The 62,559-nt window shown below is 47.6% G+C and overlaps 1 long non-coding RNA gene across 1 annotated transcript; it reads right to left on the reverse strand.

Moving 5' to 3' along the window:
* Positions 1-23,563: 23,563 nt before the first annotated feature.
* LOC119158878 lies at positions 23,564-50,877 on the reverse strand. Its single transcript, XR_005108000.1, has 4 exons — positions 50,618-50,877; positions 37,317-42,609; positions 34,741-34,971; positions 23,564-25,289 (listed from the first exon to the last, which is right to left on the reverse strand). It is a non-coding gene; the product is annotated as an uncharacterized LOC119158878 (long non-coding RNA).
* Positions 50,878-62,559: the final 11,682 nt, after the last annotated feature.

Here is a 62,559-nt window from a genome sequence, read left to right on the forward strand (position 1 = left end):
TGAGCTCTCGTGAGCAGGCACAGACTAGCAGCAGCGCGTTCCACCACCAAACAGTAGAGACCAAAGGCAGATCTGAAGAGCCTGAGGTTTACGCTTGCTCTGAGATCCGGCAGTATTGCCACAAGGATGTTACTAGCCTGGGGGTTTAGCAGACGTTTGTATCAGTTGTATGACAAAGACAGACAACATAGTCTTGAAGTGTCCTGCCTAGTGCTGGCCTGTGTGCTGACACACAGCACTGGTCAGCAGGTCGGTGGCAGAAGTAAGGATGGCTCTAAGGTCATCTCATTCTCCTCTGCTCTTCCCAAACCCTGTGGGTGATTTACAAGAAATTGTTTTGGAAAAACATAAAAATAAATGATTTTATGATTTGTGATTAGGTTGGAAAAGATATTTAAGATCATCAAGTCCAACAGTTAACCCAGGACTGCCAAGTCCAATAATACCTAAGTGGATGAAGATGGGCAGTGGGAGAGAAAAAGGAAGGTGCAGCCTGTGTAAGAGAAGAGGAGAGCAAACCAGGAGCACTCGCTGCTGTTCAGGGCCTTTGCCAAAGTGCTGACGTTGTGGCTGGGGCATCGCCATGCCTTGCCGTAATGTCGTGACGGCAGCGATCAGTGTGTTGTGGTTTTCGTTGTGGTTTCCTTCATCACCTCTGTTGTGGGGCTGCTCTTTCTCAGAGCAGCAAGTCCCTGCGCCGCTCAGTCCTTCAGCTCGATCTGCAGCTTCTGCTTTCAACAAAAGCAGACGCCTTCCGATCCCCAGGACTGGGTCAGTCAGCAATACCCACGGTTTTATACGAAACACCAGGGCAGTCGGTGTTGGAGTCACCTTACTTCTGCCCTGTAATACCTGTTGCGTCTGTCTAGAGAACATGGCAATAAGGAAAGACTGAAAGACTTTGTCCCTTGGAGGAGTGGGCTGAGGCAGGCCCGGCGAGTCTGAGAGCAGAAGCTATCCCTGCCCTGCGTGCTCCCCGCTTGTGCCTAGAGGAGGTACCAGAGGTCCTGGACCGTGGTGAGAGAGGTTCAGGTCAGGCATTGGCAGGGTGGCTGGCGAACTGCCGGCAGAGGTTACTTCTACAGGTCATGTCACAGCCTCAAAGGTCTCTAAGGACAGGCTGGAGAGACCTCTGCCAGCAGTGACAGTGGGAACGGTTGGCCCTTCTGTGGGACGGAGAGGGGACTAGACTTCTCAAAGACCCTTCTGGCTCGCTATTTCTGCAGTGACCTGCTTGCCACCTGGGCTGCGGTCGCTCCTGCAGCACAATTTACCGTCTGTTTGGTTGCTGTGGGTGTAAAGGGGTTAATTAATGGCATTAATGGCTGGGTTCGCCCAGCCTGGGCTGCATGACCAGGGTCAAGCCAGGGAGCTGTACAGAGCCCCCGAGCGAAGAGCAGAGGCTGTGCTGCCGGGGGCGTGCTCCAGCTGGGCTGCTCTTGGCAGGCTGTTGTTGTGTCAAGCTGTGAATCTCACGCTTGGGAAACAAGGTTTCGGCACCTGTTGGATGTTTTGGTTCTCGCAGACACTTTCTGCTGTTGGATTGAAATCGGACTGTCAGCCCTCCCAGCAGCTGACGCTTCCAAAGCTCCCTTTCTAACCCAAAACAACTCACCGTGCTTCACAAACCATGCAATTCAGCAGAAAAGTGTGACCTCTGGGTCACAATGGAAGTATTTACTGCGGCCAAGGTGTTCAGATCAGAGGATGCAGAACCGTTCATCCAAGGAAGACTTTGGGGTGAATTTTAGGTTGCAAATTGTAATTATGCAGTCTGTTGTAGGGTAGCTGGGAGATGTAAATTCAAGTCTTTCCAAACACATCACAGCATCCTGGGTTACGACAGGTGGCAAAGGCAGTGGAGCAGGAACGTGTCGTAGTGAGCACAGCCAAGATGTTTCCACCTCCCGGTGTGTGAAGTGGGACCAGAGCAGTGTGTAATTCCTTCTGCCCTTTGGCTTTTGTATACTTTTATGCTGTAAGAAGCTTGTATTTACTCTGTATAGATATGCTTAGAAAATAGCAGGCCTATAATATTAATTGAAGGCAGTTAAATGATATTATGAATAAAAATATATAGCATTACCAGTACAGTACTGGGATAGTTTGGGCTGTCTCAAGTACGGTATTGAGACTGCAAATACTTTTTTTTTTTTTTTTTTTTTTTGTGGTGGTGGTTTTGGATTTCATGCAATTGTCGTTTCTATCCTATTATTTTAACCTCTGTAATACGTTTTTTTGAATACAATGATTTCTTGCAGAATGGCCTTTCATCACAGGTTTGAACCCAGCAATAGTTTTTTTCTGTCCTACAGAGTTTTATTGTGAGGGGGAAAGAAGTGCCTAGAGAAAAGAGCAGCATACACTAATGCAGCTAATAAAACCAGGGTGTGAAAAACATTCTGTCTTCCCTTCCCACCCAACAATGATAGACTCTAACAAGTAGACTGCAGTACCACAGAAATGTGGGAGGTGTTAGCCAGTGAGTTTTGCACCACCTCCATTTGCTTCAGAAAAAAAGCCGATAGTATATCCGCTGAACAAATGAGAAGAACAAAGTGTCCCCGGGTAGGGGCTTTGTGCAAATTTGGTGTGGAGCAGCGGCAGCAAGCACGGGGTGCTGCAGGCGAGACCCGCTGGAGCGTGTCCCTCAAGTGCATTGCTGAGCTGTTCCATCCTGTATTCTGCATGGAGAAGGGGAGGTTGCTCACTGCATCCTGTCATGTAGTGACTTCAAGTGGACCTTTGGACTCTCTGTTAATTAATTGATCTGATGAGAAGTCAGATTAGTTACTAACACATACCTCAAAAGCCACATTGCAGAGCAGCCTGCCTGTGGTGCTGGGCCAGCCACTTGGCTGACAAAGCCAGTGCTGGTCTTCATCTCCCACATGCTCCAACACTTGCTTATGCCCTTGTCCTTTGTTTTTCTTTCCTATCAAATCTTGTTCCATGGGTTGCACTCTGCCACCTCTAGCGCTGAAGAGGATAGCATTTTCCACTCCAAATACAAATCTGTGCAGCCCACTCAGCTATCAGTTTTGGTATGATCTTTATTACAGAGACATCAAAATACAGTGTTCTCTGGAAAAGGAGGAGAGAGAAAGGGAAGAGAAAGTACAAGAGAAGTACTAGCAAGCAAAATTGTGGTTAGTCCCTTCCTGGAAAAATAATCTACCCGATTGTGTGCTTAGCACTTAAATACGGTAGCACACAGCAGGAGCAGCTAAGGCTCTGTGCACAACATAATCTTATCATGGACTATTGGAATAAGAAGCACAGCTTCATGCTTTTCCTCTTCTGTAGAAGAGATTTATTATGAGAAGCAGGTCGCTGCTTCAGAGCACATACAAAAACAGTTGGCTTCATAACCTTGGGAAAAAAAGATAAATAAAGAAATCTCATGAGACACGTGTGAGAACCTAGGAAGTATTAAAACATATGTTGGAACATATTGATCCCTGAAAGCCTCCTGCCGCAGATATGAATCTTTTTCATTTCCAGCCACACTGATACTTTAATGAGGACAGTGTGTGCCTCTCACCTGTGTAAATCATTTATGCAGATTTTTGCAAAACCCCAACATGTAGCTGTGCCCCAGCCAGTTGGAGAAGCATGGTGCCATATGGTTCAGCTTAGGCGGATCAAATTGGAGGTTGGCAGGGGCTCTGTGCATAGCAGAGCTGCAGCCTGTGGTCTGGGATTGAGCTCCCCAGGGCCCAAGGACGGCTGCCTTTTGTCATGTCAGAGGGACGGCCAGGGACCTGTTGTGTGACCTGCAGATCAGCATCCCTCTTTCTGTTGCCTGTCCACCATACGATTTAGAGTGCCACTTGCTAATGTGAGTAGCAGAGCATCTACCGTGTAAGAGATTTGTGGTGGCAAATGCCAGGTGTGTTGCCTGGTCTGGTGCATCATCTCCCAGTGGTACAGCAGTAATTTGGTTCAGAAAATGCTGGAGTGAAAATAATAGGGTGACTTAGCCTTCAACTGTGTTTGTGTCCCTGTTATTTTCCATTCAGCAGGCATCTAGCTAAGCATCTTCCTGCATGAATCACTGAGGATATGATTAAGTTTTAAGCGATACCAGAAAAGCCGTATTTAGAAACAGTAGAACCAGCCATTCTAGTGAAAAAGATGTCTTGGAGACACTTGCCTGATGTGTGAAGTGAGCCCCTCGCACCAGAGCAGAGGGCTGGAGCTTGTGTGGCTGCACGTTCGGCTTGTCCGGGTTTGCCGGTGGACCCGTCCCAAGCCATCGTGGGCTTCCCGCGGGCAGCGGGGCACCTGGGGCCGGCTGTGGACACAGTCAGCCACTCGCTCCCTCTGACTGTGTCCGCACGTCCTGCCTGCCCATGACTGTGCTCGCACCGCCGGCAGCTGCTTCGTCCCACCTCCCTGCTCCCAGTAATGTGTTGCTCAGTGTGAGCAAAGTGCCTGAACCTCACCCGTTTATTCCTATTTCAAATACACCGGAATTTTTCCTTTTTCTCCCCCAGAAGTGCATTTGCAATGAACATGGTACAGGCCTAGGAGAATGCAAAGATGAATTACAGCTATGAAAATATTTGGCTTTATTTTAAATAGGAGTCACAACAGGTAAAGCAACAGCCATCTACCATTGACACACTTCAGATGTATCGAAAGACATTTTTTCCCCCCACTGTTGAGTTATCCTTAATTATTCTTAAAATAAAATGCTACCATGCAACATTAATTCAGGAGAAGAAACTGTAAGTTCCTTGCTGTTCTCTAAGGCTTGTTTTCACGAGGAATTAATAGGAGTTAATTTAGCACTGCACAGCAAACAGTACCACTGAAGGAATATAAACTAGGTGTTTATTCCAAACTTCTTCCTCCCTCTTGTTAGTGCCCCTCTTTGTTCTTTATTCTGTGTGGTACAAAAGGTCTTAGTCTGGCAGATAGCAAATCTGCTGAAAAAGCAGAGATCATGAAAAAAAATAACTGCATGATTCTTTCCTCTTGTGACAGTTTAGTACAGATACACTGCTCTCCCAGTGGAAAAAGAATGGTGAAAACCAGGCTCTAATTCTTTGTAATTTCTTAATATTAGTATTTGCAAACAGTATTTGTGTTGTCCCACCTATGTAGCGTGTCCTTCATCCGAGACGGATTTAGGTTTTATGGAGCAAGCGCTGTTTCAGCCCACAGATAGCACCTTGACTTGTCGAACATTTCCTGTAGAAAAGCGAGAGATTTTAGCCCTCACTGAGATGGAAAACTAAAATAACTGATTTGGAAAACATCCTGAATTTTTGAGAGGCTTTATGTAATCTATTCAAACTCAGCTTGAAAGAGAGAAGTGGTTTTACCCCTGAAGTATCAAAAAATATGTAGTCTTAGCATGCACGCTGTGTAGGAAAATCCCCAGATCCTCAAAAGCTGGAAGCAGAGGTCACCTCTGCTAACAAAGGCTCATTTAGTGCTGCAGCTACTGCGGATGTCTGTGGAAGCTGGATGCTTGGTGAAATGTCTGTGTTCAAGTGTTCTGTGGCTAGAAGTCTCTTAATTAGTAATTTCCACAAAGCCTAAGGTGACTCTGGGGGACCTCCCAGGCCAGTCCAGAAGCTGGAGGGATGCACAATGGTTCCTTGGGCACCCTGGGGAGAGCAGGATGCCCCTGCCTGCCGCCTCAGGCTCCTGACGCTGGTGCCAGAGATGGGGTCAGGTTTTTACTGCAGTGAACATCCTCTCCAGAAGGTCACGAAGGGTGAGAGGAAACAGCTTCCAGTTGCGCCAGGGGAGGTTTAGGTTGGATGTCAGGAAACATTTCTTCACTGAAAGGGCTGCCCAGAGCTGTGGCAGAGTCACTGTCCCTGGAGGTATTTAAAAGATGTTTCGACGCGGTGCTTAGGGACATGGTTTTGTGGTGGGCTTGGCACTGCTGGGTTAACGGTTGGACTCGATGATCTTAAGAGTCTGTTCCAACCTCAGCCACTCTGTGATCATATAAGGTTGTTGCTGAGTCAGGAAACTGGTGTTGCAAAATCACCTGGGCTGTTGTGTTGACACAAAACCTCATCCCTTGTCCTGCCATCCTGGGGCGGTTTTGGCGAGCCCCGTCCCGAGTGGACATGGAGAAAGAGGCTTAGGTGTCCAGAGGTTTGTGGTTGCACTCTTGGAGTTGCAGGGCAGACCCTCGGCAGGTTACCCTTGGAAAATTATCCTTGACTCTCCACTCAGCAAAAATTTCTCTTTCCCTGTTCTGGTGTTATTTTGTTTCAGCGCAACTCCCCACGCTTGCTGCGTTGCTGGTGGCTGTCCAGGCAGTGAGCGGAGGAGGGGGCTCGGTGCCTTTCCAGAGAGGCTCTGCGGTTTAGGGCTGCCCCCTGTCCCATCTGACTTGGGCTGGAGAGCCAGCACCACGTTCAGGAGACTGAAAAGGAGGGTGCGGCCTGGCTGCTTTCAGGTGCCCCAAGTTTTGACTCCATAATTGAAGAGGAAGGTGGGGTGAGGAATAAAAATAACTGGTTATGTTTTTTCTGCACAAGGCAGATCGCTTATCTTTCTGATGCTGCCTCACTTTTTAGTAGATGAGAAAGCTCCCTCCGCCAGGACTGTCCAGGCAGGGAGGGGGGATGCTCCCATCCTTCTGGGACATCACAGACAGAGCGAGCTGGTGTTTTATTTGCATCATGAACAAAGCACGTCAGTCCAGAAAATTATACCTAAATGTTTTTAAAGATCTATACGAGTATTTAGTGGGGACTGGGGGCAGGGGAGAGCAGGAGGGAGAAATGACACACTGAGAAAATTTCATAAAAGCAATTAAAGAATCACTACGCTTTTATGATTAACTTCATGTTCACAGGTTGAATGCGAAAACTGTTGGTAGGGGCATTGCTATTCCATACCTGACATGAACAATGGGAATATTTGTTCTGCCCGGGAGGATTACACCTTCCATTAATCTAAGTTTTATTGAAAGTTTAAATAACAGACAGACAAAATTTGATCAATTAGCAGTGTAATTCCAAGGAGATGTCACAGTGAAATTAAATCTCAGGCATTTTTAATGCAAAGAAGCCTAGGAGCTCCCTCCAGTTTTCTTTCTCAGTAACAGTGTTTATATTTTAATTGAAAGTTTATTCTGCTTTGTGCATCTTCTACTAAATTTTAATTTACCACTGCAATGAGAACAGTTTTATACTACAGTGTTCGTAGCACTTTGCAGATAAGTCAAAGGCTGTCTCATAAATGAAGGAAACAAATGGGTTTTGGTAGGATTCACTAGCCATGGAAATCTGAAGAAAAGAGATTTTGGAAGACTGGGGGAAAAAATGAGTGGGAATTGGTGCTTTGATGGAAAAGGATGCCAAGGCGGGGAGTCAGGCCCTCCCCTCGAACCCTGGAAGGGCATGCTTGGAGGTTCCTCAGGTTCCCATCGGTTCCAGCCAGCAAGGAGGCAGCCCTGTCTCTTTTCCTGCTGTTTACTAATTCTGCCCAAGCAGAGCCGTTGCTCTCCGAGTCCACCTCTACAGCGTAGGCTCCTCTGCTCCCTGTGCTGTAACCGTCCCCTTCTCGCCATTTCTCCATTTCTGCTTTCATTACGTTACAGAATTTTTTTTTGTCCCTGGTGAAATGTTATTGCTATCGTTACTGTTCAACACTCCTTCCATTTTTATTATCATAAATGTCATTCTCACACGGTAAATACCAGAAGTGCCACAACCTTGCTGTGAATCTATTTCAGCACTATCTTTAGAGAAATCCCTCATCTGAAAAAGAGAAATACTGAAAATAGATACATATTTTTATATGTATGTATGTCAGAGAGATCAGCTTCTTGGATGGCTGGAGCAATGCAGATCTACTGACGTGCACAGTTCCAATTTTGTTTACACAATAAGAGTTTCTGGTCAAACCTAGGCCTCCGTGCCCTTACGGAGAGCTCCCCAGAAGGGACAGACACTCCAAATTTAACAGAAAACATTGCTGAGGAAAGGTTTCTTGCAGACAGTGGTGGCACAGGACAGAGCAGCAGGTACCTAAGTGCCCGGTATGCAACATGCTGGCTTTGATGGCAGATCAGACTGTTCCCCTATCAGTTACTATCAGGTGAGCATATAGCAGGAGGAAGTGCTGTTTATTAAAATTACTGTGGTGTACATATCCAAGCATCTAACTATTTTTAACTGTGTTTATGAAACTGGTCTGTTTGCAAAGTCCTGCTGTATCAGGGTAATCTGGTACCCTTGCCAGGGCATACCAGCTTCGTTTGTGGTATAAACCTGCCTGCTGAGAGGTGAGGATTTGGGTTTTCGGCTTGACTGTTTTCAAGAAGTAATTTTTCTCAGTAAAAGCAGCAATACGGTTAACCTTGCTTCAGTCACGTTTCAGCAGTATTTAAAACAACAAAAAAAGGCGGCTGAAACCTGCTAGGAGCTTGGCTCCAGCAGCCTCTCCTCCATATGGTGTGTTAAATGCCAGCACATGAAATTAACTCTCATAAATAAGTAATAAGCGATGATTTGCCCTGATCGGGATGGGCTGGCTTCCCATGCAATACAGCATTTAACTATCGCTGCACCGCAGCAGCAAGGGTACCGTCCGCCACAGGGAGCATGTGCTGCCTTTTGAAAGGTGTCAGAGTTTGTGCATGCGTTTTGTGCCCCATGTGAGGGATGTATGTGCCTGTGGGTGGGGTGCCGGGACCCCCACGCACCACCCTGTCCTGGGAAGAGACACCCGGGCAGCCGGCGTCCTGGCTGCCCTGCCTCTGCTCTTGGGCAAACGGGGTCCAGATCCACTCAGTGCCTCGCAGGCTGGTTTCTCACCGTGCTGGGGACCATGGGACAGGCAGAGCCTGCATTATGGGCACCGGGAATCACTCGCATTTTCCTCGGCTGCCTGCAGCTCTGCTTCTACTGCCAGCCTGACAGTGGCGCGTACCATTTGTTTTAGTTGGGACTGTTCTTTGGAGAGTGTTGGAAGGCAGCAGCCCCGCCAGCCGGTTCGGAGGCAGGCGTTACTGCTTCCCCTGCTGCTGGCACCCGCGCTGGCTGTGCGCACGGGAGTGCTTCTCACCACAGCGGCATGGCGGACGCAGCCACCCCAGGTATTTTGACTGGTGCCTGCTTGGGTGCTTACAGCCAAGTACCTTTCCGCTGGAAAATGACATTGTTGTAACTGCGGGTGTTTGAGGCGATATACTTCCAACAAAACATGTGTTCTGCGGGGAACTGGGAAGAAAAAAGCACTTTGGGGAAGCTGCAGCTTGCAGACCTGGTTACGGGGCACTCAAGGAGCAGTCCCCTTTGGTATGTTCAGAACCAGATGTTTCAGTTTTCTAACACTTTTCACAAGTCAGGCTCAAGTGAAATTCATTTTGTTCAAACAGAACCTTTGAAATAACCAAAATTTTCCCTTTTCCAGAGGAGTTCTTTTACGAGAATTCTTTTTCACTTTAAGAACATAAGCAAATAAAAACAATGAAAATTCCTCTGAAATATAAGAACAATTTGCCATACATCACACACTTAATTTCATCTCTTTCACTGACAGTACAGGGGCTTCAGACTGACAGTCCTGTCCCTGCTGGAACAGGAATTCAGCGTCCCAGGGGGAGGCAAGATTAAAGTAGAACTCTAAGATAATCACCCAGCTCTGACAAAAATCATTAAATACAAACACTAAAATTCTCAAAGGCCCTGAGCATTTGGGACAGCAATTTTTCAGCACATCTGCAAGGTGTCTTCCCAAGTCACCTGGTGCCCGCTAGTAACAGGCATTGGTTCAAGTATCAACCCAAAGGGCGAAGTGCCAGCTCCAAACCACCCCTTCCCGCACTGCTGCAGGCTCCAGCAGCCTGACCCTGCTGCGCTCCTGAGCCCTGGCCCAGGCTTCATTGGAAAGCAGCAGAAACAATTAAAATTTTCCTCTTCTCGCCATCAGCAAAAAGAAAGTGGCGTGGCTGCAAGTCATGGGGGATTGATGAATGGTATCTGAAGTGCAGCGTGCAGCGGTACGGTTCCTCATAACTGAGGTTAATGAAGGAGAATGTCAAATAGCCTGTGACTGTACATCTGACATAATCTGCTAAATTAACTGAAAATCTACTAGCATTGTACTCCTAGCTAGTCACTTAACTATCATTAACCCCAGTAACAAGCTGCAGCGTGGCGGTACCCGGAATCCACAGGCAGTTTTTGGCAGCTGCTAGGGGCTGGTGGGCTCAGGCGGGTGCAGCTGCCAGGGTCAGGCAGTGCCCCGTGACACCGCGGTGGGCAGCGGCACAGGTAGTTTCAGCGTGAGACTGAACTTGGTGTCAGTTTGTTCCCCAGCCACTCCGGGCCCAGGGATCTGAACAGCAGCAAAAGGGATCCTAGATAGGGGAAAGATATGCGGAATAGCTAAATGACGTAAATTCATGGCCATTTAACAGTAAGCAGTGATTCATCCAGAAGCCTATACTTTAATATAATAATTTCAACTGAAATGTATTTGTCCCTGGTACAGAGAAAAGTGGGAAACCCAGGCTTGCTCCTTTACAAAATACACCCTCATAAGGCTGACCGTCCTGGCGTGCCTTATCCAAGCCAGGTGCATACCTTCCCCTTCCAGGGGCTGGTTTGGGGCAGCATCCTGGAGCCATGGGCATCAGCTTTCTGTGCTGGATTCAGTGTGGAGCGGCCCCATGCCCTGCAGGGCTGTTGGCATCTCCCCCTGCTCCCACCACACTTCGTGGTTGTGGTCTTTGGGGACCTGGAGGTAATTTCTGACTGAGGCTTTGTCCTGGGGATGGTGACATGCATCTGGCTGATGGGTGCTTACAGCGAGCTTTGAGCTCCTTGTGTGGAAGACGCTTGGTGCATGTGTTGCTTTCCTGTTCGACTTGTTAGGATGGAGCGTGTTTCGGGAGGGAGCCTGGCTGGGTGCCCAGCATCAGCAATTCATTCAGAATTCATTTTCATGTGTTGCACAGAGTATCTTACAGGTGAAAACAACCTGTGCATCCTTGTTGGCTTCTCCAGAGGCTGGTGCACGGTCCCCAGCTTGGAGCAGGGTGACAGCATGGCACATGGAGGGGTGGCTGGTGGCGAGGAGCGGGCACAGACATGCCAGCACCTGCCAGCCGGGGACGTGCTGGCTGCAGGTGTGGCTGCAGCCTCTCTGCTGCCCTAACATGGCTGGGAAGCTCCCTGGGACTTGGCAGAGACAGGACCTGCCTGTCACAGGCTACAATCAGCTGCTTGGCCCCAAAAGGTGAGGACAGAAAAAAAACCCCTTGCTAGCAGAAAAGGAGCTTCCGATCCCTGTGCTGCTGTGCAGGGCTGATACCACTGCGGCCTTTGGAACCAAACTGGCTCTGCTGTCTGGCTGGGAGCACTTAAAAAATATTACTGATGCATTTGCTGCTTGACTGCAGTGTCACACCTGTGCTGCAGAGCAAATTAAGCTGCAGCTGATAGCTAGAAAACCAGGCATTTCTTTTTTAATGGCTTCAAATCCTTTCCTACTTAATTCCTGTTTACAGCATAAATACTGAAGGAAATTAAACTATTTAAGAGAAAAAATGGGTCCCAATTTCTGTTGATGCCGCCTTCTCAACTTGCAGGAAGAAAAGTATGTTTAGAGGCTGGGTTCTGCTCTAAAGGCCACCACTCCTCCATGGGAGATTCTGGCTTCCCACTGATGTGTAAGATAATTTCTAGTTTCAAAGATCTTTTTGCTCTTGTCCTGGAGATAAAATACAACACTGAAATTGCCAAGAGCAGCTTTCCTAGTTTGTGGTTCCAGTGTGGCCTTTCCTGACCTTTGGACATTTGCCGTGAATGCTTTAATCCCTAGCAAGGGTTTTATCTTAAGCAGATACTATAAAGGATCCGAGAAGTAGGTCAGGGGACATTAAAGAGTCTATTTGATTCATTGTGAACTGTGGGCACAGCACTGTTTTTAAGCCTGAAATATCATTACTCAGATGCAGTGAGAGCTGCTGCTTTCATTTTTGTTTTAGAAAATAGTCAAATAGACTGACTGGTAAGAGAAAGGGGATGGAGGGAGCCTATAGTGCATCCCACACCAGAACGACTCCGATCCTTAGCCAGCGTCATCCTGTATAGAGATTAATGTCATCCCCCGATGTCATGTTACAGAGCCCATAGTAATGATTAAATTGGCATTATGAAGCAGGAGTTTGAAATGCAAAAACTAAATCCTCGTACTTTGTGAGAGCCCTTGGCTCCAGCGGGCATGGGCAGCGCCGGCTCAGCGCCATGCAGACGCGTGTGGTGCTGCAGCCTGCCTTTGGCGGGGAGGGCAGCTCATTTGCGAGGGGCTGAGGCAGATTTTATACAGGAGAATGGGAGGTTTGGGGAAAGTTTTTGGGGACTGAATACCCAGTTCAAGCAGGAAACCACCGCCAGCTGTCACAAGAGGTTCCTTGTGTTTTGGGGTGGCTGCGGCAGTGCTGGTGGTCCCACGGGACCTGCAGTGCCCCGAAAGGCGCAGGGCGAGGGGCTGCACCAAGGAGCTGCCTGCCCTGCGATGCGCTCTGCCCCCAGCACTGCCGGCTCTCGTCGGGTCTGCAGGCTTCTCGGTCAGTGGATAGCGTTATAGAAATGGAAATGGGAGAATTCCAGCTGCCTCCCTTCTGCTGAGCGGGCCAGTTGTTTTGGGATGTTCCATATATACTTTATTAAGTATGGACAATATGGGTAGCTTTTTTCCTCCTTGCAGCCTGTGTCTGACCAGGGTGCAGAGGTTTCATTTCTTTTAATGATTCTCAAGAAATTATTGAGAAATCTAAATGTTTCAGAGTTATCTTCAAGGCTTACTGTAGTTCAAATGGTTTCTATAAATCCACAGTGCAAATGCTATTTTTCAAAGCTTTACTGTTCCCCAAATGATTGTAATGGTGTATTGACTGACTTTACTAGGGCCCTGGGAGTTTAGAAAAGAAAAAAAATAGCTTAGCAAGCAAGATGTCTTAAAATATATATATGAAAGTTTTCAAAGTTCATCTAATCTATCTCTGTTTTGGGTATTTATAAACCAGACACTATCATTAATGTTAACAGCACTTTTCCGTTCCCGGGAATATTGCAGCTGTGGGTTGACTGGAGCTCTGTCATGTCTTGCTCAGATGAGCGACAGAGGGTTTCTTCTAGAGGGAGACTGACCACCCAGCGCATGGGGCTGGGGCTGCCTGGGGCACTGCTCCCTGTGCCAGGAACTGCTGTCGGGAGCAAGTGCTCTGCCTTCCAGCACAATCTGAGTGTTTTCATGTAACAAATTATTTTCCAGCTCAGGGCCCTCCAGTCATGAACTTTCCTGCATCCCTCCTACAGCACTGCATCATTTTTACAGTGTTTTGCCTTTTCCCCTGGTGCTCGCCGTTTGCTGGAGAGCCTCTGGGATGCTTTATGGCCTGGGGACGCACCAGTGGCTGTTCTCCGGTCTTTCTCTAAAATACGTTTGCCCATGATTCAGGTGACTGGAGTCAGTGGTCCCATCTATGTCTTGCTGGACCTTGCAGCACATGTGAAGAGAAGTTTCCTGTGCTTTGCTGTCACTATGTGCCATTTCCAGGGTGAGCCATTAAGGCAGCTTCTTGGGACCCCACAGGGCAGGGAAGGGGGGAGAGCCCACCTTGATGCTGCCTCAGGCCTCCCGTGAGCTCACTATGGCTGATGGAGAGGTGAGAGGCACAGCCAGTCCCAGCCCGCCGCAAGGGTGAAGCTCCAAGATTCCTTTAAGAATTTAGCAAAGGCATGTGAACTTCCTATAAGTGATTGCCTCAATGAAGGGAATTTGCCAGGCTTAGAGAAAAAAATCGCAATCAACCCATCTTTTGTTACAGCCGTTCTTTTCATTGATAATCCAGTAAAACTGTTCTTTATGGAAGACAGTGAAATCCTAAAGCCAGCCTTGATGGCAGAGGATATTATTCATTAAGGGCAGCAGATTGTTCTTTGCTATTCAGAAAGCTGATTAAATTGAAATGTTCTTCATATTTCCGCAAAGAACTGAATGCCAGAACATAAACTGAACTTCTATCTTTTGATAGAAAACAGACGGCATCATTGGTGCTAATGTCTTTCGGCATATTGTCATCATAGATTATGCCAGACCCTGCCATAGACAGATCGATAGATCTATGTATGTATGTAAAGAGAGAGAGATATACACAGATGGATCTCCAGCTCTGTCCGTGCGAGTCCAATTGCTCCTGGTGCATCAACTCTGTGCTCAGCAACATCGCTGCAGGCCCACGTGGTGGGTGCTTGCCCCGCGTGGCAGCATCCCCATCCCAGTAGCCAAAGAGCAGCACAAACAGCAGGGCAGCAGTCAGTCGGACCAAATGTGTTTGGGTTGCAAAAGTAAAGCCATTGGGTTTATTCCGAATGCTTTCAGTGTCGGACCCCACAGAGGGCGGGGAATGAGCTCTGGTGCTGGCTGCCCAGAGGGTTTCCCTTCCGCAGTGGCTGAGACCATGGGGGGGGTCTCAGGGACAGGGAGGAGGAGGAGGATGGCAGTATTCAGGGGATCCTCAGACACTTCCCAGATAGTGAGCTGGGGGAAGGGATGAGCTGCGGGGAGGTTATTTGCTGGAGGAGCACTGGAAAAGAAGGGAAGACAGGGAGTTTAGAGTAGAGACCAAGGCTTTATTCATCACACGCCCCACGGTCCCACAGGCACCGGCACAGGGGTACGATGCTGTTGTGGCCAAGGTGGGGTGGGACAGCTGCTGCCGGTGGCAATGCTGGCAGTGCCAGCCCCTTCTGTCTGCCAGCCTGTGCGCTGGTGAGTGCCACCAAAGCAGCCCTCCTCCCTTCTTTCCTGTGATTGCTAGAGCTTCTGGGATCCTAAAATGTCCATGTAACAGAATTAATACAAGATGAATATAACTCCATACCCTGTATCTGTTTAAGCTAATAAATAGTTTCAGTTAATGGACAGCAAAAGGAATGATGCTCAGTAAATTTGATTTTATGAGCCTTTCACTTATTTGCTGTGCCCATTAGGTCGGAAGTTAGGTAATGGTAAGTGTCCATTAGTGCATTAGCTCAGTGATGAGGGAGCTGAATTAAAAAAAAAAAAAAATTGTGGAAAAACCCCCGAAGCCTTGCGCATTTATTAAACCCTCCGTTCTTCAGCCACCAGGTTGGAGGGACATTAGAGTTTGGTCTTCATGGGGAAAGTACAGCGATCCATGAATCACCTGCTTCCTCACCACAGCTTTCACTCTGCGCTCCCCTGCGGCAGGGAGCCCCGGGGCTGGGGCTGCCTGTCCTCCCCGGCCAGGGACCCATCCTGCGCCTGACGCAAGAGAGGTCGCTGCGGAGCGGAGGGGCTGCGTGGCCCCGTGGTGCCTTCGTGCTGTGCCGTGTGGGGCTGCATCTCCTCATCACAAATACCTGACCCAGCTCATGGCAATCCAGATAAACATTTAATTGATAATCTCTTCTTCTACTAATTTCCTGTAAAATTTTTACTCTGCCCAGGCAAATAAGGTTTTAAAATCTCTTTTCCCAATTTCCTGGGATTATTTACACACCCCACAAAGAGCTATTTACTGTTCTGGGTAATTCAATGAGCGTTCGCTTGCTTTGAATTAATATGCAGCATCGTTCCAAGTGCTAGCAATTTACTGGTAATTGGAACATTGGCTTACCCTGGAAAAAACATCCAGCCTTACAACTTAGTTTTCACAAGTCGCATTAATGCAGCAGGAGAGCCAAATTTCCTTGTTTACATGCTAGCAAGGAAAGATGTTCATTAGCAATTAGAAGCTAAATTCTCTTCGCTATCACTGTCTGACCGTTCTTCCCCTGTAGCTGTGCGGGATGCTGTGGGGAGAAGCGTGGTTTCCCGAGCGGGTCGATGATGCGCAGAGGGACCCGTTACGGTGGCAGCTACAGCCTCTGGTGGGGAGCAGCTGCAGGGGCATCCCTGGGGGACAGCAGGGCGCAGGCTCTGCAGCCACCGTCCCCAGGGCTGCTCCTCTGCACAGTCCTCTGTTGAGATGCCGAGAGTGGCCTGAGCACCACAGCCAGCTCTAGCGAGGGGTGGTAAAGTCACTACTGTAATTTTTAAGCAGTTTACCCAGAGATGTGTTGCAGATGCTGGAAGAGAGTTGGGTGGGTGAGGGGGTTTTGCGCAAGTGGGTGGAGAGCAGGGCAGCAGGAAACCTTTCTGGCAGCAGGAGGAACTCTGAAAAACAAAAATACAGCCTGTATGTGCATTGCAAGCTGTTGGCAAACCAAATGATCATTGCAGAGACCTTTGCTTCTGGTTTACTTACAGGATTCAGTTGAGATGTCTGTAAGACTGATACCTAATGAATTGCATTATTCTTCGCTCACCTGGTGATTGATAGTTAAATCTAATAACAGCGTCAGTCTCGTCAGCAGACACATTTCAGTTTCAGTTTGTTGAATGCACTCTGACCGTGGACAAACAGTGGGTGTAATAGAGACCTATCTTTGAAACTAATAGAAACTGATATATAGAAAATGAAATCTGTTTTCTCTGCCTGTGTTGTCTGCTTGCTTTCCTGATTTGGTTCCACTTACAAGGGTTACTGAAGATGCTAACGCTTCACCAGGGGTTTCCCAGATAATGAAAACAACTTTGTTAGGGAGTGCAAGGTGGGGAAAGAGACAATAAGTTGCATTTGTTTGACACAGTTTTGAGCCCCCAGTGGGAACACTTTAAATGTGTGCAGTCCAGAGAGAGGGTTACCGTGCCTTGTGGGAGCCTTTTTCGTCCCCGAAGCTTTCTGTCTTGTGTATGACCCCCTGCTCAGGTGTGACACCGAACCCAGCTGAACGTTAAGGCAAATTGTTCTGGGGTCAGTTAAAATACCTGGGTGGTGTTTGCTGCTGAATTCGGGCAGCCGTTTGGCACCTGGCCTTTGTGCGCCACTGCTTCTGTCTTAGCGGGATGCTCTAGGTGCAATGCCAAGGCAAGCGTCGCTGCCCTGCCGTATTCTCCTGGCGGACGGTGGATGCACGTCGCTGCTCCTTGTCGGAGGTCAGCTTCTCAGGGTGTTGCTTGACAATCAGGAGAGCCTGCTCCCTGCTTTGGTGCCCCGCAGCACCCGACCCTCGTGCCAGAATCTTCCCCTGAACCGGCAGCGCGACTGGCAGGTCATGGGGAGGTCATGGCAGGCCCCTGGCCATGCCCCCCTTGCAGCCCTTTCTGCTGGGGGGTGCCCATGGCATACACACATACCCCCCAGCATTCTGTACTGCCCCTTGGCCAGGGCTGGGTCTGCCTCCCCAGCAGACGCCCGCATGGTGCTTGGTGACCTCCCCAGCACAAAGCTGTGCCCTTTGCATGACCGGTGAAGGGGGCAGCTCTCAGGGTCCTTGCGACAGCAGGTCCCTTACTGCAACTGTTGTTTCTCTCAAACCGTTCTTTTTTTCATTGCATTTACTGTAGAACTAAAAATCTTCATGATACAAATATTTTTAGTGATTTTCATGCTTTGCTTTTGACCTATGAAAATGTGTTTACCACCCTGAAAATAAACAACTGCGAATATAGGACTGGTAGTTCTAGAACAAAAATTAACATATGCAAAATTAAATACTTCTAAAGAATTTTATTTCATTAGGGAATTTGCTGCTTATGAAAGCTGGCAGGCTGACAGCCTGGAGAGCTGAAATCTGGCCGTTGCAAGAGATGACCATGCACAGCGATATTGCAAGCATCCTCCACCTCGCCTGCTGCAGGGAATGTGTTTGACCCTGCTGGCAGAGCATGCCAGAGGGTGGTTAATTCTTTTGCAGTTGTACTTCCAGCCATTTCCTTCCCTGCATAAGCAGTAACAGCAGCTTGCAGGAACCGGTCTGCTGGGGCCCTGGGACTATCATTCAGCTTCGATTCACGTAGGTCTCTGGGTGGAAATAGCTTCCAGTCACTAGCACCAACCTGGGGACAATACAAACCCACAATCTGTAGGAGAAATCCTTCATAGCCAGTTAGCAGGCTCTCGAGCTATCAAGTACCCTTCAGCCTCCTTTGTACCTTCTCACAGAGGCTACAGAGCTTGAGGGCCATGAGGAGGTCCCCTCTGTCCCCTCCTGCTCTTTACAGCTGCCCTTGCCTGCAGCCCCCCTGGGCAAAGCTGTGCAGAGCCATCACCCTGGGACAGCAGTGCTGTGGGGCTGGTGGCCATACCAGCTCTCCTGCACACCTGGTAACTGCCCTCCCAGATGGCATCTCCATGGGCACCCACAGCAGAGGGTGCTACGGCCTTAGCTTCAGCCGTGGGGAGACAGCATGGGCTTGCAGAAAGTCAATGCAGAGCTAAAATTAGGAGCAATATCTTCCTCACACCCGGCACAGTCCTTATTCCCGGAGACCACGCATTCTTAAAGGGTGATTAATATGATGTTTGGGAGAGGACATTAAGTGAGACGTCCTATTTACAAAAAGCTTCCTAGTGGAGTATTCAAGAGAACAGGGATCCGGAGAGAGACGTAGTGTGTGTTGTTGGTAATGTAAAAGGACACCGTTATTTGTATTGCATCGCTGAACTCCATTAAGTCTTTTATTCACCTTGTTCTCAGGACAAATGCTGTTTCACGTGAAGCCATCTACCAGTCAGCACCCATCAGCAGATCGCTATTTAATTTTTTTTTATGCCAGACAGGAAACGGGCTGCTGCTGAATCATAACGATATGCTGCTTGCAGCACCACTGACTCGGTGTGGACGGCTCTGTGGCAAGCGGTGCCCAGCAGCACCCCAGTTGGCACCAGCAGCGAGGCCGTTCCTCACTGGCAAGCCAGGCGCTGCCGGCAGGAGCCCACCTGGGCTGGGAGGGCAGGTGCGCCAGAGATGGGTCCTTGTGCAGGGCTTTACCCTTGCTGCGCCACTGCCGGTTCCCGCTGGAGCTTTCCCAGCGCATCCCCTCACCCACTCGCCGTTGGAGCGGCTGATGGTGGGTGCCCCTGTGGGCACGGGCCTCCCACTGAGTCCCGGCTGCTCCGTGCTCTGGGGGTCTGGGGTGCGGCTGGCACGTGTACCCCCTCGGGTGTCAGATCCCTGGCAAAGCTGTGAGAGCAGCCCGCTTCCCTCCTCCTCCGCATTAAGATTAATGTTTAAACAGCACTTGTCCTATAAATCTCTCTCGGAGGCTTTCCTCAGAACAAATAGTTTGCGGGAGAACAAGGCATCTATTTGAAAATGACAGGGTTTCCAATCTATTTATTAAACAGGTAACCACTCTCTCTTGAAATGTCAGATTGACTCTTCATCTTCCGCTGGATGCAGTTACGAGCACGTTATGGCAGAATATGTTACCGCCTATATTTATTTACAAGGAGAAAGAGTCATTGAGATTAATTGCACAACTGAATATGCAATATGGTAAACAGTTATTTGGAAATGATTGTTTGTGTTTAATTATGACATACAGGATAAGTTTTACAGTCATAAATTTTTCATTGGATTGTAAATGCAAATGCAAGCATTGAAATATATCAGCGAAATACATAAATACGATCCCCTTCACAGGAGTCTCCTGTAAGGGAGCGCTCACGGTCCTGGGGCCCTGGCGTGCTGCTGGCAGCGGGCTGCACCCCGGCTCAGCGTGGACGTGAGAAGCTGTCAGCAAAACCAGCTCAAGAGTGGCTTAGAAACCAGAAATTACTTGTTTCTGCTTGTTTTGTTCTCTGTAAAAAAAAATGTTGAGGCAGAGCAGTGGCCTTAGTGGGCAGCAAGGGATGAACACCCTCCTGCACTTGGGGCATGGTCAGGCAGAAGGGGCCACCGGCTTAATCTGGGTTCCCGGCAAAACAGGAAAACTTTTTGTTTTCATGAAGGTGACTTGCCAAGCTGTTTGGCTGGTCTTACCAGCAATTGTTTTTATCAGATGATTTTTCCCACCTTTTCCCTCTTTTTACCCTTTTCTTATCTCTTTCTTCTCCTTTCCTCATCCCTCCTTCCCCCAGCAGATGCCTGTGCCCATGGATACATGCTGCTCTTGGCAATTGAAGAAAATTAAAAATAGGTGTGTAGGGGGAAAAAAGTTTAATAGGAAGAAAAGATGTGCCAGATAAAGTTTAAAAAAAAAAAAAAGGTGGTAATAAAGAGGAAATTTAATTGAAATGCAAAATCTCCATGAGAAAAGGGAAAAATGTTGTTGAGGGAGGCAGAGGTAGAACGTTGTCTTCATCTAGTCTACTCATTTGAGGGAAGTAGCAGTATTTATTTCCCAGCTGTTTGAAAACTGGCATGATAATCAAAGATGAGTATTTTACTGTCTCTGTATTTCTGAAGGTAATCTCTCCTGGGACAAAATATATCACTTAGTGAATTTCATAATGTTTATTTTTGTATTAGGCAGAGAACAAATTGTTTCGATGTTGTACAATCACACACTCAGGCTTCCTACATGCTTAAAGGCAAGTGCTTGTGTTCTGAGCAACTGTCTGTGCCACTTTTCTTCTGCAAAGCTGGAAAGAGTGTTCCATTTCTGATGAAAAATTTTAATTGCAAAATGCTTTTTTGACCAAAAAGACACAGAGCAGATTTTGAATATAAAAAGACATTCTTTTCAACTGCTTCTCTTGGAAGGTCTCCCGTTGGTGTTGGTTTACCTCATATATTGCAAAAACAGAAATGTGGTACCAGTCATTTCCATATTCCATTCACTGTGAATACGTAGCTTAGTCAGAAAGTGAGGTTTCTGCAAGGTGGCAGAAAGCAATCTTTGTCACGGGGTTCAAACTGTTTACTCACATGGTTTGGACAAAAGACATCCTATTAGATTTCTGTTACTGGCTCCATTTGAGCAAAAGGGCTTGGAGTTGGATTTAATTAGAAGCTGATAACTGCTGTTGAAAGGCAGCCTGGTTTAAAAGGCTTTCGGCAATCTTGGGAAATGTTGTGCATTGTTCTGTTTTTTCCCTTTGATAATTAACTAGTCTGAGTCATATAATTTTATATATAATTATTCTCATTTGCCACATGCACTAGGAGAATTAAGAAACACTGGCTGTGAGGTGCTTCTCCGGCCACCCCAGGGTCACTCCCAGAGCTCCGCACCGCTGCCAGGCGGGCACTCGCTAGCTTTTGAGAAGCAAATATTGTCTCTCCCTGTCTGTCTTGTCTATCGTGTACCTTGGACTGCTTCTTTTTAGGTGTGACTTTGCTGTGTAGACACCTGCTTGTTGTGGAAAACCATCTTGTAACCAAAGCGAGGTGCCCTTGCTGATACGTGGCGGTGGTGCCGGCTGTCCCGGGCGTTACAGTGGGGGCACATCTCACAGAAAGACGAGCAGCTCTGTGTACATTGATTTTCTGTTTACATGGTAGGTGCGGTGTAGCACACTGACTGACCTTGTTTTAAAATGTACTTCTAATGTGTTACAAGACCTGTCAGCTGGACTGAAGACTTCAAGGACTGATGGCCAGGTCATCTGTCCTGCAGGATTTCCAAATGAAGACCCTTATAGGATGCTCTACAGCACAAGGTCAGAGATCGCCAGCGAGCTCCCCATGGTGCAACGGAAAGCCGGCCTCTCCTGTCGACATATCGGCTGAATTACAAAGTGGGATTTCAAGGTGAGACTTGAATCCATCTGGTCTCATGGCAGCGTTTCAAGGGCATGCGAATAGGGTGTGGAGGTTGGCATTACACAGGTCTTAAAGTAGGGTGTGCAGAAAGGGCTGACCTCTAGCTGAAGGACATGTTTAGGTGCTGCTGACTTTGTCATCAAACCTTAAGATGAAATATTGCCCCAGGTGAGTTCTGTTTATGATGTTTTCAGACTATTTTAATAGCGATATCATAGCGAGCTGTGGCCGTGATTTACACCGCGACAGCAGAGGGTACCCTCCAGTAATCCAGCAGAATGGTCGCTCTCTGTGTGGAGGGAGCCAAGGGACCGCAACGCTGGGGACCCTCTCCTGCAGCCGTTTTATTGCCACTTTCGTTCTGGTTCCTGAGCTGTGAACGATAAAGGACTCGCTTAACCTTCAGCCATGGAGTTACGCACACAGATCGCACTGCGGGGGCGGGCAGGAGAAAGCAGATAAATTGCACATGGATGTTTATATTTCTGCATATTGTGCCTCCATTTAGCTGTCAAATGCCCCATTGTTATTCTCAAAGACATATGCACTCACTCCTTTATTCTTTGATTAATAAGATGTAAGAGGGAATCTATGGCCATTGGGATGCAATGAATCAGTTCTGGGGAAAGCTAATTCGCTAAAGAAGAAATCGTACAAGGGAAGAAGCGATGTGGGGATGGGAGCATTAAGCCAGAGGTGCAACTGTCGGAAAGGCTTTCCTAGACTCTACCTTTAGATTATTTCTTGCTGTTTTTTCACTTCTCGGCCTTTTCCCAGTGTCCTAGTTGAAGGACACCTTTGAAATGAGGGATGAGCTATAATGAGAAAAGAGACGCAAATTAATCAAAGATGACACTAGAAATGATGTGAAACATAATTTCTTTGGCACAGTGGTCAGATGTAAGGGTGTATGTATATGTGTGTGTGTGTGTGTGTGTACGCAGACACATATACATGAGCTGTCATTGCTCATCGCTTGAAATGCTTGTGAAGGACTATACAAATATGAAAACTAATAAACCCTAAACAGAGGTGTGGGTGACCTTCAGTTAGAGCTCTGGAGTAGCATTCGGAAGGCATGGGTTTGCTTGTTGCCTCCCTCTCACTTTTCCTCTGTGATTTCAGGTAAAATCTTGAGCATTGTAGGTGGTGGCAGCAGGTGCCCCCCAGCAGCAGAGCCTTCTCCCCCAGGACCAGATGGGTGAGGTACACTAGAGGGAGGGAGGAGGGGGGAAATTCAGTGTGGCTGGCATCTTTTTATCTGACTGGGAGCCAGCGCAGAGACAGCGCTGTGCTGTGCTGCTGACACCGACTGAAGATTGGTCCCTGGCTTTACAACACACAGGGGCAATTAACTTTTATACAGTGCCTTGTGTTTCATAGTAAAATTCAGTGTCATCCTGAGAGCTGCAGGAGTCCAGTGCTCATCGAAGCCAGCTGTAACATCAGAGGCTGCCTGCTCACTGGCAGAGGAAGGATAGTCATATTTCCCCAGTGAAGCACCTGACACACGCTGTGTCCTGAAGATGGTTTGCAGCTCCCATTGGGCAGCCTGCTGCAGTTGGGGTTTTTCCCCAGTCAGCTGTCATTAGGCAGTTGTGCAGGGACAATGTGGTGTCACCTGCAGACATCCCTATTTCTCCCTGCAGCGAGGCATGCTGGTTCCCAAGAGCCGGGCGAGGGGAGGCACTGGCTGCCCCGGGACGTGGGCTGTGGCAGTTTTCCCTCGGAGTTTCCCAGCAGTGCATGGTGGTGACGATGCTGTGTGGCCGCACACTTGCTCTGCTGGATTTCTCTGAACAAACACCACATTACATGTCATAAACAAGGTTACTGAACTTTTTTAACTAGAAGCACACAATGTATGGATTTTAAGTTGTTTAATGAAGCATGATAATTGAATGGCAATGGCTGTTCTTTAAAAATCCTGAAAATAGATGGAAATCTGTTGGGATCAATGTGTTGTCTACAGGGAACTAATCTATCTCTGAAAGAAGCTGATTTGTTCTTGTTGTTCTATGAAATTAGAAAATGCTGCTATTTATGAAGCACATTTATAAAACTTGCTACTTTTAAAGAGTTGGTATAAGGGCATTTACTTGTCATGTATTTATCAAATAACATACATGTAGCTGCCTTACAAAACCAGCTCCAATTAAAAAGAGATTTGAGAAGTAATCTGGTATGTAGGCTGTAAAGCTCTAGTGGAAGGAAAATGTACCTGGTTAAAGAATCAAATGTGGCTCTTAAAACCCAGACTGGCGATGTTTTAGCCTGTAATACAATTTCGTTCCCTTAAAACCTTTTATTGACATGAAAGTCATTCTGCCAGTGACTTTGCAGAGTTTGGTGTGCTTGCAAGTGAATAGCAATGTGTAAGTAACTAAGCAAGAACGTGTCATGTCTTCTCAGGAGCATTCATACTAGATCTATATACTAATAGGAAATCATTGTTTGGGTCACAGGGTAGGAGAGGACAATGGGAATCTTAAATCCCACAGGAAATAAAAAAAAATGAAAGAAACGGTGACTGTTGGGAGTTTTCCGCAGTCAGAGGTGTTGTATTTTGAAAACCACTCACCATTGTCATACGTTGTCGAAACCACTCAGAGCTCTTACCTGTCCCGTTGACTCCTATGAAGAGGGAAATGAAAATGTTGTAGTGGATTAGAGAAAGCTAAAGAAGCCAGCACCTTGTGAGCCAGTGACGTGTTAGAACTGGTAAAATATTTCACTGTGCAAGTTATTAAAAATTAGGAAATTGTATATGGTGTAAAGTTTGATCTTGATTGATTGTGTATGCTTAGAGCTAAGTCAGATCAATCCAAGCCACTGCATTAAAAAAGCAGTGACTTGACAGGAATTGCATAGATTGCCAACATGCTCAAAACTATTTTCACTACTTTGCTGAAATAAATACCTCAGTTCTGCCAAAACATATTAAAGGTAAAACGAGTCACCACGAAAGCAACCTAAAAGAAAACTGCCTTGCAGGAGGTGAATGACACTCTCGATGGCGACCGATGCTCCTGCCGTGGCGGCAGCAGGGGAGGGGGCTGCAGACCCTCCGTGCAGGTGAGCTCTCTGTCCTGGCTGGGCTGCCCCCGGGCAGGCACATGCTCCTGTTGGTGACGCAGGCAGCCCAGACAGCTGCCTAGCACAGGCTGCTCGGGGGACCAGGCGTGCAAGGGTGGCTGAAAAACGCCCAGGGGTGAGCTCCATCAAAGGAGTGAGGTCCATCACAGGGGATGGAGCACTGACTTGAGCTGGGCTTCAGCACGGGACCGATTAAGCTGGGAAGACTGGGCAGGCTGATATGAAAAATGTCATTGTCCACGTGCCTGGGTCTTAGATGCTTTTCCTGAGGGATTATTACAGTCTGTCATAAAATAGCTCTTTCTCAGCCCGGATAGTGATGAAAACATCCAGCTCAGGACAGTTCAGTCTCCGTGACAGTTGATATTTCCCCCTTTTGTTCTTTGAAGTTCCATTTGTGGCTGATAGTTGGGCAGCTTTCCCCCTGGTTCTTGTGCTTGGTGTTCACCCCAAGGGCAGCGAAAGACAGCGGCTGTTGAGTGCCATGTGGAGGCAAGGTGGCAAACCCGTTGGGCTTTCTCCTTCCCAGGCCGCTTTTCTGCGTTCTGTTTGCTTTTTATTTTCTCTTTTTGAGTTGAGGCAGCTGAGGCAAAATAATCCCCTTTTGAAAGTTTGTTGAATTTGCGTCAGCTGCAACTCCTGTGGGAAAATCACAGCTGTTCATATATGTGTATGCATATGGAGATAAAAAAATAGCAGAAGTATTGAGATGAGGTGATGGGATCTTCACACACTGGGAACAGGGACCAGGGTCAGCCTGTGTCTGAGACGCACACACACACACACACCTGATGGCAATGCCCATCAGGGGTTTCTTAGTTCCACGCCAGGAGCCGAGCGGAGCAGGGGTGGACACAGCCTTCGCCGGGCTCAGCAGCGCTGTCATGGTGCTGAGCGCAGCTCCCCTGCCCGTGGCAGCTCCAGCAGCACCCAGGGCACAGCAGGGGCAGGATGGATCCTGTGGCTGGGGCTGGTGGGGGTCCAGCTATTGGTTCCCAGAGCAGCTTCCCAAACACTGCAAGGGCTGATGACTGCAGGGCAGGGAAGAGCCTCGTGAATGGCTTCAGCTAGCTTTCACCTCTCAGGGACAGGGGAAAGAAAAACCATCATTTTTAGAGAACCTGATAAGCAGGAATTAGCTAGGCATATGTGCCTCTGATGAGTCTAAATCTGAAGTAACTATAAAAACATGCGAGTCCTCAGGAAAAGACAAGGATGTGAAGCTCCCCGAATGTCTCTGCCAAGCAAAGGAGTTTGAAAAGGTCTTTTTATACTTTCAAGTTCTTTCCCCATATCAAATCAAGGAGAATCGAGAATGAATCCCTAAACCTCTAATCTCTGCTTTGTGAATATATTATCTTCATGTCTGAAAAGTTCAGCTACTTCCATTTTTCGAGCTGGCCGCAAACATAACTAAAAGCTGTAGATTAAAGATTGAAATGTAAAGTTAAATTGCAAATGAGGAGCAAACTTTTTCTCAGTAATTTTCCAGAGGAATAGAATGTATATTGTATTTCTCACTGTGCGAGTGCTTCTCTCAGATGGTTTCAGGGCTGGTTACAGGTGGGAGGCTGTGCTCACAGCGGCCAGGCTGTGCTCACCATCTGCCGGCGCTGGGACAGCTTTGGTTTAGCTCTAAAAGTGGGAATGGTTGTTCTGCCCCCCAGCTGCCTGGGTTCTGGCTGCACCCCCTGGGCTGAGTTGCCCCCCCATGCGCTGCCAGGCATGCGGGGTACACTAATGTTCTGTAGCAGTGACAGTTCATCTTAAACTTCTTTCAGTCTTGCCACAATGCTGGAAACCTGAAACACCAGGGCACAAAACCACACAAAAAGTAGTTGTTTATTAGCTGCATTATCGGGGGGACAGGGCTGAGCAGTAGCGCAGTCACCACATGGCTGGGGCAAGAAGCCAGGACCATTGTAAGGGGCCACACTGTAAGGACCACTGCAACCTACAGCTGCCGTGGGCAAGAGCAACAGCTCCCAGCGCCTGTTAAAGCCAGCGGGATGTAATCAGTGGTTGGACTGGTTTTTTAATCAGGAAGCAGAATTTTATAGAACAGGCTGCAGATACAGCTAGTGCACTGTGTGTTGAGTTGCATGAAATTGTTAGTAGTCCTTTCTTCCTCTGGCAAGAACCCCAGTATGAATTATTGTGTGTATATATATATAATGACTAAGCAGGGGAAGAGCTTTTAGGTCTCGTGTGTTAAAGTTTAAAGCAGAGTGAGGCCGCTGCGGACGCCCAGCGTGTGGGGCTGGGGCACACAGGTTGGGTTGTTAGCCCAGCAGGCTGGAGTGTGTCTTTGAAGCGTATTTTGCAAGGCCAAATAGCCAGGAACCCAGTGCTCATCTGCTGGGGGCCGAAGGAGGGGACGAGGCCCTGGGCTGGAGCAGGGGGGATCTGGTGGCAGCGGGTCTGGCCCCAGAGACAGCCTGCCCTGCTGCTGTGGCAAGGAGCAGCTTCTCAAGAGCAATTAATTTGTTCAGTGGATAGAAATGCAGAGCCAGGGTGTCAGTTCGATTGAACACACAAGTAGTTTCTGTGAAAAAGCTAACAGTGAAAGAAGTTGTACCTAACAGTTTCTATTGATGCTTTACAACCAGAGAAGCAAAGAGGGATGTGATGACTGGTGCAAGGCTGCATTCGCCGTGGGGCTCTTTGGGGCGGCCCGCTTGAGGTAACTCTTGTGGGTCAGTTTGGTCACAAGCTGAGCAGCAAGAGCTAGGAGAATAATATTACATCTTAAGCCAGGCAAACTTCGTCCAAAAGGGCATCCTGTAATGAATTTTAAATGAATTTAAACAAGCTCAAAACTAAGTTTAAAGTGTTAGAAAGAACATGTGCAATCTCAGGACTTGGACAGCCAGATGCCACAATCTAATAATTTAGTATAGTCTTAATTAGGTTTTGGTGTTGGGTTTTTTTATAAAGCAATCTGTCCTTTGCTGTTCAGAAACCTCGTTCATACAAACCATGTCACCAGTGTGATGAGCCAAAGCTGCAGTTGCCAGTCAGTTTCTTGCTCAAGGGGCATGAACAAAGTTTTCAGAGTGCAACACCCAAAGCCCTCCTGTCCTTATAACGCTAACCAAGCAAGCAGAACGCTAATGACTTCAAACAGTGCTTGGGGAACAGATGTATCCCTACAGCCAAGAGAGGGGCTGTCACCTGGTGGGATTTCCCCCCATTTCCAGAGGTCCTCAGCTGAGGCTGTGCCGGGTGAAGAAGAGCTTTCTCTGCAGACCTGGAAGCCCACCTGCATTTTTTTAACTTCTGGAGCTGCCTGGGAAAGAAAAAGCTGCAAGCTAAAGCTTGTAAGAAAAATGGTCAACTATCTGTAATTGTCAGTGCTAGCCAAAAAGGCAGGAATGGCTCTTTTTATAGAGCTGTACAGGTCCAGTAGTAATAAATCACTGCTGCAGCCTGGTGCTTGGGTTGTGGTGCCCTGTCACCGAGAATAAATGACAAAGCAACTTTGTGAAAGGAATAGGGAATGTGAGGGGCACCTAAACCCTGCCGGGGGTGGGGTGGGGTTGGAGGGGGGAGCAATGCTGCTGAGGGCCGGAGCATCCACCCACAGGGACCGGAAACCAGTTTTAGGAACAGGAGGGCTGAAAAACTTCACTTGTTGCCAGGTCTGAAATGGTTTTGGTGCTCGTGGGCTGGTGCGGGTGGGAGCTGTTGGTCTGTTTGGTACAAGGATGGCTGCCCTTGTTTTGGATTAGATTAAGATGAAGGTTTGGGCTGGGACTGAATTTTACAAAAGAATGATTTCTGCTACCCAAAGTGCTATAGATGGTCCTGTCCTGGTCTAGAAGTGGTGGTGAAGTGTGTCAGCTTAGGAGGAGGGGCAGGGACAGGGAAAGTGTTGGGGAATTTATGTGGTACTGCTCGAGGGGAATTAAACAGGCGTTTGTGTGGGCACCATATAAATTCCCCAACAAAAGGCAGAAAACGGTGCGTCAGGGGTGCTGCTGTGAGTTACAGTTAAGTTCCCCACTCATTTCCAACGTTGGCTTTTAGCATCAGGTCATCGGTGCAATTCAATTTGACGTAACAAGTAATAAACATGATGTACTCCCGGTTTTATCTGTGGCATGGTCTTTTATGGATGTCCCATGCCTTCATTAAAATGCCTGCTGTCTTCAAGTTGTCCAGCATGATTACAATGAAAATCATTTTAAAGAAAAAAAGCTAAGTGCTCATTAGAAAGAGCCAAAGCACCAGAGCCGGCATCTCAGCTCGGTACATGCAGGGGCGCAGGGCTCAGCTGTGGAGCTGCGGCTCGGCACCAGCGGGGACCCATGGCACAGCCGTGGCACCCCTCGCCCCAAGAGCTCTAAGTTTACTTAAGCAAACACCATCAAAGTGCCCCGGCAAGGTGGCTGTAACATAGCGCTCAGCACTTCTGGAGTACATTTTCATCTTGTGTTTTGCAAACATTAATTAAACCTCACAGATGAGCAAGTGGCAGCATGCCCTGGTGCAGGATGATTTGCTTAATGTTGAAGGGAAGCGTGGAGCCGGGCAGGCACGGCCCCACCGGCCTGGGGAAGGTCGCCGCAGTGTAGCGGGACCAGGATTTCTGGCAGAAATGGCTTTCATAGTTTCTTGCAATAGACAGTTTTCAGCAGAGGGTGGAGGTTCCCACTTTGCATAGCCAGGTTTTTTATTTCTGTAACTGATTAAGAAATTACAATTGTTCATATTTTAAAACTGGTCAAAGAATTATGTGTGTGTTTTCCACCCTGTGGCTTAAAAGCCCTTATCTACGCTTTTTTCTGTACTTGTTCTAAAATGTGTTGGCCTTAGCAATTGATTACTTTAATTTGCTCAGGCAGGCATTCATTACACTGCGCCATTCACATCATTATTAAATAAGCTGCTTTATGCAGCAAAATTACTCGGGTACAATTAGCAAGATATTGTTTCTAAAGGAGCCCCATGCTTCTACTCAGGTAAAAGGGCATCCAGGGCAATCATTTAAAATAAAAGAAGATACCTTGCCTTTCCCATAATATCTGCTCCCCTTGGCACCGGCGCCGATGGTCCCGTGTTTAAAAAATACAGGCTTTAAAAAATAATCATGAGATTTCCTTAATAACTGGGGGAACTGAAAGAAAGCAGCAGCGGTGCTGCGAGCGCTGGGGTTTTCGGCCCGCTCGGGGGGAAGGCGATGGCACCCGCCGGTGTCTCACGCCATGCCACATGCAGGCGAGCGATGGCACCCGCCGCCCGGGCCGGTGCCCCGGTCCCCACGGCATGGCTGGGCAGTGCCGGGGCTGGCAGGTGGCTGCGGGTGGCCACAGCCAGCAGGCGCTCTGGGTGTGACTGGGGGTCCCGCGCGGGGTCCCGGCTGTGTGGGGCTGCTCGTGTTTCCTGAGAAGGCTTTGCAGGCAGCCCTCAGATAATCTGTTTGCTAATGCAAAGCAGAGAAGGAAGAAAAAACATTTAATTTTACCTCTCTCTTGCTGCGGAAACTAGGAATTAATAATATAAATTCTAAAGAGAAGGCTATTTTTTCGTCTGTCTCATGCAAGCGTTATTATGTGGCGATTATGATTAAGAAAAGTAATTTTCTTCTATACAGACTGTAATGGATGATGGCCCAAACAAGGCTGTTCACCGTTCCCATCTTTCCGTGCACTGACACTGCAGCGCACGCCCCTGCTCAGGGCGCCCACACGCGTGGGCCGAGTGGGGCCCCTGCCGCCCCACAAGCGCTGCTCTTGCCCTGCTGTGCAGCATCCACAGAAGGTAGAAAAGTTAAATTGCTTTTTTTTTTTTTATTTGACCATGCAGGTGATGGATGATGGCCGACCTGCGACCGCTGGCACCACCACAAGGTGCAGGTGGAGACAGCTTTGTGCAACCCGCCAGCGCCTGGTGCGGGGGTCCCGGGGAGTGCCATGGTGGCGTACAGCCACGTCCCACTGCTGACCGCCCCACCTGCCCACACAGCAGCTCCCACAGCCGGTGGGCACAGCCCCCACCCTGCCGGGCTGCCCAGCACACCTCCCACAGCCAGTTAATGGTCATTACTGGGGGCTGGTGGCAGCGGCCGGGCGCAGGTCACTGGGCAGCCACGGCACGGGCGGTACACAGGCGGTGTTGGCGTAGGAAATGGCAGCCCGGGAGCAGAGGGGGCTGTGTATCAAGAAGAAGAATGAGCAGCACCACTGCTGCTGTGGGCCGCGCACCGCAGGGGGGGTCATGGCGTGGCGGGCTGGTGGCTGTCTCTTTGCCCGGAGCCAGGCCGCGCTGTGGGTTACTGGCCGTGTAAGCACCTTCCGGAGGAGAAACGGGGAGGTAAAGCCCGTGTTGGGAGCTGGCTCACCACGCACCTGAGCTGCCCGTACCACTGGCCACGGCCCCCCGGCACACGGGCCAGCGGTTCTGCTGGCCACCTTGGCCCCTCGCTGCGCCCAGCAGTGCAGGACCCCCCACCCAGCACCTGGGGACGTGTCGCAGCACCCAGAGGTGGCCGCAGCCCCTTGTCACCGGCCCCTGCCTGCCACAGCCCGGTGGGCACAGGGAGAGGGCTCTGTGTGTGTGGTAGTAGCATATGTAACTATAGCACATAGTGTATGTATAATGATATACTATAGAGGATATACTGCATGATATGTATATATCTGCATATACATATGATATGTGTCATAGAGCACATATACTCTGTGATGTGCCTACATGTAGTAGGTATTATAAATATATATATACTCTATATAGTATACATATATGCCTATGCACATATCCTATATGCACATACATACAGTATATGTGTACGTATATGTAGAGACAGCATGGGAAGAGTGTATATACATGTATGTATACAGTGCACATACACACTATTCACGTGTGCTCTGTACACACACTGTAGCTGTTACATAGTACATACTCGATAGTGTGCAAATGTATATGAGATAGTATAATGTATACTATGTGCATACAGTATATGTATGCCACAAAGTATACACACATACATATATTTCTGTACAATATGCACATATATACTATATCCTAAGATGTACTGTGCCTATACTACGTAGTATGTATGTGTATACTGTATAGTATGTATAAGTATGCATGTCATATATATTATACTATCTAGAACGCATTTGTATGCTATCTAGTATGTACTATGTAATACCTACAGTACATAAACAGTGTATATATATATATATATATATAGTAAACAACTATAGTATGCAAACTACTAGAATAGTATATATATATGTTCTATACGTACACACTCTTACACATGCTATAGCTATTATATAGTTTATATATTTATACCAGGTAGTATAATGTATATATTGTACATATACTAAATAGTAAAACGTATACTGAATATAAGTTTATAGATATAGTATGTATTCTATATAGTATCTACAGTGTGAGGAGAACGAGAACACATGTGAATAGTGTGTGTGTATATATATATGTATTATGTAGTGTATATAAAATTTATTTTAAAATATATAGTATATGTCATGTCTAAGGAGTGAGCATATTTGTGTGCTTATATAGGGTAAGTATATTGTGTGTGAATGCATATACTCTGTGTAGTGTATGTGTATATACAATATCTATAGTACCTAATGATAAATAGTATATAGTACATATACGATATCTAATGTATATATCTATACTATACTGTGTGGGTTCTTTGGAAGTGGGGAGAGAGAACATATGGTTTATATACAGTATTTCTTGTGTATATACTGTATAGTATGTCATTATAATAGTATATATATTATATAGTGTGTAATGTTTTGTATTTAAAATATAAATGTATATTAAAATGTATTAAAATATTTTAAAAATACATAGGCAAGGGTCAGAGTGGGAGAGAAGAGCAAGACATTGTGGGGGTGTGTCTTTACTGTGTAGTATATAGTTGATAATATCCAGTATATATAATGTATAGTATATTATTTTTTTTATGTGACAGAAAGAGTCTGTGTTTCTGTGTATGGCTATATAGCATATATACAGTATAGTGTGCATTGTGTATGTGTAAGTGTAGTGTGTGTATACTTCTAACATTGTGTGTACATTGTAGTGTACAGCATATAATTATAAATAGTATACTTTATAAACATAGCATTTGCTTACAGTTTATAAAGTATATAATACAGTTTCTAATGTGAATATAGACAGGGAGCCGGAGAGACTCTGTGTGTGTGTGGAGAGACACTATATGTATGGGGGACTTATAGCGAGAACGATAACTATGTGTGTGAGTGTGTATGAGTGTGGTCAGGATGTGTTTATATACAAAATGTGTATTATAAAGAGGATCTAGAATAAATGTTATGTAAAGCACAGTGCAAATGATAGATGAGGGAGAAGAGAGTGTGAAATGTGTGTGTATAGCCTATATTCTGTGTATGTGTATAAATATAAAATATATAGTCTGTAGTTATGAATCATGTATGTTAACTATACTATGTATAATGCATAATATATAATAGATTGTCTATATACACATATTTGTATGTATATATAAACAAATGAAACAAGAGTTTGTTTATGTATCGTTTATGTGTATTTATGGATTTGTAGTATATATAGTGTATGTAGGGTTTGTGTGGGTTTGTGTATACATACATGCTATGTGAAAGCCAGCAAAGGGGTGTGTATGCATGCATTTGTCTCTGTACGTGAACTGACTATATATAACATAGAAGTAGCCATTATATATATAATTTTAGCCAGAAAACTAAACCTGTAACTATATAAAATGTGTGTACATTCCTAGAACATTTAGAGGCATATATACACATTTATATAGACTTTTCTACAGCTATACACGTTACATATGCTGGGGAGTTGGTGTGTGTATCTCCTGCTAGTCCATGCTGGTTTATACTGGCACATCCCTCCCCGCTGGCTGGCGCGCTGCCCGAGGGGAGGGTGCCAGCAGCCCCCCCCCAGACTCCCCACCAGCAGCTCCGCTCCCACCCGGGCAGGTGAAGGGCACGCAGGGCAGTGGCTGCCCCCAGCCCAGCGCTGCAGCGGGCTTTGGCAGCTCCCCCAGACCCCAGCCACCAGCATCCTTGTCCCCACGCCGTGACAGTGGTGGGACCGTCACCGTGCCACACCGGGAGCCCCCCCTGTCCGGCTGTGGCAGCAGGCTGCCAGAACCACTTATCCCTGCAGCACGACTGCAGTCTCTGGCCTCGTTAATGCCATCCTGCTTGAGAAGCTTCATATGCTGAGTCACTCCTTTCTGTGTAAATATCATGGTAAAAAGACGTGACATTTCCTGGGCCATTCTTCTGTATTAATAAGATTCCAAGTACAGGGTGACCTTTTCACAAAGGATTTGTAAATGCCAAAAACTGCATAAAAATCTCTCTTTCTCAGGCAGACAGAGGCGTCATAACTTTGCATTTATTTCTTAAATGGTGTTTTCCTGCCTTTCCACTTTGGTTTTTATCCTTTCTTTCCACTGAACGGATGTAATGAAACCTGTACCTTCAATAATGACCACAAAAGAGAATGAGAAAAAATCCAGCTTTGAAATAACTACCCACCCAGGGAATCATTTTGCTGTGAAGCTGGATGAATTAAAACAAAGGAGAAGGGGATGGTGCCCGGGCAGGGGGAGCCTGAGTCCAGCCAGCCACTGCCCACCCTTCGGTGGGCACCGGCAGCGCCTTGGCCGGGAGAGGGGCCGCAGGCATCACCCTGTGCAGTGGCACCCACCTTCCCGTTTGTCTCCAGCTTTGTGCGGGCAGGACTACGCCGTTCATGCCTGCAAGAGGGTAGAGTTGGCTGGGATATGTGGGAGGGCTGGATGCAGTGTGCAGTAATGTATAATGAGGGCATATACTGTCTCTTACCACTGAACCATGCACACACACAGAGAACAGAAAAGTCAGCACAAAATAACTACCTGCTGCTTTTGTATCGCATTGCATTTGGGCTATTTCAGTCATTCCTGCCTTTACAGCGTGCTTTGTTAATCTCTCTACGTGTATTTCCAATAGGCCATAGCAGAGCGACTTATGTCTACTTTAAAAAAAATTAAAAAAAAAAAAAAAAAAAAGCATCAAAGGAAAAGGTTTGTAATTACCAGTGAATAACTGAGGCTTCATGCAAGAGGAGGAAGCCGGTGCCCGTTCCCTGCCACGTCGGTCCGTGCTCAGGCTGTGCAGGTACCAGGGATGCGGGGCCTGCATGCCGATGCTTGGCCGTCGCCTTCACAGGCTGCTGAGCGGCTGGCAGCCCTCGCACCGGCCACGGGACTGGCCTTGTCCTGAGCCAGCCCCAGAATCTGTACAGCACTGCCCCCCAGATTTCACACCTGCATGAAATAATTTCTGTTATTTGCAGAGAAACACAGAAACTGTTCCACAATCCCTGTTCTGTCGAAGGCAGATTGCAGGGCACGGACCTTCCCCGACCTCCCTGGCCAACCTTCAAGTGAGCTTTGAGTCAGCCTGAGAAGTGCATGAAGCTGGAGGATGGGGGAAGGACCCACACTGCTATTTCTTTTTACAGGTTAAAGACCTTCCAGTCGAGTGTGCACACCAGGCAGGTAGAAGCCACGCTGGGTATCCTGCACTTGCCCTGTCTGCCACGCTGGGTGTCCTGCACTCACCCTGTCTGTCCAGTCACTAGTGGCGTGGCAGGAGCCACCCAAGCCAAAGCTGCAGCGTGAAGGGTTGTCGCTGCTGTCACATTTGTGTCGGGGTAGTAGCTGGCCAAGCCAAATCCATTATCAAAGAGGCGATGCCCGTTTCACTGCCTCCTCCTTGCTCACCGGCCCACACCAACAGGGATGGCTGTGATGACACTACCTTAATTAACACATCATCTAAGTAGGCTCTCCTGCCTTTTTGGTTCAATGCCATGGCCACTTTCTCTGTCCTTTGACCTGCTGCTGCATATCTCATTTCATCAGGACATCACCAAGCTCTAACACAATTTAATTCAGCCTCCCTTCTCCCTGTTGCAACAGCCCAAAGACTTCACTTGTTACTGGCGTGGGCTCAAGCTTTTCACAAGCAACAGCTTAAAAAGGGAAAAATTGAGGCTGGATCTGACTCAAATGCAAGTTTTATATTTTAATGTTTTGTCACCTCAAAATATCATCCTCCTTTTAATTTCCTGACTGATTCTTGTGCCCAGCTCACCAAATGCTAATACCCTCCCCACGATTCGCACTCAGATTTCTCCCAAGTTTTTTTTTTCACTTTCACTGCCACTTCAATGAGAAGTATACGATCAGAAGGAGCAGGAGCAACAAACTGTACATTGGTATCTAACGTGTCACCTCGAATAATGAGGACATATAGGAGAACAGGAAAAATTTCCATAGCTGAATAAGAATCACCAGGTATATACATGAACCCAGCAAAGAATTATCTCTAATGTAGTGGTAAATTATCTGGAGTCTGGCCAGATGCCTGCGTTTCTCAGTTGTCTGAACTCTTCCAGGTTCTTCAGTCAAGGCCACTGAAATCTGAATAGTTGCTTGGTAGACTTACCATGTAATGATGCTTGGCAGGTTTAATTTTTTCTTAAAAGCTCCATATTATGGCAAAAGAAACAGTATACAGTGGTGACACAAGTTAATTGCACAGTTATCAGGCAATAAAATGGTTCTACTGGTTGCTTTTCAAAGGTGCTAAGGGCATTTTCAACCTCACAACAGTCCAGCAGCAGCCGGTCCCTGCACTGCTCACGGCTCTGCGAGCGCTGATTCCTTAGGATCCACAACAACACTCTGAGGCTGGACCCATAACCCCTCCGCACCAAGAGGACAGCCAGGCAGGGGCAGAACATCTGCTGGCCCTGGGGGACGGGCTCTCACTGCAGCCTGCCTCAGGCAAGCCTGGTGCTGACCCCAGAGGTGACAGCGGCAGACCAGGATCAGTGGCACGGTCTGGTCTCCCCGAAGCTGTCTGAAGCACACCCCTCCAGGCAGGCAGCTGCTGCCGCGGGCTTACGGCATGGGAAGGCGTTAAGCAGAGCAGCTTCCACATCTGGACAGAAGTTCAAGGTTTCCTGTACCGGCAGCAGGAAGAGGACTGGGGGCACTGAACATTCACAACACATCTTCAAAAATATTCAGCAACTTAGGGAGGCAAGTTGGTGTGTCTGGGCAAGCTGGGCACAGCAGCATGCGGCCCCTCAAGAGCCCTCCGAGGGCTGAAGCACCTCTGGGTGCCATCCCGGGGCACAGGACCCACACTTTCCCGGGGCGGCTCCTTCTCTGCTCTTTGTTTCCAACTGTTCCATCGCAATCTGGGTTTCCTTTCTGCAGCACAAGACTTGTTCAGTTCACACTGACTAATGAGAGTAATTGGTCCCTGTCCTCTTTATTATGTCCCTCTAAGTATTTGTAAAGAGTTATCATGGCTCCCTCCAGTCCTCTTTTCTCTTCACTTAAAGATTCCTGATTCATTTTAATTTGTCCTCCCTGACCCTCCCTCCCATTCCCACTTTATACATCAAATAGCTGAGCCTAATTACTTTGCAGACATATCACATTAGGATGAGAAAATTAAGGAGGGGACAGCAAAGCGTGCTGAAAAAACAATTGTCTGAATTCCCAACAGACTAAAACCTTTTGCCATGGGTGACCTGCAGCTCAGGTTAAGCAGCGCGGATTTGGGTGCAGGAGCCCTGCAGTGGTTTCCGCACCTTTAACAGATCCCACCACGCCAGCCCGTGAAGCCACACCGGGCATCGCCACGCTGCACCACACTGCGCCAGGACGTGCAGCGCCAGGGAGATCCAGAGACATGGGCAGAGGCGCAGCATCCCCTCCTGCACTCTGTAACATTAAGACAGGGGTTAATTTGGATTAACAAAGTGGAAATGTCAAGCTTCATTTATATTCTGGCACCCGATGTTAATTACCTTTCCCTTTTTTTAGCAGCCATTCTTGTGTTCTGTTTCTTCACTTAAAGCTGATAATAAGCTGTCCATCTAGATAACCATTCTGCTGACACAAATCATGATGGATATGAAAAGCAATAAAAAGCAAATCTAATGAGACACTGCTCAGAATGAGAGAAAAAAAATTGAACCACATTCTCTAATCATCAATGTGCAAAGCCAACTGGAATAAATTTGTTTCAAGGAGGCCTTATTTCTATTTAAATGTAAAATACACTGAAATGTTTTAAGAACCATGGAAAACTATGGATTTCTGATTAAGTATTAGCCTTGTAATCCCAGCCAAAAAACCACCCCAACCAACAAACAAATCCAACTCCCCTGCCCCAACATCACAAAGATGCCAATGGCTTCTCCAGTTTAGATTTTCCAGAGTGAACTGCAGAAAACTGTAGGTACAATAAGATCACTGAAAACGTTACTCACTTATTTGCTCTGGAAGACAAGGACTCATAAACTTGCCAGCATCTTCATAAACACTGGTAGGAAAAGCCTAAATCTGACCTGATGCTGTTATAAATAAGAGTATCATTGCATAAAATCTGTAAGAGAGCATAAGCAGCTTGAAAGGTTTTAGTCCTTTGCTCTTCCTCTGAAAACAAACAAACAAAAACTAAAAAGCTTTTCAACCAGAAGCAAAGCAAGAAGAGGAAGAGGAAACATCACTGTCACCCACACATGGCCTCAAGCAGATCCTGAACCCCCAAAATATGCAAAATGGAAAGCTCATCCCCTTCCCTTCCTCAGGTGGGGCACAGGACCCAGCTCCATGGTGTGGAAGAGGTCACCAGAGCAGTGGAGCAGCTGCTCCGGGACACGGCACCACGTCTGTTTGGGCAAGACTCGCAAACAGCTTGGAGCAGACACTGGGGAAAGCTCTTAAAGGTTGTGTGGTTGGAGACCTGAAATTATCCCACCTCTGTTGTTGGGCTGACATCCACGTCGTCATACACACCCTGGGGGCAGCCAGCGTCCTGAGGGCATCATCCCTTCAGCTCCAGTGCCTGAAGCTCAGCACGGATAAGAAGCTGGGGAATCAGGAAGGGAGGCATCGAGCAGTCCCGGGGAACACGGCAGCTCTCATGCTTCTTCAAGGTACAACTCGTAAGAAGGTTAAACCACTCCCAGTTTACTCCGTGAGCCCAGACTTGACAGTTATTTTCTCTTCCGACTGCCACAGGATACAGTACTGCATCTCTTTGCACTGGTCAGTCAGATCATCTCCAGCCTTGCAGAAGAAAGAAAAGGGCTGGAAGAGGGACATTGTGCCTCAGTTCCCTGGCAAGCGTGTGGTTCTGTGCGCCCTTGTGAGAGGCAGCAGTGCCCGCTGAACTCGGCAGTCATTGCAGTTTTCCCCTGTGCTCAAGCAGCAGCTCCGACACCTGCCAGACCCTGCAGCAAGCGGGGTGTTAAAAACGCCCCAGCCAGCCAGCCCGCCCCATCTGGAACACTCCGGGTTTCATTCTGATGAACTAGCCATGAACCTTTTTCTTCTTACCTATGCAGAATCAGCTTCTAAGGCAATATTTTTCCTCTCCTCCCTTTCGCCCCCCCTATAGTCATATTTTCCCACATTTTACTTTCAAGCTGTATCTCTAATTGCACCCGTTGCAGAGTAAAACGTAATGGCTGGCTATAACACCCAGCTCCATTGTAATGATCCAAATGTTTCAGAGCAATATTCCAAATGCTGTCATTCTGAAGTGAGCTCTGTATCGAGAAAATTATGAAATTTAGAGTAATAATGCCAATCTTTGAGAACAAAGAGTCAATTATACAGCTCAAGGGTACCCAAAAACAAATCAAGGTGCCAAACTGCGTGCTATTTGCTTCTTCCCCTTCTCCCTGCCACTCCAGCACAGCATACCTCAAAGCAGTTTCAAAGTACTTGTCACCCCTTTCAGGGGGATCACCCCCTGCCCCGCAGTGTCTCATCCCTGTCTGCTCCATTGTCAGTGCTGTTTGCAATGTGCCGTCACTGCAAGCTGCTGGGGTTCATTCATGTTATTGCTCTCCACCACACACTGTTGGGGATCAGGGTGTACAACTACTGAGGTCAAATCTGCACAGGAGAATACAATCAATTAGCTCCTAGACATGGGCTCAGCTCACATACAGGGCTGGAGCTGAGCAGAGGAGCTGCTGGCAGCAAACAGCTAGTGGCTTCAGTCCCGGAAACACGGCACCCCTCTTCCCTGAGCTCCAGCTGCTGCGGGCTTCTCACCAGCTACTGCACATTCTTCACAAATACAGGTAAACTGCTATACACATAACAGTTCAGAACACCCCTTCTATCAGACGGAGAAGTCTCCTCTAGCAGCACCCCAGGATGCTGAAACACGAGGAAGCCAAAACAACCTCCAGCCCCATCCACACTCTTTGCCCTGGGAAAGCTCCACAGAGACCACATGCTGCTGCTTTACCTTCGCTAGTTCTGCATCACCGTCTAGTAAACACAACATCTCAGTGAACCCGTTCCTCCTGCCACAAACGTGACATTAGCCTCAAAATCCCAAGACTTCACAACAGAAATTCACTTGAGGGTCTTTTTTTACCTTCTGGATAGATTTCAGAACATAGCCAGAGCTCATCCCACCACCTTAATGCACTGATAAAGTAACTAAGAAAAAAAACAGACTCCCAGCCCCATGCCTTCAGAAAGTTGAGGCACTAATAAGCATCAGATGTTGTAGAAACCTGCAGTGAGATTTTGGGTAAGTGGTGTGAAGAAGGTGAGACTACTAACGTCTGTTCCTTATGCTCAGTACAACGGGAAAGGGGAACCCAGCTGAATCATCAGGCACTGTGTGATTAAACTCTGAGACGTATGGCAGCCAGAAGGATAAGTGGGTTCAAAAAGGGATTCAATTAATTCAGAGGAGAAACCTGTCTGTAGCTTTTAAGCCCCTTGGTCCCAATGCAACTTCTGGCTCAGGAATTATCTAATCTGCTAATTACTAGAAACTGGGAGACTTGTTTGTAGGCATGGATCACTTGGTGTTTTTCCAGATTCTGCTGGAGGCAGGGTACTGGCTAGATGATTTTGGATGCTCCAATGTACCTACTCTTTTGTTTGGGTCTTTAAAAATCATCTTACCAGACACTCCGTGGTGCTCACAGCCTCCAGCATCCCTCTTCCCTGCGGTGGCATTCATGATGAACCGAGGGCCATGAGCTCACCTGCCAGCAAAGCCCGGGTCTGCACAGTGAGGCGTTCAGCCACAGGGGTTTATGGATCAGTTACTGTCACTCTCGAAATCGCCACAGCACGGCGAGTGCTGTGATCAATGCACAAACGGCAGCGAGGTCAGTTCAGCCTGCCAGCCCAGCAGGAGTATCAGTCACAGTTTTCAGCCCTGTTACAGGATCACAGTAACACCCACCCCCACACGCAGCCTCACCAGGACTCTGCACAGCCTCACCCCTCTGGAAACATTGCCTGCAAGCAGCTCACCTTCACAGGTCCTGGGCTCTGATCACACCAAGCCATCCTTCCCACAGGCAGACATCTCACTCCCACAACACCGTTTCACTATGCCTGCAAGCCCAAGGCTCTGAGGAGCAGCACATGCTGGAGAGGAGCAGCAGCAGATCAGAGATGCTCCAGAATCTTCCAAGGGCAAGCCTGAGACCTTGCTTGCACGTCTAACACCACCAGTGAACGACAAGGATAATCCCCTCCTGGATGCAATGGCCGGTAACTCCCCTGGGGGTCTGGACCACAACTAGATGCTCAGTGTGCCCCACTTCAAGTGGGAGAATTCATGGTTACCAGTAAAAAGCACCCCACAGTCTGGGCCCCTAGCCCCACATAGACCCCCAGTGCTATTCCAGCCTCAAAGCAAACCCCTGAAACCACAATCTCCTGTAAAAAACAGAGACATTCATGCTATAGCTATTTTTAAAGCCACTCCTGAACTGCAGCCTGCCTCCTGGCACGGCGTGCCTGCATCTCCCCAGGGGATATCCCTGCTCTCATGGGGTCTGCTCCTTATCCCCGTGCCACCTCAGCCTTGCCCCTGGCAGCTATCCTGTCAAACATACCAGCATCGTTTTGTGTTTCCACTGTCTTATTCAGCTGCCCTTTTGGTTTTTGAAAGCTCTTTTCCCCCTTCATCTTTCTTAAATTATTTAGTTGATAGTTTATTATTGCAATAAAGTAATTGCATTGGCATAGGATGAACGTTAACATTTGCAATGTGGGTTGAGAAAAAAATCACCATCTTTAAGCCTCCACATGGAAAATAAAAAGTTCCCCCTGCAACAGAAATCACTGCTTCTCCTTCAGGTCTTTTGAACTTGAATGCCTTCACTGCAAACAACACTAACAAACAAAAACATTTTTTTCCCCAACAGACACCCGGTCCTTGTGATTTCAGATGCGGTTTTGTTTCCTTGTTTTATCTGCATGAACAGTTTGAATGGTTTTATAATTTGCCTGTGCTTCCATTTTATTATATCTGCCTTCCATCTGTTATTTTTACGGTTTATGTTACCATTCTCCTCTCACTAATGCCAGCGGCTCTATGGTAAAACCAATGTCGCATCCTAGAAACTTATCACCTCACTTGAAAAATACATCTTGTGTATGATGGCATAAGAACTGCCTGGAGAAGAAGGAATGGACCTTTTATTAATGGTTTTCTTGTAGGAAGAGCCCACACAATAGTTGTACTCAGTGCAAATACACCTCTTCTTACTGCACTTTGCAAAAGTCCTACTGAACAATAGAGAGCCTGTTCACCAAATATAAAGAAAAACCCAGTTACACAGGAGTGTTTCTCCTTTAGCTAAGGGATGACAGCGCTTTCGGCATTTTTAGAGAGTAAACGCTTCACGTGGAGGGAAGAACTCACCTTGCACAGCAGCCTGGGCACTGCACTCCGAGCGCAGCAGGACCAGGAAGACTCGAGAGTCACCAGCTCCTTCCCAGGCGCCGTGCTGGGCCACGCGCAGACTTGGGCTCACCCCGACGGGCAACGATGCACCTGAGCAGGGAGCCGGGCCTGAGGGATGCTCCGTGATCTATCCAAGGCTGCAGAAAAGAGGGAAAAACGAAAATCCATCCCTTGGACCCCCAGCCTGGGCTTTAGTGACTAGTGCCCACAGCTCTCCATCACTCTCAAACAATTACAAGTCACTCGGTCACTATACCGTAACAGTCATCCTCACTTCTAAGGATTTCAGTGGGTTGTTAGCCAGGGATCTTTCAACAAAACACTTTTTAATCAGTGTCACTTCACTGAAGGTCTCAGGACACGACCCACTGGGTCATCCTGGCAGGTGTCTTGGGTCTGCCGAGCCTGAGCAAGGGACGTGGCAGCCCAGCGGTCCAGCCAGCGCTGCCACAGCAGGACACGCACACCAGTGCCGCCTGAGCATCAGGCGCGAGAGTCCGTAAACATACACAAGAAATACAGATCCCCTTAATATTGTCTCCAATACTGAATTCTCAGCCTCAGATAGACAACAGCTGAGTCCCGCATGTGCCGCAGTCTTAGGCCAGTTAAAATTTTCACTTATTTGTGGCAACACACAGGTTTTTCCTCCTTGTTTTATAATTTTCCAAGCACAAGTATAATTGGCTCTGGCCTGCTACCAAGAGGTTTATTAGAGTGGCAAGGGATGAAACTAATGATTGTTAAGAAGATCTAATTCCAAGGATACCGAGTTGTTCATTACACATTTATGGCTACTAACCAGCAGTGCTCAAATAAAGGCCTGTGGATTTGTTTACCTTGCCAAGGCACTAAGATGCATCTAGTCACAAGAATTCAAAGGTTGAAGCAGAAATCAATACGGAGCTACTAAACACCCTACTGCGCAGCTGGAAGAAACTAATTTGATGACGAACCTATGAGTCCAATAAAAATGTGCATAATTTAAAATGTAGTAAAAACATAAGTTGCTAAGGCGTCAATATTTAAACACCATCCCCTGCAGTGTCACCTCTGATTTTGTGGGAAGAGCAGATATTGTTGCATACGAAGGTGACAAAGACGCAAAGATGCAAGAATTGCCCAAAATACTTCCTGGGCCAAATTCCTGACATGGATTTGAATAAAACCATCTCAGGGATAAATTTGGCCCTAGGTGTTCTCCCTCTCATTGCCAAGAACTACCGCGAAATGGGTTTCTAGTCTCCATGCAGGAGGTGAAAGCCAGACGCGCTCGGTCAGCGAGAGCTGGCCTGGGTAGCTCTCGTGCTGCTGGATGATGAGGTAGGACTGTCCCGAGGCAGGTCTCCCCATCATCCAGCTGCAGAGCCTGGCCAGAAGAATCAGGTTTTAATACAGTCACTGGCCTGCCCGCCGGAATGTACCTTCTTCTGTAGGATTCTTACCCGGAGCCTAAGGGTGAGGGATGCTCCAACCCCTTCAAGTAAACAAGTCACTACAAATACAATTGGAGCTGACTCACAAGTGACTCAAAAACTTGTAAGCCCTGATGATGATCAGCGTGTGCATCCAGCTCAAACACAGCCTGACAGGATCGGGGGCTGCTGGAGAGAGTGAGTTTTCAGCTACCGATCCTAAATCATTTATCATTTGCTTTCCAGCATCGCTTCATGCCAAGTGCTCCAAAACACCAAGATTATTGGACAGTGCAAAAGAAATCTTCTGCACGGTCACACCAGGAGACAGATGTTATTGCTGAGGAATGTTTGGGGACAGCGTGACCTTCAGCACAGGCAGAACTCCCCCCTGTAATTTGGGGTGAGGGAGGCATGTCTGCTTCTGAGGAGACCTGTTTGCAAAGGACAGAGCTCCGTAGCTTGCAGAGGACTAAGGCTTAAAACCGCCAGCTCCAAAGAAACCAGCCACGGAAGGCACGCACTTGGCAGCGCCCCCGAGACAGCTCTCTTCCCCGTCCTCCCCCAGGACCCTCCAAACCAAGTAACAAAGCTCCCAGGCAAGCAGCAGTGAGAGAAACCTCACTGAGGACCAGCCCCACGGCAGCAAGTTCTCCGCTCCCAGCCCACCAGTGCTCCTGGGCCAAAGCACTCACACACTAAGCAACTGTGCTACTGGCTAATTTGCACTTTAACTAGCTTACTGTTAAAGAGATCCTTGCATTAGTTAATCCAGAGGCCATCTGCTGAGGATGATGCATTTATTACCAAGAATCTACCTATCTGCATTGTACTAGGCATGCACATGGTGAATCTCAATCATTTTAACTTAGACACTCTATTATACATACCATGAAATTTAACAAGGTATGTCCTATATGGGGCTGTAACATTGCAGCTGTGTGGACTAATTAGATAACACTCATTATTGTTCATTCAATTTGCGTTTGCAGATGCAGGGAGCTGAGTGCTGACTGCTCTCAAGGCTCTGATTGATTGCTCCCACTTTGCATTCATTAGGAAGGTGGCCTCAGCACAGTAGTTTTACAACATGTGTTTGCTACCACTTAACTGGATGTGCCAGTCAAATGCCTTGAACTGTGTGTCTTGATTAACAATATTTTGCAAATATGGCGCAGTCTATTTTAGCAGCATGACAGGCGGATTGTGGAGCCCGGCAAACACCACTCCCTGCAAAACCTTCCCCTTCCCGCACGCAGAGCAGGAAGAAATACAGCTGTGACAGTAAGGGCTGATGACAGCTCGCCAATACATCAGGTTCATAGGTGGCAGTGTCCATTGCTCATCTCCTCCAGTCAGACACGGCTTACAGAAATAAACGGGCCTGTCAGAGGGTCTGACTTTGTCAGACAAATAGAAAGCCCATAAAACTAGGGCAAATACAGTTCACATTGACCCCTGCATTTTTTCCCTAATGTCCCTTTGCAGCTACAGACTGGGGTTTGCTCTGGTTTGTCTCGCCTCCCTCTCCGCATCACCCTGCCCAGTGCCAGGCAGCTGCCCTGGGCCAATCGGTGGGTTCAGGGGCTCATGCTCTCACCCGGCTTTCTGCAACAGCAAGCCACAGCCCAGCCATGCCTGGTGGTCCCAGCCCAGGGACCCCAGGCTCCCCTGGCCTCAGGGTCTCCCACTCCTTGCCGCTGGCCACGCAGAGGGACGGCCGGGCTGTGCAGCGCTGCGGGGAGAGGCACGGTGTGAGTGCACCCAGGAGCTCCAGCCCTTCCCAAATGAGGCTTTTCTTCAGATTGTGCTTTAAATCAGCCAGGCAATCACAACCTATTAGGAAATCGTATGTTCCCATAGGGCTGAGACTGAAATGATGCCCGTCTGTAAATTACTCAGATTAGATTACATCTTGGCAAAGCCCATGGTCAAAATAATAAAGAAACAACGCAAAAGGCAACTGATATTCGTGAAAAATAAGTATTGTCAGACTAACTCCGTGGCCTGGTTGGAAAGCAGAGCGGGCAGCCAGACCGAAGCATCTCTGAATGCTGATTCCAGCCAAGGCATCGACCTTGAGTCCTGCAGCAATGCTGGAGGCTACACCAGCCTGCGTCCTGGCGTTACGGGCAGCAAGGACACTGGCGTGCCCCCCAGCTCTTCTGGGAGGTTGTGGTGGAGGTGCCCCAGAGCTTCCCGGGCACGGGGTATCGCTGACTGTGCATCGATCGAAGCTCTTACAGCTCTGCATGTCAACCAGCCCCGCGGTGCTGCACGGGGAATGCCAAAACAGCCTCAGCTCAATCCGCTATTAGCCCTCAACTCTTCCTAAAAACATTTGCTCCAGCTTCACTGACATTAATATCGTGAATAAAATTAATTGGTTCAGAAGCGTTTCCCGCAGTCTGGGGGATGTGGGTACCTGCATATGTCCATGGCTGCTCATCAACGGCTGATGCTCAGCCCCACTGGGTGATCGTCCAGCACTGGGCGTTAGGACCATCACAGCCCTCTCCCTCATCAGGCAAGCGACCTGCTAAAGACACGGGCTGGGATTCACCCATCCTGCTTTCGCTACCCCACGTGAAGCTGCGGGCCTCTGCAACAGAAGCCAGTGGTGACCGGCACCCCAGGCCACCCAGACGTGGTCCTGCCTGCAGGGATGCTGCCCCTGGCACCTTCCGCACACAGAAGACTCGCAGTCTGAGCTGGTCCAGTGGATGCTGCTGGTGGGAACAAGCCATGCCCAGGAGACACGTGGACAGCAGGACAGCAGCTGGCTGCCCAAGCTTTGAAGATACACATCACATTAACATCTTCCCACATGCTCCCTGTAACCGAGGGCTTTATTCCAAGGGGTGCTGTTGGCTGCAAAGGCAAGCCAGGTGAAAGGGTTCCCACCTTTCAACCACATCCCCCTCCCTGCGCATGCTCTCCCGCAGGGCACACTGAGCCAGGGAACGGGGGCCACACTGCATGCAGCCCCCCCGGCAGCGCTGGCCTTGGCAGCTGTCAGCAAGCATCGTCCATCGGCACCTGCAAAGTCAGGAGCAACCCTCACCCTGTGGCAGCTCTAACTGAGAATGCCAGGCACAAGCACAACGCAAAAGGCTCAGAAAGTTCCTTCCCCAAAGCATCACCACCACAGAAATAAATAAAAAGCATGAAGTTGGAGCAAGGCGAGACAGTGCTATTTGCTCAGAGCAAGTCAGAAGGTCGGAAGGTGGATCCCACCACTACCCACACCATGTGAGCATCAGAGCACACTCACCCCTGCAGAACAACTCCTCTGCCAGCTCTAAAATTTAAGCCTTGCCTCAGCCCAAGTATTAACAACCTGCTTAGTCAGTCAGACTTCCCTACCCCCGGGGCCTCATGTTATATTTTTCACAATACTGTAAAACAAAACCCGGGAAAATAGCTTTTCCTCGCAATAGTGCAGTCTCCACCGAAGAGGAGAGCCACAGCTCCTGCTCGGCGCTGTCACTGCTACGGCCGGTCTATAAAGCAGCTACGAGTCACAGTCTGATGGACATGAAGCTTGGCCAGAACAGAGAGGGAGAAGAAGGGACCCTTGCTGGTGGCCCAACGGGGCAGCCGGGAAGCTTCAGCCCTCTGAAACAGACTGGGAGCTCACCAGCACAGGTGGATGGACTCGGGGCCAGAGGCATCCACCCTGGGCTAAAAAGAAAGGCTTTCATTTTGGGGCCATTTCTGGGAGAAAGACGTATTAAGAACAAATAAATCTGCCCAGGGTCCCAAGGAGAGGCTCTCAGCTGCAGCTCTGCAGAGGCATCAGGGGCCTGGACACCCCGACCCACCAGTGCGCCGGGGTGGAGATGCACATGCCACGGTGGAGAAGGACTGGCTGTCCACGAGAGGATGCTGGGTTCGCAGGGGGATCTCTACTGGCACATCCCCCGTGACGTTTTACACCCTGCTTCCTAGTCAGGGCAAGTGCACTGTAATGGCAAGACGATGCCACTCAGAGCTGAACTGATTTCAGGGGATTTTTTTTTTCATTAAACTCAGTGTTGCTAGGCTGCTAACACAAGGCAGCTCTGCTGCCATCGTGTTAGGCAGATGAACTGTCGCTTCAGCTCATTTCAGTGTCAAACACTGTCACTTTTTTCCTTTTTGCATATGCAATACTCACTGGATAGTTCAGGTCTATGCACAACATATTTATTCACCAGTAATCGTTTCATTTCTGCAAAGGAAATATGTTCCACTATTCCTGCAGCTGACAGTCTCTGGCATAAGTTGGAAGCTGAGGCTCCAAAAGGAGGGAGAATATGTTTATGGGATGAACCACAGCTGTTTGCAGTATTCCTTTGCCCTAGCAATTATTTTAATAGGAAGAATTCCTGGAGGGTTATTTGGCTTCTGCATAGCATGTGCTGTGTTCACAGTCACTAGCTAGGGTATCAGACGAGTGAACCTCTAAAGACATTTCTGTTCTTGTAAAGCATTTTTTAAAAAGGATGAGGGTTCAATTCTGCAGCCTACTCACACACCAGAAAATACTTGCTCCCACGGGTAGCACAAGAAATGGTGGGAAAACTGCTACATTTACATAATCTGCATTATTCTAACTAGCATCGCTGAGCTGCCCCAGACCTCCCCCCGAGGTATAAGAAAGGATCGCTACCCAACTTAAAGATGCAGAGCAAGGTCAGACACATTCCTACAGCAAAGGCGAATTATCTGGCTCCTTCAGATTTTGCCTGAGGGGAAAAAAGAGGTAGGACCCCTTGGACCTGTTCACATCACACTGTGATGTCTGCGCCTTTTTTGCATCGAGCTGTAGAGCAATTTCTGGAGCCAGGGTCTCGGTCAGGCTTGCTGCAGTGGTGCAACAGGGATTGTTCACTCCATTGCTGTATTTCAGTGATAAACTGGAGTCTATTTAAAATTCAGCAGCACCTTGTGAAGGTGTTGCTGCTTTGCCTCAGAAATAATCACTGTCAGGACAGTCCTCAGACAGCACTGCTCACTAAATAAAAAAAACAAATTCCTCACTGAAGGGGAAAGCTCCCCAGGGGCTAGCAATATTTTAGCCTGCTTGTCATCCAAGGGTTTCCAAGTACTTCAGAAGCATGAATTAAGTCCCATGACACGCCTGTAAGACAGAGGTTTAACATTTACTTAGCGGTGGGTAGCACTGGGGTCTGCAGGCTTGCAGAGTCCCTAGAACCTGGGGGGGTGGTGGCTCAGGCATCAGGAATCTCAGAGTATCTGTTGACACCCACACAAAAGAGAAGTTGTTCCCGATCACCTGCGAACCAGCCACCGCAGCTCCTGCCATGACCCAAGCACGAGGGCCGGGCTGGTGCTGGTGGCCTTGCAGAGGGAGCTCTGTTCCCAGGGCTGGGAGATGCTCCGCTGCCACAGCTCGGCACACCTCCCCTCCGCCAGCTCCAGCAACCGCGCTGGCTCTGGCTGCCTTCCCTGCTGCCCGGCCAAGTCTGCCAGCGGCAGTATTCCCCAGCCTGCACTGTTTTGATTAGGACTGGCAAATGTCCGTGTCCTTCAATGAAAGCATCTTGCACAGCCATTGTGATTTGTTTCAGGTGGCTTAATGAGAAAATGAGTAAATCCCTGCCCGGATTTTTACTTTCAAATCAGCTGTCCAAAGCATGAAATATTTGAATTCCTCATAGCTTTAAAATTTTATACTCCTTTTTCTATCTAGAAATGCACATGCTTTTTGTGCACAGGAAAGCTCTAGCAGTTCATCCCAACAACAGGGCTTTATTCACAAACCTATGAGCATCTAAGGCCGAATATTCCTTTGGAGGATTCATTTAACAGACCTGGCTACGGGTGAAATCAACGAGCGGCTGAGAGGCATTTACACAACGCAGCATCTTTCCCGGCTGAAGCCCCTGCGGCAACCAACACCGGGACGAGCCGCAGCCAAGGGGCCGTTCAGAAGGTGCGCTGGGGAGGGAGGGATGGAAATCCCCTTCCTCAAAGGATCAGCCTCCCCATTGGCTCCAGCTCAGGGCTGTCAATGGTAAACCATCAGCCTAATGCCGCAGCCGCCGGATACCCTCTGTGAAGTTTATTACTGTTGACATTTCAGTTAACAATGGGCCATTTTGAAGAGACTGTCGTCATCATTTCTACTAATTAACATGCTTCAGAGGTCCACCACTAGGCACAGAAATCAAATGACTCTTCTTATCCAAAAAATGCCCCTCCACCCTCCAGTAACATAGCTGAGGAAGACAGACATTATTTCTTTGGCCACAGACCTTGCTGGGCAATCCCCAGGTTCAACCATCTGCAGAGAGAACCGCCTGCTTTTCCACTTAGCACAGAATCCATTTTGCAAAAGTCTAGTTCATTTGCACCCTGTGAAGAAAATCATCCACGCTCACCCCTCAAGAGACGGCATAAGAGACCATTTCACAACCATGTTCACAGCTTCACAGGAAGAAAGGGCACATTGCTAACAGAGAAAAGGCAATGAGAAAACAAACTCGGAAAAGACTTTACCCTGAAACGTGATGTTTAGCTCACCATGAAATGGAAGAAGATGCAAACACACCCAAGCCTGTGATTATAAATTCCGGGTCACAGTCTGGATGTTCCTAAAAATAATGACTCCTGCATGTCATGTTCAAAGAAACATAAGCATCCGACAAGAATTAGATTATTTACTCTTCACAGGCCTTGAACATCTGAGCCCTTATGATCACAATTAACATAAAATTCTCACCTCAAGTCCAAATCCATTTTTGGATAAAGGCTGCATCAGGCTTTCAACTGCACTTCACCTTGCCAGAAGTACTTGCTTGGGAGGATTTGCACGTGGCATCCAGGCTCAGAGGCTCACGGGTTTAGCATTCTCGGTGCTAAGGAATGGCTGAGGAGCAATGCTGTCTGCCAGAGCTGCGTAGTTTAACCAAAGCAGTGGAAAGATCAGCATGGAGACCCAGATCCGCCCAGGTGTACAGACATGTCGTTTCTAGTTGAAAGCAATAGAAATCAGTGGCCTAAATGAAAGTTAAATGTTTTAATGCTTCTGTGGAAAAAGACACAAGAGAGAAAATCATGAGTAAATAACATCTGCCAAATTATGTTTCAGAAAGTTGGCCAGAAAAAAGGAAAACCTAACAAATATCCTCTAATTCACAAAGGGGAAAACGTAACAGTTTGCTATCACCAAAAAATGCCTCTCACATAGCGAAATGCCATCTTTTATCTAGATATTTAGATGAGAAGTTCAGTGATTTTTGTCAGTGCCATCAATTTCTCTGGAGAGAATATTAGCACGCTGCTACAGACAGAACATCAATAACAGGGGAGATAAACTCTTCTGAAGCGTTAATTTTCTCAGTGTTGTGGAATCTAACTTATGCATCATCACTATACATGAGTGAGGGATAATGTGAGCAGGCACTGTAAACACCGTGCTACAAATAAAACAATATAATTCAAGTGGAATCTGCTTCTGAAAGAGATTTCCATTTGGTAACAGAGATGGGCTTTCAACAGTTTGCAATAACAACATTGCAGCCCGACACAGTTCCTTGCTGGCGGTATCTGCCTTTTTCACAGTTTTGCAATAAAACCAAATGAAAATAAAGGCCAGATCTTCTAGGTATGAATGAGCACAGCCCTACGAATCCAGCAATCTAGTAATCACGGGAAAAGGAAAGGCAGGAGCAAATACGGGGAAAGTAAATGTCAATTAGTTATTAAGGGTAGTTACATGCAAACTCATCCTTAGTCGTGTTGAACACAATACCATGTGGAAAGGTAATTTTCCTCTGCATTTCCAGTGCAGGCTTGATTTTGATCTGCAGTCTGGATGACCCAATCATTTGGACGTTGTGAATATTTAATACCCACTTAATTGCTTCAGTGGCAAGCAGTTTCCTCTTACTGCGCTTTCTTCACCCTGTAATGAGGTTAAAGGCAGCAAAAGGACCTCCAAGATCACCCAGCCTGCATGCCTGTGACTGTAGGACACTGGCTCCTTGTTGGGATCACACAGCTGGAGATCTGGCTCCCTAAGGAGAACTGTGAAAGAGAGGGAGCAACTCTTTTCTTTTTATCTGCCCTCCCACACATTTACTGTATCCAGGACACTGCTAGATCTAGGCAAATACTGCAAACGATTATGCACAAACATTCCTTGGAGTTTTTTTAATTAGCCTTGACCATTTTCTCACTCCTTTTACATGGGGCTTTCACTCCTGTGACTTTATTCTACCAGCTCTTTTCACTATCAGAGTATTCACTGAAGCAGCAAATTGTACATCATTATTGGAGATTATTCACTGAGAGTAAAGTGATAAATGAATTATTAATTCTCATTATTAGCGCTGTTGTCCTGTTGCCTGAAGCCTCACTGGAATCAGACCCCATTACTTTAGGTACTGTATAAGCAAACGGGGAGCGACAATTCTTGCTCCTGAAGGGCTTCCAGCCTCAGAAGGTGACAGGGCCATTCGGGAAGGATGCAAAGAGACAAGATGACTTCCTCAGCGTCGAAGCCAGCTCTTGGTGGCAGATCTGGGAACAGGGCTGCCCTCGCACATGCCTCTGGTGGAAGGAAACCTCAGGGCACAGCTTCTTCTCGCCTGCCTTTGTGCACTTACAGCCTCCTGGGGTAGGCCAGCCCTCCGCAGAGAGACGACACCTCTCCTCACCCATCCATGCAGCCTTTTTAACAGAAATGTGCAGGGAGAGGCAGGATTCGCCACCAGGGAGGGCAGTCCCTCACGGGCTCTGAAGCAACCCCACAAGAGATCCCTTGCTGGGCTGAAGGCACACTTACCTTCTCTGCTGGCTGGAGGGCTCAGCCCCCACCTCCCAAAAGCCTTTAGGCATTGTCTTGCACCTCCACATGTAACAGCTATCCCAGCTTCTCAGCTGCTTTCAGTACTGGTCAGGCTGTCCCTGCATCCACCACATCTTCTCAAGGTCAGGCAACACTGATCCTTCCCACAGAGCCTATGCTTTATGCTGCTGACGGCGTTGCACCTGAACCATAAAGCCATCATTGCATTTGAGACAAGATGTAGCCTCAAAAGACATTACTTCACCACTGCCCCACTGTACTCCTCCAGCAGAGGAAGTTCCCTCAAATCCAACACCTTGTGACCAAATTATAGCTGAATTTCTGGGGACAGCCCTCTGCACCTGGGCCAAGGAGCATTCAAAGGTTTATCTCACCCCTTGGTGACCAGCCCCAGTGCAGCGGGATTATTGCTGCCATGTCGTATCATTACACCAGCCCAACTCTTCCAGGAATATTCAGGCTGAGATACATTCAAGTGCCTAAGTGCAGGTGAAATTAAAGAAGGCCCCTCTGGATACCGGGGGAGCCGAGCACCTCCATGGTGCACCGGGTGCTGGGGGGGGAGCACCCGTGGCTCCGGGTCTGTGGCCATTCCCATCCCCTGGGGGCAGGCAGTGGGCACCGGGCAAGTACCGACTGGGTGAGAGATGGCACAGTCACACCCTCCTCCTTCTTGAGGAGCGTTGCACTAGCCACTAACTTCAGTACCTTCTGGTATGATGCTGTTGAACTAAATTGAATCTGTCCACTAGCCCTAAAGACAAAGCAACAAGCATGTGGAGCATGTGGGACCATTCATAAATTCAATTCATATTCCTCTAGTGAAGATGTGTTGTGAGACAGGTCTAGATACTTCATTTAAACTGACAGGAGGAGACCTGATAAAGACAGATTGGAAGAACAGAATCTCCAAACTACCGTCTCTTTCTTTGAGGAAGACATGTTACTAGCCCCCAGAAAAAAAAATTGTTTTCATTCATAAATGTCTACAAATGCCCAAGTAGCAGATCCTTCCACTACAGTTTTGCGAGCCTTCATTAGTACACTCCTCATTCCAGATTTGTAACAAGCTCTACAGTGAGGTTTGCACTGCATTTCATGCCCATTTTAAATGCCCTAGAAGCCAAGGAATTCACATTTAAATCCCATTTTAAAATATCTTTTAGCCTAGAGCTATGTCTAAGGCATAAATCAGACCAACGAAATGCTGACATTGATTTTCCAGGTCGTCCGTGCTGCAAATGTGCAGGTATGGAGCATGTAACTGCTGCAGCCCCTCCCGTGCAGGTGAACAAGCCCTCCGAAGGATGCAGGGGGGGCAGCAGCTGCTCGAGCGGAGCCCGCCACAGAGACCTGATGCTCGCGGTCATGCAGGTTTTCCTCACACAGAGCAGCAATGAGAAAGGCACTGTTCACCCACGGTATATTCTTTACATATAGCATATTCATTATCTATAGTACTGATTGATAGTAGTAATGATACTTTAATCAATATTAATAACACCTAATATGAGCACTAAAAGGCCCCATTATTTTTCCAGTGTAAAGAGCTATGAGAAATAAATATCCTTTCCACCATTTGCAGTTCTACACTCAAAGCAAAAGGTAGATGAAGTAAGTGGCCAGAAAACCCCAAGGAAAGAGTAGGACAATATAGCAAAAGAAAAGTTTTTATTCCATTTTGAATTAACTCAGTGGTTTAGCTATTCCCCTACCATCTCCTGCCCCAGGCATCTGAACTATTTCTAGCTCAGTCATGGTCTTGCTGAACAGACAAGATGTTTTTAACCTTTCTGGGCAAAAGCTTTGTGCAATATGTGCAGTTCCTGCTGAGATAGACATAAATTCCATGCAGGACAAGCCTGCATATTTCAGAGGCCTAGGTTTTAATATAACTATCTGCAAACACAAAAAATTACACTTTTCCTCTCCCTAGGGGTGAAGTGCAGAAATGAAATAGCGTATCTGTACAATAAGCAAGTACGTTCAAACTCGCACTGCCATTTAGCTACATAAATCCTTTGCTAATGGTTAACTGAGGTTTTTTGTAATGCTAATCTTCAAACAAAAGTAAGACTAGGTATCTGCTCCTTTACTGCAGCCCTTAAATGCTTTGCTTCTGTGCCACAGACAAGTCTGGTTTCGAGCAAGATACTGCATCTTAAGGCATGTACCTTAAATACATATTGGTGTGGGTTTGGCTAGGACAGCATTTCAGAACCTGGTGGATTCTACACTAAGAAGATGCCCAGAGGTTTCCTTCTTTACTGAGTCTGTTGGGTTGAAAGCATGCTGCACACTCCCCTGGGGAGCACACCGCCTTGCTTGACACTCCTACAGTGACAAAACACAAATGGCCACTCTCAGTGCTTCTGCCACTAACGAGCACTTCTTACAACTTTATAGATTTATCCTTGGTCATTTTATTTTTCTGGATTTCTCTGATCTTTGGCTCAGAGGATTTTTTGAGCGTGGCCCCCAGCTTCCAAGTCAGGAACCTGAAATGCAGGTGTCGAAGCTGCCGGGAGCGGGTAGGAAGGGAGAAAAAGCCCCACAGAGGAACAGTTTCTCCACTCCTACACAGGCTGCAGTTTGCAAAATGTGATCAATATGATGTATAACTGTGGAAACCCACAGACACACAAATAGAACAAGAAAGGCACTGTAAAATACGTTGGGGCAGGAAAATGAATGATTTCTCTGTCAACCATTTAAAAGCAATCCAGTAATGTGAGCAATCAGAGGTGAAGAAAAATCAATACACTTCCCATGGTGCAGAAATGGAAAACAAGCTGGATTTTACTCCTGCAAAATCCATGCAAACAAAACCCAACAGATTAATTCTGCTTGTCAGTAAATGCGGTCATTTCTGCAGAAACACAACCACCTCTGGAAGAGCACTCTCCTTCGACACAATGCTGTGTTTATCGATGTCGGCTACGAAATCCCCACTGGTGTCAGTGGTATGGGATTGAGTCTTTACACGGTAATTATGAACAATTGGGTTTTATTCCCAACACATTTAATTTGTTTAATAAAAAAAACAACCAGGAAGACCTCAAGCAAAGCAAGCGAGGAAGAACAGAGCATGCCAAATACAGCCCGATCTCTACTTCTCTGCCTAATTTCCAGAAAGTGCAGCAGAGCAAAGAAGAAAAGCAATCCTATCCGTGTTAGAGAAAACAGACAATTACAGGCATGATTGGAGTGTCCCAAAGCAGCCATTTTTATACTCCAAATCGCAGCCAACTTCTGACTCCAGATAACAGGGCAAATGGCATCAGGAGGCTAAAGGAAGAAATTCCTGTAGCTGCTCAGGAGGGGTGGGGGTCCCTCCCGGAAAGTCAATGGGAGCTGCACGGGGGGAGTGTAATATGGGGAGGAATCAAAGGGGAGATGGATTAGTGGGCAGAGCCTAACGCAGCAGTACAATTTATCACAGTGTCCAAGCACTTTACAGAGCTACGCTATTTGTCTCAGGTCTCAGTGCCATGCCTGCACAGAAAGACAGATCTATTCGTTTTCCTTTCCAAACTTTCCTCTCCTATTGGACCCATGAAATACAGCCAGAAACATCATGGAAATTAAAGACCGTGGCACTGGCCGTAAAGATGACGGGAACTGCCAGGTGTTTAGTCAGCCCTTGAGCCTCAGCCAAACCCGTGTTTGTCATCACTGGAAGCACAATTACTGGCCATCTTCCCTCTGCACCCCACCTAGCACAGGGCAGCCCCGTTGGTTCCTCTGGTCTTCTAAACACCGCCACAGGCAGCGGCCCTCGGAAGCAGAGGCTGAGAAACCTGGATGTTTAGCAGCCCGGGCTACGCTCCAGCTGGGACCTAACCCTGACCGCGCACACGTGGAGCCCCTTACACCGAGCAGGCAGCCTCTGTCAACGGAAGGGCGCAGGAGGGGACAGTGCGCTGCCGGCAAGCACACCGATTGTGATTGTCCCCTCGGCTGCTCCTCTGCCTCTCTGGGAATCACCTGGCACCCACCCATCCCTGGACGGGCTCAGGGCCAGGCTGGACAGGGCTTGAAGCCACCTGGGCTAGCAGGAGGTGGCCCATTCCCACTGGGGGGATGCGATAATCTTTGAGGTCCCTTCCAGCCCAAACCACACCACGATTCTGTGCCCCAGGGGGACCAAGGCATCCTTAGCAGGGCTGCAGGAACAGCTACCAACGTGAGCAGCAGGCAGCCCAGCTCCTCAGCTGCACCACAGTACTACCTTGTTCCCCAGAATCTCAGCTCTCACTAATAAGTCACTGGCTCCTAAAGTGGGAGAAGAAAACTCCCCAAAAAAGGCCCATTTTGTTCTCAACACACACTACAGATGCGCACAGGGCACCTAGATGCAGGCAAGATGCTCTCGCTACTGGCAAAGCATGGCTTTTAGGTGAAAAATTATGAAGCTGCGAGGATCTTAACGTCAAGAAATACCTAGTTTCTGCAGGAAATACGTTCCCTAAATCCATTCTCATGGATGCAACTGCTTTCCTCCCATCACCTTTCCTTTTAGCTGAGCTGCTTACAGGATTAACCTCTAAATCAAACTCTTCAAAAAAACCAAAGTTCATACAAATCTGTTACTAATCTTCTTCCAGACTTGGGGGGGTGGGGGGAAGACTTCACAAAACTGCAAAGGCTTCTGCTCGGTTAACTGGCAGACAATGAAGACAAATGCAAGGGGAGAAGGCTCTGGAAGGCTGTTGCAAAAAAACCATCACCCCACACCAGAGCCATAGCATAGTTTAGGATGGTGCTGTTCCAGCAGCCCATGCAATTGCTCTGCTGGGATTTAACAACAGGAGAGGCCTCCTTAGACCTCTTGGCTTAAGCCAAGGCTCCAGGTCTCCCCTGGCAGAAGCTGGGTGGAGGTGCTGGCTCCCCCCGCTCACTGCCATGCAGCACCAGGGACTGCGGTGGGGGCTCCTGCACCCCCTGCAGCAGCACTCAGCAGGGTGAACACTGAGGCCGTGCAGCATCCCCACGTGCAACACAGAAAGCGAGGTAATGCTGAGAAGAATTTCAAGCAAGCCTAATTATGATAAAAATTCTTTGAAATTTCAGCATTTGCTTAAGTTGTAAAGGAAGCTTTAGTAACTACGAAAACAAACCTGCCTTTCTCAGCTCGCTGCACACCATCGGTGCTGAACTTTTCCTAATAGCAGCTGTTCCATTTCTGAGAGGTTGCTCTATAGCATGTGACTTTTGAGGTCTCTTGCGGCACCTCCCACCTTGCAAAGAAAGAAAGTTTTTCCCATTTCAGTCAAGCACATAAGCTCTGAAGCTTTTACAACTAAACGATTTACATTTATGTTACCTTTAGAATTCTGCGGCGTGCTCGGATTTTATTTCTCAAGTACAGAGCAGTGGCAGGCGGCCAGGCAAGTGAGCGCTTCTCGGCCGAGGCGATGCTGCCGCTCTGTGGCTCCTGCACTGACACCCTGATCCAGCCTGCACCTGCACATCACTGAGACTCCGGGGGCTGTGTACCCTTTCAAACAAAGCATGTCATGTTTACCGCCTTTGCATCACTTGTGCTGTCCACATAGGTTAGAACAGTTTGAAAGAGCCTTTTGTCCTGGCATATGGTGAGCTGGATTCAGGTCCTGCACATTAACTGGACGGGCAGATACAAAATGAACCTTCATCCTGAAGGACCTACACACACAGTAAGGAGGAGATGGCCCTTGGTCACACAGCCAGGGACACCAATGCACTCATGCACTATTGGTAAGTCAAACACAGCCACTCCTCTCGTTGAACAGCAGCTCACTCCCGGTTAGCACTAAGGGGGACTGGAAAGATGGCACTCACCAACTGCCAAGGTAAAGGACAGTGCTGAACAGGCCAGGCAAATCCTTTGGCTCTGAGAGCTTTTCACTCAAGCCAGTCTTTCCACACACCCTCCACTCCCCCAAAAACACTTAAATTCAGTTTAATGCAGGAATAAAAATCTCTGCCCTCTGTTCCAAGCAGATCAGCTTCTCAGAACAACTGCTCCAAGCCTTTAGGATCCATGGCCCATCACCCAAGGCACCATGTGCACCTGCAGCGGGGACCCACACTGATGCCCCCCTGTCATGGTAACACATCCACCCTCATTTGCTTTTTGCCCAGGAGGGGCATTTTCCTGTGCAGGCTGCACAGACCCCATCCTCCACAACCGCTGCCACAACACATCTATTTTTCATTCAATATTCCAGATTGGCTTTCTGAGTTGTTGGTAGGTTTCCTTCAGGCACCCCAAAATGAAAAGCCACTTGCACCAGCAGACTACGGGTTAAACCAGACAGTCCATACGATTTGCTGAGAGTCGAAGAGGCCACCCCAGTTCACACAGCAGTCAGCAGCACAGACCCAGGCAAAGCACTGCCAAAAGACAAAACATCTGAGATGAAGAGTGCAAGTTTCAGAGTCTTCTGACAAGTGTTTTTGATTTCCCTTCCTCATTCCACCCCTTCTCTTTTTATAGCTCAGCTTCTTTGCTGTCTCCTATCCTCAAGCACTCAAGTAGCAAATTGAGATTAGAGAGAAGACATCTGAACAAACAGCTTCTACTACCTTCCAAAAGGAACTCTAAAGCTCTTAAAAAGTAGCTCAAAATACATTGTTTTGAGGTAATGCATGCTAGGGGATGAACTACAGCAGTGCCATTCAAGGCACTTTTGACAATACAGATCAAGTCATGAAAGTGCTTTTGCAAACACTATGGCTTGTCTCCAGCTGCGGGCAGGAGAGCAGGAATTACTCCTTCCCTTTTCCCTTCTGCAAGACAAGAGAAGGAATATGCATCGAGAGCATCATCTCCATGGTGACGGCAGGGAAGCAGCAGGAGGTTTCCTAGAAAACACTGGGTTTGGTCAGAACTAGTGCAGTAAATGTAGCGGCTACAGAAAAACCTTTCAATTAATCAGCTGGAAGAAAGAGTCGGAAGCGATGTTTCTAAACGAACAAGCAGCAACAGAATCTTCCCTGGAAATCTAGACAAGGCACTATCATCTGCTCAGGGCTGGCCATGTCATAAGCAGTCAAGACCTGATTCCATTTTAAAGTTAAAGGGCATTTGTCCTTAGGCTAATGACACTAGCAGAAAATACTGTGACATGTCCACAGGCATGCAATTTCCAAGCCCACTCTGCTGCCTGATGTCACGCTTCTCCATATATCCCCATCCTAATGGCATTCTGAAGCAGCAGAAATGGCAAAAGCGGCAATGCCATTTCTCGGAATAAAGCCAAACTCATTAAGCTAATAAAGCCATGTAAATAGCATAATGAATGCTTTTTCTGCATATGGCATCAAACTCCGTAACAACTTGTCTGAAAACTGTCCTGGTTAGTACCTGTAATGATGCAACATTACAGCAGAGGAAACCTGACTTCAATTAATAAAGCTGGAAAATTCTACAGCTAAGTACAGCTGCCAGTGTGCTCGTTATCCAGCAACGTAACAACAAGCATGCTATTATTTAGCCCTTCCCCTTGTGTTGCTTAAACTACTCATTGTACTGTCATTCCTAATTTTGTAGGAGCTTTCCGCAGAAGGAGCCCTATCTCATACCTAGGAAGTATAAAGCATATGAAAAGCACTGTTTAAATAAGACAACTGATGCATGGCAAGAGAGACATCAAATTGCCACTTAAATGTTGCTTATGCAATCACATCAGGAGGTACTGATGAACTGCAGTCACTCCTGCACGTGTCCTGTTATCCTGAACTTTCAGGGCTGTGACAATTTACATTAGATGCTAATTCATCTGCAGAGCTCAGACACATTTTTAATATGTTCTGTGATCACTTCCATTAGCCTTTCTCATTTGTTCAAAAGCTCTGTGAGTGCAGGCTGGACAAACACCTACAATCCACAGAACCAGCCAGCTGTGCTGCCGGCTGGGACGGGACCCAGAGCACATGCGGTACCTCTCAAGGATTCCCTCCCAAGCCAGTACAAGCCACCTTGTAAATTAATCCTCTGCAAGAGGTTGAATCACTGAGAAAGAGGGAATGCTTTTTTTTTTTTTTGAAGGCGAGAATAACCCTCTGACAAAACGTTACTCAAATGCAACCGTTTTGTAAAAGCAAGCAGATGATTGAGCTTTCATTCCTGCATTTCCAGTGCCACCTTCTGTTCAGAAGAAGAAACCTCCGAGTTTCAGGAGCTCCAAGGAACGAAGCTGCAAAATCCTTCCCACCCACGTGGGAACACAGTCACTACTGAAATTAGATACTGGAAAATTTACATTTTCAGTAGCTCAACAGCACATTGAATTGTGTGCTTAAGACACCCACACCTGCCAAAAACTTCTAATTTTATGAAGGAAGTACATCAACTTCACTTTGTGTTTTCCATAAATTTGTACAGCTTCTGGGATGACATGTAATGGATGAGAGAAATAAACATCCATTATTATAAGAAAAAAATCAAACTGAAATATAACTCTGGCTATTAAATATCAAAACTTCTTGTTAAATGAAATCACAGGACCATATGCATATGTGAACAGAGATAGTTGGTTTTATTCTCTGCATCATCCCGAGTCTCCCCAGGGAAAGGTTTGAAGTGGCTTTCAACTCCATTAGACTGCCTTACAGCCACTGTGCACTGCCTATGCTTTGGAAACACACACCTCATCCTTGACTCTAACCAACAGCATGTACAAATGACTGCTGTAAGCAATTATTGTGAATAGTTTTTTGCATATTATATCAAGAGTCCACAGGCATTTAAAAAAAAAAAAAATCCCTAAATTGGATTTTCTTGTCCCTAGCTCCAAATTTAAACATTAAGACCAAACGTGCTTTTCATTAGCACCTGCCTGGATTGCTTCCTAAGCTGCATAAAGCCATCCATCAGAGCTGGATCTGGACCAGTGACCTAGCAGAGATGCCCAGACACCTCATCACTGGTGATGCTCAAAGTCACATTTGGAGGGGGCTTTGAGCAACCTGATATAGTGAAAGATGTCCCTGCCCACGGCAAGGGAGCCAGAGTAGATGATCTGTAAAGGTCCCTTCCAACCCAAACCATCCTGTGATTTCATTCTTCATTCTACTTTCCTACAGTGACTAGAAAGTTACTTGATAAATTACATTTAGGAGGTTTTCCAATGAGTACTATTCAGCATGATTATCCTGTGCATATAGACTTTCATTAAAAAGACAGGCAGTGTTATCAGCTTCCCTAATAGATGTACCACACTGTTCTGCCAGATCTGATAAGCTCTGAAGATGATTCAGAACAGCCTTAAAATGTCTAACCACTTTTAATTGTGGTTGGGTTGTCACGGTTCACTGGTGGGTGGCAGCAGGGCTACAAGCATTGCCGCAAGCATTGCCAGCAAGCACCCAGGCAAGGCAAAGCCAATGGTGCTGGGTGCTCGATGCAGGTGACCCCAGGTGCTGCCCAGGGGAGCGGGCAGGGCAGCAGCATCTCAGGCTTCTCCGACCCAGCTTTGCCTAACACAAAGCCAGCAGAGCAGAGAAGGGGCTCTGGTTTTCCCTGGCCACGTGCGGACACTGAACGCCGCTCCCTCCCCACACCGCGGCTGAGGCAGGGCAGCTGGCTCTACTCCAGCTTCTGCCACAGATGGTGGGTCCCAAATGTCACTTGTTTAGGTCAGCGGTTTTCAAACCAGGGGAGGCAGCACATCAGTGTGGTGACTTATGTTTGGTTACAGGCTCGCAACAGTGAGCTGGGATTCTGAAGGGCTGACAGCAACCCCTTGCTGCTGTGTTTGTGATCCATTCAAGTACCCTGTGTGAAGTTTTAGGTACAGTTATGTGCTGTGCTTGTAGCATCAAAGCCTACTTCATGTCTTCAGACGCTCCTGTAACTGAATGAC

Source organism: Falco rusticolus, chromosome 1 (genome assembly GCF_015220075.1).
Source record: "Falco rusticolus isolate bFalRus1 chromosome 1, bFalRus1.pri, whole genome shotgun sequence".
Lineage (NCBI taxonomy): Eukaryota > Metazoa > Chordata > Aves > Falconiformes > Falconidae > Falco > Falco rusticolus.